This window comes from Hakea prostrata, chromosome 3 (assembly GCF_041222555.1).
Source record: "Hakea prostrata isolate BN-2017 chromosome 3, UWA_Hpros_2, whole genome shotgun sequence".
Classification (NCBI taxonomy): domain Eukaryota; kingdom Viridiplantae; phylum Streptophyta; class Magnoliopsida; order Proteales; family Proteaceae; genus Hakea; species Hakea prostrata.
In genome coordinates this window covers 53,515,906-53,587,994 of record NC_142602.1, presented here as the reverse complement: position 1 = coordinate 53,587,994, position 72,089 = coordinate 53,515,906, and the positions used below count along the sequence as shown (strand labels likewise).

The following is a 72,089-nucleotide window of genomic DNA, read 5'->3' as shown; positions in this document are numbered from 1 at the left end:
TAAAAGGAAAATATATTTATTATGATACAATGTATGTACCCTAACAATATAACAACAACACACATTTTTATAAAACACAACAAAATAAATCTTATAGTAAACCTCAAAAACAATACAAACAACTACCAAAATGAAAAATTATACACTAAGAAGATCATAAGCCAAAAAGCCATTCTTAGACCAAAAAAAAAAAAAAAAACATTTTCAAATATTCAATCTAAAAACAACGTACAAAACACAATTAAAATGTTAAACATGCCCGACTTAGACATTGTAGCAATAATTGCCCAAAATTACAAAATACATACACTAGAAACTTATACTTAGTACAAACTACAAATCAAGCATTAATAGAAATAGATCAAGACGTCTCTGATACTGAAAGTATTTATAGTATAATAGAATAAGGAAATAATACCAAGAATTTTGAAGATACATTAGAAAATCAAACACTACTACCAATATATCAATTTTATAACACTGAGCACAATTCTTTCATTTATTAATAGAAAATTGTTAACATAACTAAATACATAAATAAAGACTGTGTTTATTATAGATTTTATCATTCTCTTGACCTAATATACAAATGTTCACAATGATATAAAGATGCTTGTAAACATTGTTTACAAAACAATAACATATTCCTACATCAATTATAACCTCATCATCAACAACTTTAGACCTTCGACTCACCACATTAAAATCTGAAGTCCTCCAAAATCAAAATAATATTACCATAATAAATACATAATTTTAGAATAACAAATATATATTAAGTATACTCAAGAAAATCAATGTTTTGAAAATTAGAAGAAAGAGTACAAAATACAGAAAATATTCTTTAACAACTTTTAGTCAAACAATATCAAATCTATAATATTCTCCAACGACTTCTTGACAAACAAAATAGGGAAACTTAACCCCGAGGGGTGGCTCAGTTGGCAAAGCCCAACGCTTCCACGTAGGAGGTCAGAGTTCGAATCCCCTCGGGGCCAGGGGTGAAGCCCCGCCTATATTAATTATATAAAAAGCGCCTTGAGGATGTAGTCGTGGTGCTCGAAAGTTGGCCCGGATGAATCTCATTTCAAAAAAAAATAAAAATAGGGAAACTCCAACTACTTTATATTCACCATTAATACAAGAACAAACTTTACTCGAGACAAAATATAAAATCCAAACCTATGAAGACTTTCAATGCTCTTTCAAACTTACTACCTAGAATCTCTTAATAAAAATTTAAATCATTCTCTAACATTCTAATAAACACATCTTTCTTACAACCCATGTTGATACAGGATGTACTAAGAACCTACTATCCCCTCGATTTATTACTAACGATGACCAAGAATCCATACGAAATCTTGAAACTACACGTAGTTATGGGATTGACCAAATTCATCACTATTATACTCATAAATTAAAACCAATTACTTTAGCTTTTTGTAACCATTGTAAACAATATAATTTTCATTTTTGCCTTGATATTGTCTATATTAAACATGACATACCACCCACTTTTAAAATATTATTAGGTCTTAATCTTCTCCTATATCATACTTCAAGACTTTTTCTTACTAAAGATTTTCTCCAATTCTCTTCTTCCAACATTGTACTATGACTTCTACAATTTTTTATTATGCCCATCTCTCCAAAATTGCCGCTGCACAATGTGGTAGAAATATGACAAAAATAAATTCAAAATATTTAAGACAACAACCACAACAAACTTATTGTTATACAAGAAATCAATGCAGATTATTCCAACACACTCTTAGAAACTTTTTTAGAATACCAGCTAGAAACATATCCGGATGATTCTTGCCAAAGAAATTTACATGATTTTGAAAATATAATAACAGGATAATCCTTATATTATAGTATAGATAATACTAGAGATATCCAACAAGTTATAAAAAATTTAGAAAAAATAGACATTATAAGTGATGCGTCCAAAATCTGCTCAGCCCTTAGATCTCCTGAGAGTGACCTGCAAAATAAAGCGTCAGATGTGGCCCAACCGCTGGGATCTGGAGTCCACCTCCGAAGGCTAAGTCAGTTGATGAACTTAATCACAAACGGCTCTACTAAAACACAAAGCTAAGGAATGAATAACAAGAATACGATTCAGATAGTAAGCATCTGAGTGTTTTCGTCCGTCCCTATCTTGTGGGTAGGTGATGTCTTATATAGAGTGTACCTTCGAATCTCCTTCGTTGGATGTATTTGAGCCTTCTTCGGATAGTTGTTGGATCTTAACAGATAGATCCGTTGAGTGATAGACTTCTACTAGTTTGGACTAGTAGATGACTCCTAGGATAACCCGATCGTTATCTAATGGTTATCCGTATGATAGCGATGAGTGACAGCCGCCGAATTCTGCTAGCCGTCATTAGGTTGATTAACCTATTCCGAACGTATCGGATTAGGGCGTGCTTGTGGCTGAGTTAGTTTTCTTCCTCAGCAAGCTATCTCCTGGACCCGGCTTGCTCGGAAGCAAGTCGATTCCTTTCGTCCCGACCGGAGTCAAGGGTCGAACCAAGAATGAACCAAGTTCGATCATATTTTCTCCATATCACGAGCCCCCCAGACCAAGTGTTCGGTCGATCCCGAGGGCTTGGTTTTTAACTGGGTTCTTCGTCGAACAATAGTCCTGCATGATCCTCAACCCATTAAATGTCATATCACATTTAATGCGGTTGTGTCGCTTTTTCCTTGAGCATTGTGAGGGTGACGCCACGCGTCTCTTGCAGCCGAAACTATCATTGCTCACGAAATCAAAACGATGGTTTCTGAACACCTGTTTTGGATTCGTGAGTTCAAACTTTCGAACCGTCTTCAAATCTCGATCGTTGATGCCGAATTCACCTCGATCGTACACATCCTCGAACACTCGTGCGGGTGCTAAAAAGTGGTTCATTGTCTTCGTAGGTTTCATTCTCTTTGTCTGGAATTTTGAAACCTCGTCATTTTCTTCACGCCTTCATGATCCTCTCGTTCTCGAGCTTTCTGCCTCAGTGATTCAGTAAGTTTACTGACTCCTTTGCAAAGTTTACTTTCATCTCCAGGTTTCTTTTTCCTCTAGAAACCACAATCAGACTTTTCAATAATGGAGGACAGTAGGGTTTCTTCTGAAATTTCCCCTGTGCCTAGCGCCGGTAAAGGCGATAGTGGTGATGAGGCCTTTGTTTCTGTCTCCTCTGAGAGCGTCGGATGGTGATAAGAAAACCCTAACTGCTCTTTAGCGTGACTTCGCAAAAGTTAAGCAACAGAGAAAAGTATAAGAAAAAGCTGAGACTTCTTCTGCCCTTCTTGAGTCTGGACCATCCATGACTCCTAAGGTGACTGCCGAGTCCTCTGGGCAGTCAAAACAACCTACTAAGTCCGCCGGTGGACCTGATTATGTTGCTTCCTCCTATAAGGAGGAAAATCTTCCTTTAGCCGTCTAGGGTTTTGACTTTCCTTCTTCGCACCATCTTAGGGCTCCCAATTCTGATGAGAGAGTTGATTCGACCCTTCCGGGTGAATTTTCCCTATATAAAGATACACTGGAAAGCGGGGTTCGCTTTCCCTTCTTCAACCCTTTGTTTGCAGCCATTCTGAATCATTGGGACATTTGTCTCGGAATGTTTCTTCCCAATAGCTGGCGTCTCATCGTCGGCTTCTTGGGTTTATGCTTTGAACTTGGCATCACACCTTCTCTTCCTCTTTTTGTACATTTTCATGTTCTTTCTATTTCCCATCCTCCCGGTTGGGTTGTGCTTTCTAAGCGCAACAAAGTTGAGGTTGACTGGATGGGCAACATTCTTGCCAAAGGAACTTGCCCTTCCAATCATAAAGGATGGCGCAAGCGGTATTTTTTCTGCCGAGCGCCTCAATCAGATCTTAACTTCCCGACCGTTTGGAAGCAGTACACTTCATACTTTGAGGGTAACTGGGTCCTTCCATTATCCAAAGAAGATAGAACGGCCATCGGGAAGATCAAGTCAATTCCATGGTATCAAGAGATACATGGATATGAGATGGAATACAACTCCATCCTTCAATACTGGGGGTTGGCCCAACATGAGCTTTCTAACTACCAAGTTTCACTTTCTTGAAAATATTGTGAATTTTTTCAACTCGACTTTCGTCTTTCTTTGCCAGTGCCTCCAAGAATGAATCCTGAAAGTCTTCGGGTGAAGGCTACCAAGGCTGTTGTGACTGCTGAACAACGGTCTCCTCGAACCTTGACTACCGAACAGGTAGCTTCTGCACCACCTCCAGACCCTTCTTATAAGGGTATTAGGAACCTAAAGCCAGTGGTTGAGGCTTCGGGGAGAGGGAAAAAACCAATGGTGGAAGAGGTAGACATCCCCTCTCCCATTCAAACTAAAAGGAAGCACGACTCAGCTGATGCTTCCACCCCGAAGAAATCCAAAAAGAATAAAGACTCTGAGGAGATCTTCATGCCTCAATGGACGCGGATGCGGACAGATCGGGCAACATAGGATCCTAAGAAGGCTGCTGAATGGAGCTCTCTCGACCTTATGCTAGTCGATCGTCAGGCCTTTGAGGCCCTGGAGGATGACGTTCTCGTTCGTCATTCCACAAGGTATTATTTTTCTTGATCTTTTGCTAATTGCTTTGTAATCTCCCCTGAGATCTTCTGATAATCTCCCTATCTTTCCAGGAATGTTGTGTTGAGCTTTTATCAACACATGGAGGCATTGAGCCGAGTTGGTCGCAATGGCTCCTTGCTGCAGACCTGCGAAGAGAATTTGGCAAAGGCCAATTCTGAAGTAGACCGGCTGAAGAAAGCAACTGAAGAGTTGAAGGAGAAGCACGATGAGGAGATGAATTCCTTGAGGAAGGAACTTGACTCGTCAATTATTTGTGCTATTGCTGCCGAACGTGAGGCTAAGAAGCATAAAAATAAGGCTACTGCTTTTGGTGAGAGCCTCGAGTTTAAGTCCTTGGAGAACGAAGGCCTGTTGAAGATGGCAATTCCTAGCAAGCCCAAACATATTAGACTAGATCTTCGGAGGGACTGCATTCGAAAATATCTAAATAGCGTTCCCTTTAATAACTTGTTGGGCTCCTTCAACCTTCAAGCTTACCGAGCGGGGCAAAATGATGTCTGGGAAAAGATTCTTGAATCTAATCCTTCCTTTGACACAACTCCCTTTCTAAAGATGTGCCACAAGGAAATCTTTGAGAAGCTTAAGCTGTCTTTCCCTGACTGGGTTTTGGAAGAGGAGGATCCCATTCCGGCAGACCCAAACATCAAGGAGTATCTTGCTTATTCACCACCCCTTCCCGAAGAACCTCAAAAGCCTGCTTCGGAGAAAGATCTTGATAAAGACTCTTCGGCCGACAGTGAGGAAGAATCATAGGAAACCATCTCTCCTTCTTTTTTTGTAAGGGTTGGCCCTCTACAGTCTTAATGAGATAGAAATCAGTCTTCTTTTTCTCGAGGAATGATTGCCTTAATACTTCCTCATCATATCTAAGGAATTGTCTTAAAAATAATATGTGAATGATATAAGTTATCACGTAGATTAACTTGTACCTTAACTGGAGATAACGTTCGAGATATCAGGGAGATGCGTTTGGGGGAGACATGTTCGGTCAACAGTTCTCTTAACCTTTGTGCCATCTGAACTTTTATCTCCCAACTGCTCCTTTTATGATGAAGCCCAAACATTTCCTTGTGCTCGTGTACCAATTATTCTTCCCAAGGAATTGGAAATACTCCATTATTTAATACTGGTGCGAAGGTTGGTATTTGGCAGTATCCTCGTATCAGGTGCACACTGTTCCACGTGGAAACCTAGTTCAGCCTTCGAATTTTGAATTTGAAGTGCCATTATCCCCTAACCGTTGATCCGGCTTTTTTAGGAATTTGAAGCGTCTCTTCCATCCTATCCCTTGATTATCTGGGCTTTCAACCATCGCATCTTTCCTTGAGGCTATTTAAACTCCTCAAGGGTACTTCATTTTTATCTCGCTATCTGCAAGTTATTTCTGTCTGATAGATTTGCAAAGTAACATCCTGTCTTCCTTTGCTGTATCCGTACTTTTGTCCTCCGACAACATCTTCGATCAAAATCTGAACAAGTAAGTCTTTTGCTCTGTCTATGTCACGAACTTCTTCTTCTCCCTGAGTAATCTCCACAGTATTCATACTTAGGGTTTACTCATCTTGGAAGTTCAATGGTGTTCATTTCCGTATCTGTTCAACAGAAATTTAGGGTTTTCCCTTTTCTGCTTATAAGTTGTTGGATTCTCGTACTGATACTGTTTGCTTTTTGCACTTGTAGTGTGAAACCCGGCCCTAACCTTAACCCGGATACTCTTTGATTGTAGGTCAGAAGACCCGAAGTAGAAGTGAAAGTCAACTATGGGCCATATTGGTAGATGATATAGTGTTCGACTCCGAACCTATGGAGATTGAAGATGATGCCCCATACTTGAAGTCAGTGTTGGATATAGAGAAGAGACTGCACCTTGATGAAGAGAAGATTAGTTGATGACCTTAGAGCTTGGTGGGATATGATTTAAAGCCATTTTTCCATGCTAGGTATGTTATATAATATGTGTTTAAAGTTTCGTTTGATTCCGAGTAGTGGAAGACCCTCAAGTCCCTATTTTTGGCTTTGCTGTCAGCCTGGGTCGAGTGCTTGGGTTGACTGCCCAATGCTACTCAGCCAATCGACCCAGAGATGCTGAACTCGAATAGAATCTTCTGTTTTGAGTATCTTGCTATATATACCCCATGACTTCATGATTTTAGTATCCCTAGCCTCCATAACACTTAGAGAACGAAGGGAAACCATCTCCAAGCCTCCAAGAGTGAAGAAGAAGATCTAATCTTGCAATCTTGCAAACTCTGTCTCTTGTTCTTCAATTAAAGGTTAGTAATCTATCTTTTATGTTAATGATTTATTCTTTCCATGATCATTCTCATCTCTGAACTGAGATTATGATGAAGATGCTGCAACCTTGTAGTCATATCTTTACAATCTCTTTTCATTCTCTTGTACTATGACCATCTCATTCATTCTTAACATGATTCTTATGATTTCTTCTTAAACTAGGGTAATATTTCCTATTTTGATTCATTCTAGCATTATAGATGCTTCTCTATGATTATACATACCTCTGATCTATTGGGTTCTTGTACTAGAATGAGATCTAATCATCTCTAGTTCATCTCTTTCATTCATAGCATGTTTCCAATGAAAACTATGATTTTTACCAAAATAGAAACTATGGTTCTAAATTAGGAAGTAATGTTTTAATGGTGGTTTGATGTCTAAATTATGCTTTTTAGTCTTAGACTACTGTGTTAGACAATCCCTCCAAGTTTCGTCACATTCCGGTTTGTGTAGCATAGGTTTCGAATCAAGATTCTATTTTTACTTTCGGATTTGCTCTTGGGCAGACTGCCTGGGTCGACTGGCCAATGCTACCCAGCCAATCAACCCGCAACAGCAGAATCTGTTTTCTTCGTCCAATTTGATTCGAATCATGCTTATTCTTTTAGGACTACTTCCTAATGATTGTGTGATGCTATTCTAGGGTTTATTTGCTAACTTTGGATTCATCCTCTTGTTCGTCCGGAATATTCTCGGATCTATTTAAGGTAAGGAAAGTTGTTACCATATTAACATAGATTTGCATAGATTTAGTATCTAATTTGGGAACTACTTAGATTTGCTACTGTTATGTTAGTTTCTATTATGATATGAATGCTACAAGTACATTAGGATCTTATTTCCTTATTTACTTTATGTACTTGATTATGTATGAATACTTACTCATGTATGTTTCCTTATTTATTTTATCTTGTCTTATTATACTCTTTCATATGATGTGATATTTGTCGTGGATGATATGACTGAATTATGATCGTGATTGCTTAGGTATGATTTCGGATTGGGGAATGTCCTTTTGACATTTCTGTCCTTGGACCTCATTGAGAGTAGTATGGGATATTTCCAATGTTGCCCTTTGACGCTTTCCCGAATTATTGGTTGTCATACCTAGGACTTGTCTAGCAGTGCTTGGCTAGGTTATACCCCTGTTATATCAGACCCGAATTGGAAGGGTATTGAGACCAAACGACCCGTGGTAGCAATGGGGATTTATGGGCGCTCAAGATCGGTAACCAACCCGTGAGGGGACATAAATCACATTGTGGGGGCCATTTATGGGTAGAGTTGCATATGGATAGACTTGGGCTCATGGGCGTTCAAGACCGGTAACCAACCCGTGAGAAGACATGAGAGCTTCCCGTTTACTATATGTGGATGACCTATAGGGTTGATGAGTCCGTAGTCTGGGACTATGCTGACTCTAGTGTGAAGGATACCAGAAAGGATCGCTGGGGGTGAGGAATGGACGTATCTAGATCTGAGTTGATATGACCAAGTAGAAGACTTGCATTGGGCTAGGCTTTACCCTGACATGCACCACTACTTAGACCAAACGGTGATGTGAGAGAGAGGTGACTTAACCCCTAACCAAGGAATGTCCAGGAAGGATGCAAGACCCAACTACCACCGGCAGACCCAAGATGCCAAGATGGCTGAGGGGGAGTGATTGACCTACCCAAAGAAGTATGGTGCTATGACTTAAAGCATGTCTGCCTATAGAGACCAGCATACATAGAGTTAGACTCATACATACATTGTTGCCTCATATCATATCATCTTATGCTTTGTTTGTGATACTATGTTATTTATGCTATTATGGAATAACTTGCCTTGCTGAGTTTCTTTGAAACTCACTCCTTTTTGTACAATATCTTTTGTTAGACTATTCTATAGGTTTTGATGGCTATGAAGCGCAAGATGAAGAAGCGTACCATACGCAAAGTGCTGGCGATTACGAAGATTACTTTGAGGATCCCTTGAGTGGTCTCTCTTGTTACTAGGATTAGCCCTATTGTGGAGTGGGAGCGTCTGAGCATCATCGATGAAGTCTATGTCTATGAGGACATCCTTTATAAAGTAGAAAAGACTCTAGTTTAGTTAGATTATATCTTTCTTTCTTGTCTTTAGAAATGGTTGTAATCCCATTTGATTATCGAACTACATTCCGCTGTACTCGTGGAGTGAGATTCCGCCTCACTCTACTTTTGATTTATATATCTATTGGTATCTTTTCCGCACTCTGATGAATATCTCGTTACTTTACCTTGTTTCATTTGAATAATATTGTTAACATTGATTTAGTCTTGTTCTTGATTATATTGTTGTGAATGTGGGAGGTTGATTTCTCTAACTACTGGATCTTGTGGACTGTGGATCACACACTCGGGTATGCCAGATAGGGTACCGGCTGGGTGGATGTGACAGAGTGCCTCCAAGAATTAACTTGGACTTTATTAGGGCGAATTCTTGCAAGAAGACTGCCCCAGTACCGACGAAGGTTGCTCCCTCTGAGGTGATTGCTGTTGGCGAATCTTCTAAACGTGGGGAGACTATTGTTTGTGAATCTTCAGAGCAGATTCTCACAGTTTCTGCTGATGCTTCTCCCACGCTCCCTCTGCCTGAAGAGACCATTCAGTCTTCCAAGGAGGACGTGGCTCCCTCCGCCGTTGCTTGTACTGTTTACGTCCCTGCCGAAGAAACCGTTCGATCTTCCATGATGAAGAAGATGTGGTCCCTGCAAGCGCCGCTCCTATTTCCAATTCTAGTGCTTGTTTGGCATCCTCCTCCACTCCTTCCTTGGAGTTGGAGGATTTTGCCACTAGGAAGTGCCCTAGGTTGGCTGATGATGTGTTCGATCCTTCTTGGTCGTTGAAGAGGTCTGACTTGGTGACAGGGGATTTTGACAAGGCACTGGAATGGTGCACTACTGTTCAAATGCCTACAAAGAGTAGAGCCCTCTCCACAATCCCAGATAGTGATTTTATGAAATCACTGGTGATGTAAGTTTTTTCTTCATTACCTTATGTTTTGAAGATTTTTCTTTTGCTCTTGACTAACTCTGAAGTTGTTGTAGGAGTCTTACTGATAACTTCCACAATCAAGTGGAAGCAGCCTCCAGACTCAGTAGACTGAGTGATGAAGTTTCCAGGCTTCGAGAAGACTCCAAAGCCAAAGATGCTGAGATTGCTCGTCTTGGAAACCGAGCTTGGGAGATTGCTTGAGAGAAGAATTTCGAGATCGAACGTCTTCGTTCGGATTTGGATGATGCCAGGGAGAAGAATTCCGAGATAGAACATCTTCATTCGGATTTGGATGAGGCCAAGGAGAAGATCTGTCAGGCTGGAGCGGGAAGCAGGAAAGCTAGGGGCAAAAGGGTCTGATGTGGTACCCCAAATGCAAGTTGTTATCCCTTTGCCCGAGTCCCTCCCAACTGATGTTCGCAGGGCTTGCATCTTCAAGTATTTGCATAGTAAGCCTTTTGTTGACATGCTGAACGCTTATAACTTGCAGGCATACCGAGACGGTGAGAACGACGTATGGGAATCGATACTAAGGAGAAATCCTTATTTCAACACGACTCCCCACCACGAAAATTGTCATCCTAAAGTGTTTGCAAAGCTGGGATTTCCTCTTCCTACCTGAGTCTATGTTGCTTCTGACAAAGCTGCTTCGATCTTGTTTAACTTCTTAATGATCACCGATGATGACTTTCTTTTTTGACCGAACGAAGATTGTACCCCAACACTTGTTGTCTCATATGTATGTTTGATGTAAAGGTTTGCCCCCTCTAGTCGTTTAAAGAAATAAAGAATTAACTTCATCTTTGAACTTTGTCAGTCACTTGAGTCATTGTTCTAGTAGGTCTTAGTTGTTCAAAACAATGCCTCTACTTAGAGTTTTCCGAAGAAATTCAATAAGTCTAAGAAGGAACTCACTCGAGTTTTAAACCGATGCCTTTACTTAAGAATTTTCGGAGAAATTCAATAAGTTTGAGAAGGAACTCACTCGGGTTTTAAACCGATGCCTTTACTTAAGAATTTCTGGAAAAATTCAATAAATTTGAGAAGGAACTCACTCGGGTTTTAAATTGATGCCTTGTAGAAGGAACTTACTCGGGTTTTAAACTGATGCCTTTACTTAAGAATTTCCAGAAAAATTCAATAAGTCTGAGAAGGAACTCACTCGGGTTTTAAACCAATGCCTTGTAGAAGGAACTCACTCAGGTTTTAAACCGATGCCTTTACTTAAGAATTTCCAAAAAATTCAATAAGTAACCATATATGGTCCTTCCCATGAAGGGTCCAATTTCCTTTGATGGTGTGGATCTGAAGCTAGGGTATTTCTCAATACCAAGTCTCCTGCTATATACTGACAATTCTTCACTCGGGTATTATAATGTCATGCTATCCTTCGTTGATAATGTTGAGTTCGTGCTATTGCTTTTGCACGAACTTCATCCAACAAATCAAGGCTATCTAGCAGTCCTTGTTCGTTCGCTTTTTCTTCGAACTCTCGTTCCCGTAGTGTTCCAGCCATTATTTCGACAAGTGCCAACGCTTCAGATCCGTAAGCCAATTTAAAAGGAGTTTCTCCTATGGGTGTTTGAATCGTAGTTCGGTAGGCCCACAGTACATTATGCAATTCTTCAACCCACAAGGCTTTATCAGCTTCGAGTCTTCTCTTTATTCCCTTAAGTAACGTTCAGTTTGTAACCTCCACTTGGCCATTGCTTTGGGGGTATGCCACTGATGACATATGATGCTCAATCAAATAAGTTCCGCAAAATTGTTCAAATTGTGGACAGTCGAATTGAGTGCCATGATTTGTCACGATTATTTTTGGCATCCCAAACCGATATATGATTGACTCGAGCACGAACTTCTCCACCTTTCTTTCTATGATGGTTGCCAAGGCGCTAGCCTCGACCCACTTGGTGAAGTAGTCGATTGCTACTATAAGATACTCTCTTCCGCCTGACGCCTTGGTGAATTTCCCCATGATATCGATTCCCCACATCGCAAAAGGGATGGGATCTTGAATCGAAGTCATGGTTTCAGCTGGGCGTGTAGATACTGTAGCATGGACTTGGCAATTGCTACACCGACGAACATATTCCATAGCAGCCTGCTAGAGCTTAGGCCAATATAACCCAAACCTCAAAATTTTGTGTGCCAGGGCCCGACCGCCCATATGAGCGCCACAAATTCCTTCATGCACCTCAGCCAGAGCTAATTCCACTCCTTCGGGACCCAAGCATCTCAAAAGGGGTCCAGAATAAGATCTTTTGTACAGTCTTCCGTTCTGCATGATGAATCGTGCGGATCGCACCTTGATTAATCTTGCCTCTTTCGGATCCTCTGGTAGTTTATCATCTCTTAGATATTCTACTATCGGATCCATCCAGCAACGCTCTGCTTCAACAAAGGAAATTTCCTTCTCTTGATAACTTGGGAATGTTATCTCTTCTATGTAGACCGAAGGGTCTAAATTTTTTTCTTTGGCATTGGCTAATTTGGATAGCTCATCTGCCACTATATTTTTTTTTCTTGGGATCTGACATACTTTCAAATTCCTGAATTCTTTCTGCAATATTTGCACAATTTCTTGATATTTCTGTAACCGGGGTTCCTTAACACCATACTCCCCCTGTACTTGATTGACAATAAGCTGTGAGTCACTATAAATAGTCACGTCTGCTATCGCCAATGCTTTTGACAATCTAAGTCCAGCTATTAGGGCCTCATACTCCGCCTCATTGTTACTTGCTTCGAATTCAAATCTCAATGCATATCGAATAATAAATCCTGTCGAGCTCTTTAGGAGAATTCCAGCCCCTGCTCCTTGCTTGTTACTCGAACCATCCACATATACCTCCCATACTGTCGGAATAGTGGGTTCGACAATTTATTCCATGGGTGCAGTAGTCTCTACTACAAAGTCGGCTAGTGCTTGAGCTTTGATTGTCGTTCGAGGCTTAAAGCTTACTTGGAACTCACTGAGTTCAACCGACCAAGCCACCATTCTTCCAGACAAATCAGGTTTATGAAGAACTTTACTAAGGGGAAAAGTAGTAAATATCTCGATTGAATGAGCCTGAAAGAATGGTCGTAGTTTCCTAGCTGCTATCATAAGAGCTAGAGCCTGCTTCTCGATCTGAGAATACCGTGTCTCCGCGTCAAGTAGTACGTGTCTGATATGATAAATTGGCCACTGCTTCTTGTCTTTTTCCCGAACGAGTACTGCGCTGACTGCCGAAGGGGATGTTGCTAAATATAGCTGTAGGATTTCTCCCTTCTCAGGTCGAGACAATAGCGGTGGTTTTCCTAGTGTTTCCTTCAGTTCTTCGAAAGCTTTTTGACATTCCTCAGTCCACTTTGCCTCCTTACTACCCCTCAAATCTTTGAGTGCTTTGAAAAAAGGTAGGCACTTTTCTCCTGACTGTGAGATGAAATGGTTCAATGCGGCTACTCTCCTCGTTAAGCATTGCACATCCCGAACAGTCCTGGGGGCTTCCATATCAATCAAAGCTTGTATTTTGGTTGGATTAGCCTCAATACCTCGTTGTGATACCATGAAGCCCAAGAATTTGCCTGACAAAACTCCGAAGGCACATTTCTCCGGATTCTTCGTTTGGTATTTTTGCAGCACCGAAAATACCTCTGTTAAATCTTCAATATGTTTCGCCCTTGCAATGCTCTTTACCAGCATATCATAAACATAAGCTTCGACATTCTTCTCAATCAAGTCTTTGAAAATTTTGTTGACGGCCCTCTGATAAGTAGCCCCTGCATTCTTCTGGCCAAATGGCATGACTTTATAATAAAAGCTTTCATGATCAGTCATGAAAGCCGTAAACTTTTTGTCCTTGTTCATGAGGATCTGATTATATCCTGAGTAGGCATCCATGAAACTCAATGTTTCATATCCTGCAGTTGCATCTATCAATAGATCAATCCTGGGCAACGGGTAACAATCTTTAGGGCAAGCCTTGTTGAGATTTGTGTAATCTGTACACATCCTCCACTTCCCATTTGCCTTTTTAACCATTACCACGTTGGCCAGCCAGATTGGGCATTCAATGGGCTCAATGAAACCAGAGCTCCTCAATTTTTCAACTTCGCCTCGAACGGCTTCATATTTTTCCATGGAGAAATTTCTCCTCTTTTGAATAATCGGTTTTACCTTTGGATCTATCCAAAGTTTGTGCTCTACAACATGCCGATCAATTCCTGGCATGTCATTTGTAGACCACGCAAACACATCACTATTTTGTTGAAGAAAAGACTTCAACTCCTCTTTGAATTCTTCTAGCTGCTTAGACCCGATATAAGTAATTTTTCATCTTCGGGATACAACTGTATTTGCTCCAGTTTCTCTACTGGCTCGGGTCTTTGCATTTCTGCCTCGTCCCGATCATCTTGTATTTCAATTGGTAACGCCGTTACCTATCTCAGGCCCTCCTTATCTTTTAAATATGCAACATAACATTGCCGAGAAATTCTCTGTCGGGAATTTTATTTTTAGATGTTTCGTGGAAACGATAGCGCCTAACTTTGATAAGGATGGTCTCCCGAGGATGATATTGTAAGCTGGAAGCTCTCGAATCACTAAGAAATTTACCCGAAAGGTAGCTTCCTTGGGGAAGCTTCCAATCGACAGGTTCAACTGGACCGATCCTTCCGCTATTCCAGACGATCCTGCAAAGCCATATAAATGTGTGGATGACGGCTCCATCAAGTCTTCATCTACCTTAAGTTTTTGATAAGCTGCATAAGATAAAAGGTCTGCAGCAGACCTGGTGTCAACTAACACCCTGTGTACTTCACGACGCGCAATCTCTACCTTGATGACTATGGCATCATCATGAGGTAAACAAACGCCTCTTTCATCTTCTTCGCCAAAGGTGATCGAACCCTCACCATTTGGCCTTTTATGCTTCTGCGTTTCTCCGGTCCCAACGAATTTGGATTTTGCTTTCAGCTTCCGGAGTGATTCAGGCTCGGGACCTCCAAAAATTGTAAGGATCGGTGACCAAGTAGCATCGATCACCTCCTTACCCTTCTTAGACTTAGGAGCCTCCTTCGGTCGGTCTGGGCTAACTGAACGGTCCCTTTTTGCACCTGCGTCACGTGGTTCCTCTCGTCTTCTGCTGACGAAATTGGACAAGTGTCCCTGGGATATCAATCTTTCAATATCCGCCTTTAAATGTCTGCAATCATTGGTATAATGGCCGTAATCCTTGTGGAAAAGGCAATACCTTTCTCGATCCTACTCCCTAGGTTTTGTAGGAAGCTTCGGAGGCCACTTCAAGATATTCCGTTTCTTGATAATATTTAGAATATCAGCCCACGAAGTATTTAATGGAGTATACTCACTTTTGTCGGGAGATCTCTGCCGCCACGCCTGATGAGGCTTTCCAACTCGATCACGAATATTCTGCCTTGGCTTCTGCTTGTTCTCAAGAGTCTTCTGTTCTTTTGCAGAGGCTTTATTGTTCCCCTAGCGTGCGTCTAAGATTTCCGTGACTTCTGCCTGCTTTTGGCATCTCTGTACCGATTCAGCATAAGTTGTAGGCATCTCTTGAAGTAATAACTCCAAGAGTCGTCGATTAGTGAGTCCAGTGAACAAAGCAGTTTTAGCTACTTGCTCATATAGATTCTCTATCTCCATTGTAATTCTGTTGAATCTTTTCAGGTATTCCCGAATCGATTCACTCTCCCCTTGTCTAATAATAAACAAGGTTTCCTCGGTCTTCTTGATCTGGATTCCACTCTGGAATCGTCCTATGAATTTGCGTGCCAATTTGTCGAAATCCATGATCCTTCCTGATGGGAGGTTCGAGAACCATTTCTGTGCCACTCCCGTCAAAGACGAACCAAAGACCCTGCAAAGGATTTCATCAAAATTATCTGCAACTGCCATAGTTTGTTGATAATAACTGATGTGGGCCATGGGATCTCCAGAGCCATCGAACGTGGAAAAAGTTGGCAAACGGAAATTGTGAGGAAACTGATATCCGGCAATGGGCTCGGCAAATGGAGTCTTTCGAATAACTGAATAGATATCATCAGTTATCCCCCTCTCGCCAATTGTCCGAGATTTTGATTACTATTGGCCAATTCTTGACCAATATGTGCTGACCGATCCCCAACTACACGATCACTCCCTCGAGCAACACGATCATTATCTCGAACGACATGTCTGTTGGTTGGTGAGTGAGTTCGCACTCCTGCACCCAACCTTGTATTTGAATCGGTAGTACTCCCTTGTGGTCCGTCGAACCAATTGCTGCGCCTAGGGAGATCCTCAGTTCTCCTAGGTACTCGGTCGCCTTCTCGGAAGTTTTGACCAACATTCTGTTCATCGATCAGTCTTTGATCCCACTGTGATGCGCGCCTTCCTGCATCACGATGATCGGGTCCTTGCGGTATCACCACTTGTCTGGTCAGCGCACGAAGCGCTTGACTTACCTCCAACATCTGGATTTTCAGTTGATCCAGTTGATACTGGAGTGAATCTGGAGGATTATTACCTCCTTGACCACCATCTACTTCAAGGGGTCGACTTCCCTCCAGAATATCCGGATTGTTTACTCCGGGAATTTGGACGCCAGCATCTCGCTTTGCAGTAGCTACTGCTGCTGCCGCTAATCTAGTCACCATAGCTTTCTAAAAAGCTTCCCACAGACAGCGCTAAGTGATGCGTCCAAAATCTGCTCAGCCCTTAGATCTCCTGAGAGTAACCTGCAAAATAAAGCGTCAGATGTGGCCCGACAGCTGGGATCGGGAGTCCACCTCTGAAGGCTAAGTCAGTTGATGAACTTAATCACAAACGGCTCTGCTAGAACACAGAGCTAAGGAATGAATAACAAGAATACGATTCAGATAGTATGCATCTGAGTGTTTTCGTCCGTCCCTACCTTGTGGGTAGGTGATGTCTTATATAGAGTGTACCTTCGAATCTCTTTCGTTGAATGTATTTGAGCCTTCTTCGGATAGTCGTTGGATCTTAACAGATAGATCCGTTGAGTGATAGACTTCTACTAGTTTGGACTAGTAGATGGCTCCTAGGATAACTCGATCGTTATCTGATGGTTATCCGTATGATAGCGATGAGTGACAGCCACCGAATTCTACTAGCCGTCATTAGGTTGATTAACCTATTCTGAATGTATCGGATTAGGGCGTGCTTTGGCTGAGTTAGTTTTCTTCCTCAGCAAGCTATCTCCTGGACCCGGCTCACTCGGAAGCGAGTCGATTCCTTTCGCCCCAACCGGAGTCGAGGGTCGAACCAAGAATGAACCAAGTTCGATCATATTTTCTCCATATCAATAAGTAATGAAAATCCATTAAAAACATTGAAAAATGGGTAAAAATATATGTAAATTATAAATTATAAACCCATATCATAGAATAGATAAAGAATAAACAAAATATACCTCTAAAGATAGTGATGAATTTAAACTACATATGATGGAACTTATAAAATATAAGTTGATAAGAAAATCAAATTCTAGACATTTTAGTATAGCATTTATAGTTAACAAACACGCCGAACAAATCAGAGAAAAAACTAGAATGGTTAGAAATTATAAAAGATTAAATAACAATACATATGAAGATGCTTATAAAATTCCAAATAGAGATTATCTTCTTAGTACAAGACTGTAAAATATTTAATAAATTTAATTACAAATCTGGATTTCACCAAATTAAAATACACTTAGAATCTATTGAATGAATAACATTCACCACAACCAAAGGACATTACGAATGGTTAGTGATGCCATTTGGCCTTAAAAATATTCCATCTGTCTTCCAAAAACGCATTGATGAAATATTTTTGAAAAACATAGAAATTTTGTCATAGTTTATATTGATGACGTATCAATTTATAGCAAAACACCACAAGAACAGATTAGTCATCTACAAATTATATTGTCAGAATTTATGAATCATGGGTAGTTCTTTCTAAAAAAAAATAGAAATAGAAAAAACATATATTTAATTCTTAGGAATGGAACTAGAAGAAGAAACAACAAAATTACGAGTTCATATTACCACAAAAAAATTTAGAATGTTTAGATAAATTACATAATATTACCTAGATAATATCATTTTTAGGACTAGCAAATCAAGCTAGACCATTCATTACTAATTTAGGGAAAATATTAGGACCATTATACTAAAAACTTCTTCAATAAGAGAACATAAATAGAACAATCAAGATATAAAACTTATCCAAAAAATAAAATAATTATTTAAAAATATACCACCATTAAGATTACTCACAGATAAAGATTATAGAGTTTTAGAAACTGATGGATGTGAAGAAAGATGGAGAGCAGTCCTTAAAATAAAATTATCTGAATATCACCCTCAAATTACAGAACAAATATATAGGTATAATTCAGGCAAATTCTCTGTCAAAGTCCTAACATTAGTCAAATATGAAGTAGAAGCTCTTACAAAGGACTAAAATCAATTGAAAATATTTAATACAAATAGACTATTTATAGTAAGAACTGACTGTGAGGCTAAAATAAAAACATATAAATTATAATGAAAGAAAGATCCAACATAGAAGATGGGTCATACTTAGAACATTTTTTTATACTAAGGGATATCAAATCAAAATTGATCACGTTAAAAACAATGATAATTTAAAAAAAAAACTAATTTATTATCTAGGATAAATCAAATATTAAAAGATCTAGGATGAGTGCACAAGACAGACTAAAAGAGTTACGATTCATTCACAAATTAGAAAAGAAAATAAGAGATAAATAATCATAATCAAATTTTATGATATGAAGAATTGCTGGAAAATCACTATATTGAGCCTATGGAAAATTCTAGAAAATCAATTTTACAGGATAAATGACTAAGCTCTCATATATAATCTAAAATATGAAATATACCAACTTAAATGGACAGTATATTATAAACAAAATGAATTAGCTAACTATGCTACTTAATCATGCTGGATACGAATTTCTTAGAACTTTTCTTTAGAGATGACATTCTCTCTCTAAAGGACAATTGGAAGAGTCTCCACATGTATGATCTACCCTCATAACAAATAATTACAACTTAGGTATAACAATAACTAACACATCTGTCTCAACGAGGATATTACCCTCTTCCCTCAGGCAATTCCAATGTTGTTTCATCATATTCTCCCATCATAGGGAATCATAATACAAATCCTAGTTCATCTGTAGGAACATTCAGAACATAGTCTCTTCCAGAAACCATCAAAATTGGACCTCACAATTTATTCAAAAGCACTAATATGAAGTTTGCCAATTATAATGAATACAAAATATTTAATGAAGAGAAGATTACCCTCAACAATCTATGGCAATCTATCAACATATGCATTGGCAATAAAAAAGCCTTTTTTTTTCTTTCTTTTTTTTTGTTTTTGTTAATGCCTTCAATGCAGTAGCACTCCTCTTTGACCAAGTTAGAACAAAAAAGAAGAAAATCCAAATTTTATATAGTTTTTGTCGGCAACACAACAAGTGTCTTCTTAGATTGGGAAGATGTCATACAAGCTATACAAGATTATCTCATGCCACACGACAAATGAGCTACTTTGGAAGATGCAACAATGAATGCTAGAACTATATTGGGTCCAAATTAGTACATTGATCCAAAACTCTATTCAATGCCTCCAACACAACCATCTTTCACTACAATGACCTGGAAGAAGCTCTTATGTGACCATTGTGAAAATATGAAAAAGAATAATACTGAGCTTTTAGAAGAACTCGTAGTAAAAGCGAAAAGAATTACTTAACTCAATGGAAAAAAAGAAAAGAAGAAGAAGCACTGCAACAAGCTCGAGATCATATGATAAAAGCACATAAAGAAAAGAACAAGCTCAAGGACCAACTCAAAACAAATGAAAAGCATTTACTAAAATTGAACAAAAATTCAGAAATAGGCTAGAAGCTGTAGAGAATCATAGTTCAAAGAGCCCAAGGCCTTTTTAAAAAACTTCAGAGAAGGGAGCATAGGAGAAATCCACACCCATGCTACAATCATATGGAAGCCATAGTGGCCTAAAACCCATATGTCTCACTACCACCACACATCATACCACCTTTAGAAGATGCTGAATTTAAAATCATAAGAAAAAAGAAAGGGAAAGACAAGGAGAAAAATCTTCTTGACATATAAATTCCAAATATAGGGTGATTCACTTATCATCCGTCTTACACCTAAATGACGTTAACACTTAGAGATGGTTTTTGTAGACCTTAGCAAAACCACAAGGATTTTGACCCAATCCATAAATGACCACATGGTTCATAAGACAATCATATAAAGCTACATATTTGTCCTTAACCCTTGATCCGGGCTACAACAGGATCCATGCTAGTACCAAGCATGCAAAATATTGGGTAAACTAGGTAAGGTTATTATAAAACTCGGCTAACTTATAACATGAGTTATAAAATATAGTGTTGCATTAACTTGAACATGCTAAAGGTAATAAGCATGTCAGTCATGCTTGTAAAATATAGGTTAATATTCTTAGCCGAATCAATGTGGAAAACAATTGTATAATACTATGTGGAATGCCACAGGGAGGTTATAGAAGAAATTTCAAATATATGGTCCTCAGCAGATCACAAGCTCTCCACAGCTGCATGCCTAAAAGATGGCACAAGAAAGATTATTTGCAATTAATTGATGTGACATCTCAAGGACACAACTTTATAAATATTCTCAAAAGACTAAGGGCAATATTGTTCCCTAAAAATATGAAAATCTCATCTCTAGTCCTTTCTTTTACCAACATAAGTACGAGTCTTGTCATATTGTTACAAGTGTAAGAGAATAAAAACTATAAAAATCCTAGAATTTTGAAAATTTAAGCTAGATTTTATGAACTTTAGGGTCCATTGTCTATAAAGAGGGGTCAAGTATCCGAAAGGGGCACTCTAGTTTTTGGGAGAAATCTTTGTAGATTCCTAAGGAACTATGAATGATGCCCTCTCTTTGTAATGTATGTGCTCTCTTGTAACCTCTCTCTTCTACAATAAATCAAAGTTTTTTCAGTATAAGAACTCCCTCTCCAACTTCTTAGATTTCTTTAATCTTTTCGGGAACCCGAAAGAGAATTCAAGATAAGAATGTAGATCTATGGCCTTCTTTTGTATTTCCCCCCCCCTTAATTCTAAGAAGAAGGATTTGAGCACGCCTCTAACATCTCCTAGACCCCTCTTTAATTTTTTTGCATTCTATGCATTGATATATTTTTTTTATAAATTCTTTGTCCTTCTTGTAAGTATTCAAGTATGACACTAGTCATGCTAAAAACTAGCAATGTGAGTATGATTTCACCTTCACGTGATTTCATACTCACCCTCCCATCCCTCTTCAACTCCTTAATTTCTTTAGTCTTTTTCAGGAACTTGAAAGGAAACCCAATTAAGTGAAGTAAGAATATAGATCTATGGTTTGTTTTTTGTATTTTTTCCCCCTTAATTTAATAGAAAAAAAGATTTGAGATGACATGCCTACAATTGTATCTCTACCATCTCCTAGGCCCCTATATAATTTTTTTGCATTGCATACATTGGTAGTTTTTTTATATAAATTCTTTGTTATTTTTATAAGTATTCAAGCATACCACCAGTCGCGTTAAAAACTAGCAATGTGAGTATGTTTTCAACTTTACATGATTTCACACTTACTCTCCCAAATGGTGTGTGTGTGTGTGTGTGTGTGTGTGTGTGTGTGTGTGTATGACAATGTTAGACATTGTCAGTTTTAGGGCTTTGATACTAGGGGGGAGACAGGATCTTTCATGGTGTTACACGTTGTTACAAAGCATGGAAGAAGATGATACAAAGACAGGGGGAACGGATGAAACATATTCCTTGAGAAGCACTCCTCTGAGCTCTGTAATCTCTCCAAAACCAACTCCCTTACTCCTTTGAGAGCACTCTCATTTATAAAGGACGGAAAGACTTTATTGATGAAGGATGACTATTTGATTTCCTTATAATCTTGATGGACGGTCCAGATTGTTTCCTTGAGATTTCCTTGTAATCTTCATATATAAGATGAGATAAGGTTAGGATAAGATTACTATTTATGAATAGTATCTTGTCTGGTACCTTTAATCTTGTCCATCTGATTGGAAGCTCGAATATTGATCCTTGATATTGTTTTGAGGGGGTATTTGCTTTGCAGCGTAGGATGCATATATTTGCTTTGCATCGTTGGATGTAGAAAAGATTGATAATGAACCATTCCAAGGCATTTGTGTCAAAGACATTGTTTTCCCTTTTGGTCTAGTTCAAAGTGATTAACCCAATTAGGCTAAGCCGTGTTTTGGCTGGATTGGTTTATTCTATTTGACCAGGTCGGATATTGGCTGGATCATTCTTAAACAAGAATGATGAACCCATTGTCCTTTTATTGATAGGACTCATCAAACAATTCAGGGCCAGAATAGTAACGGTAACCCATATTTTACCCTGGGTAAAAGGATGCTGATATTTCCATCATGACTTACGGGCCATTCTTTGATGCCGTTATGGCTAACAATTTCCCAACTTCTCATCCTAGGAACTAAACATAATTGTTGAAGGTGATTATTTGGCATTCTTTGACCCTGTATGTATATTCGCATGCACGATTCAAGGTTGATTGAAAGAGTAACCAAACATTTTGTATCGCCTTCCTCCATATCCTTTTTATTGATGAAATTGTTAATAGCCACATTATATACTAGATCCTTCATGTATTGCAAGCCTCCATCTGTCGTCTGTGAATCATGAAGTACTTCATGATCATAGAAATGAAAGATGAAGAGTTAAGCAGTATACATCCTCAATAGGTACCGTGTTTGGCTAAGTAGTCGTCAAAATTGGATGAAGTCAGAAACTAGAACTTAGTAGTTATCAAAACTGGACCATTTAGTCTTTGCAAGGATTTGTTGGATATCCTAGAAGGTCTCGTCTATAAGGTTTTCATAGAAGCGAGCCGTCTTGCAAAGAATTCTGATGGCTAACATTCCTCAAGGGTGGGGGTATTTAGATATTGTAAGACACCCAAGGTATGGGAGGGGATTTATTGGTATGGTTGAGTAATATTGAAGGGTGGAGTATTGGTAGACTTGCAACCCTGTAAGAATTCGCTGGTTTGGAAGTCAATAATGGAATTGGATTCACCTTTGATATGCTCAATGTCAAAATCAAAACTAGACAATAATGCTTGCCAACGGGCAAAAATCTGTTTTGAAGCAATGTTTTGAACATCTTTTTTCAATACCTGTTTTGCAACGCTGCAATCAACACATACTAAAAACTTTTGATTAAGTAAATCCAATTCAAATTTTTTAATGCATAAAACAGTGGATAAAATTTCCTTTTTGACAGTATTGCAATTCTTCTAGGCCGCATTCCAGACTCCAGAGGTGTATGGACAAGTGTTTCTTTCCCTTGATCAACTTGTTTTAGGATGCCTCCATAATCGAGCTTAAAAGCATCAATTTCAACAATTTTGGGAAGGTCAAGATTGGCAAGGCTAAGACATGGTATTGTCTTGACCAGGTGTTTGATTGTTTGGACAACCTTGGTGCAGTACAGTGACCAAAGGTGTGGGATTTTTCTTGAGCCGGGAATAAAGCGGCTCACAATGGGATCCAATTTGTGGGATGAAATCCCTAACATAGTTTAGGGCTCCTAAGAACCTTTGCAATTGGGTTTTGTCAAGGATAAGATCAGGGAATTTGTCAGCAAAGGCTAGAGACCTATCAATGAGGACAATGGTTCCCTGGTAGATGTTGTGGCCTAAAATTTGGTTTTTGGCTTGGAATAGTTTCATTTTCCTTAGAGAAATGAATAATCCATTATTTTTCATGAATTGATGGAATTTGTGTAAATGTTTGATATGTTCTTCAATGGATTTGGAATACACAAGGACATCATCGATGTAGACCAAAGTGAAGTGTTGGTAAGGATTGAGGATGTTGTTCATAATATTTTGAAATTCACTTGGGGCATTTTTTAGGCCAAAGCACATACCTTCCATTCATAATGACCAAAGGGAATAGTAAAAGTGGTCTTCTATTGATGCTATTTGCGAACTTGGATTTGCTGAACTCCATACTTCATATCAAACTTGGAGAAGATGGTTGCTTGATATATTTTTTGAAGGAGATTATTTTTGTTTGGAATAGGGTACAAAATCCATTCGAGTACCTCATTCAAAGGTTGGTAATTGATAACAAGTCGAGGGGTTCCTCTTTCCTATTCGGCGGGACCATTGACATAAAATGCTACACAACTCCAGCGAGATTTACTAGGGCAGGTCAGCCTTTTACATAACAAATCATCAATTTCAATTATGCAGGCCTCCTACAGTTCATGAGTCATCTGGATAGCATGAGCCTTTGTTGGTATTTGAGTTTCAAAAAACCCTTTGATGTAAGGCAATCTGACAATGTGTTGCTTTCGATGTCAAAGGCGTCAAGAAATTCTGAACAAACTTCTCTTTCAAAGATATTTTTGAAATGCTGGATTTGTTTTTCAATGAATGGCTCAGATAAACATTCTTTAGTACGTTTTTAGGTGATTTCATTTTGTAAAAATTGGAGTTGGTGTTCTTTGGCTTGGATATGATTTATTTGGCTAATTTCACGAGTTTAAGATTCTCGTTAGAAAGCAAAGAAAATTTGTTTCCCTTGGATATGGGTTGAAATCCCTTCATTAGACACAGTGAAGGGTATGATCATTTCTTGGAATGGTTGTCCTAAGATGACATTGGTGATGATATCTTTGACAATGATAAAATTTTGTCGAAAACATATCTGATTGGTGCAAATGTGAACATTTGACAATTTGTAATTGACTCCTAGACTTTGGCCATTGGCACCAGAAAGTCTATGAGTGGTTCTTTCATAACATTGAGTAGGGACGAGTCCCTCTTTGATACAATTGGAGGTTGCACCAGTATCCACTAAGGCAATGGTTGAAAGTTTGAATGATTTATTGATGATGAGATTAACCTCAACATGCCACTGTTGGGAATGGATGCCATTGATAAGTTGGTTCGGATTATTGACAAAAGGAAGAGTGTATTGTTCATTATTGGTGGAATTGTTAGGAAGTTGCCTTTTAAGGAGGACAAGCTCCCTTTGAAGTTGTTTAACTTCTCTTTTGAGGTCATTAGTTGTTGTTTACAACGTTTGATCTTTTAAATCCTGGGTATGTATTGTATGATGAAAATATAAGTAGTAATGCCTACATTTTGGATCATATTGATGATATTGTTTAAAGGCTTGGTATGCTTATTGTTTAAAGCCTTGGTATTGCTATATTTATTGTAAGGTGTGAAGGGAATGTGTTGTTCCTTATACTTGTCTTTATACCTACAAAATTTATTTGTAATTTGATGGTAATGATGGGTTGATTGATGGGTAATGTTGTTATTGATTTCACAAACTAATTCAATGATGGACTCACCTGAATCAAATCCGAAATCAAACTCATCCTGAATCGTTTCGATTCGGTGAGTGGTATTGGAGGCAGATGCTTCTGCAGATTTTACAAGAGTATCAGGAATGATGAGGTTGCTTAAACGGGATTCAATCTCGTTAAGCATATCAGATTTGCTTAATTGTTTTGCATTGATTTTGGGGATTTGATAAGGTTTAAACACTGGAGTGTTTAAAGATTGTTTTGATTCAAAAACAGATTGGAAGTTTCTTTGAGTATTTGTTGAACAAGGTTTTCAGCTCTTGTTAATTTTTCACCTATTGTTTGGATATTAGAATTGGCAAAGTTTAATTGTTCAACAGTTTTAAAACTTCCACTTTTAAGACCTTCTTTGTTCTTAAAAGGGGTAGCTAAAACATCTTCACCTTCAATGTTTAATTTGATTTGGTCCATTGGAGGATGGATAGAGGTTATTGTTTCTTTGGTTCGATTGACAAGCCATCTTTTGAAAGGGTTAATTGTTTGATTAGGGGTGCAAGTTTGGCCCTGGCGGCCTAACCCGCCCTAAGCCCGCCTTGAGCCCGAATAGGGCTTGGGCTAAAGATTTTGGCCCTAAGGGTGGGCTAGGGCCAAGGGCGGGCTTGGGATTACTCTCTGGCCCGCCCAGCCCATCCTGGCCTGTCCGATTTTGGCCCTAATCTTGGCCCTGATTCTAGCCCTGATTTTGGCCCTGATCTTGGCCCTAATCTTGGACTTGATCTAGGCCCATGATTTTGGCCCTGATTTGAGTCTGGACCCTCGACCCATATGGAGAGGAATTAATTATAATTTACATGGGTGAATATTTGACACGTGTCAAATTTTAAAAACATGATCAAATTATATCTTCATTACCAATGTAGTAAGCATTCACCTGATTTTGGCCCAATCCACCCTAATTTTGGTTGTAGTCTTAATGTTAATTTGACCCTGATCATGTATTAGATTTTTATCCTAATCTTCACATTAATATTGATATAACTATAAGTCTTGATTTTGACCTTCAGTTATTTTGATCATAGTAGAATATGAGTTTACTTTTTATATTATTTTTAAGATAATTTTTATATTTCTAATTAAGTCATTTTAGTTCCAAAAAATTATTGATTTTTTTTTTGGACTATGGCGAGATAATATATTATAAATAATAAAAGCTAGTATATAGAGAATTAAAATCTAACAAATCTACACCCCAATTTCTCATCATGAATATTGACATCTTTCTTTTGCCTCCGATGTGATATATTATAGAAAAAAAAAATTATTAAGGACAGATAGCTATGTTTGTAACTAAAATATAATTTTCTTTAACTACGAAAAAAATATCAATACTAAATTATTGTTGATTTACTTGTTAACAAAGTTTTGAAAATGATTTTTTTTTTTTTTTTTTTTTTTTTTTTGTTAAATAAAGATATCAATGGGGGGGGGGTTTTCAATTTCCATCATCAAAGCAATGAGAGACTTTCAGAGATCAATATAGAATTATGGAGTATGAATTTATTTATGTTTAAAGCAACACTATCAACTTATTAACTATTTTATCATTTTGTATGAACCTAAATCATCTTATATTTCTATGAATTTTATTTTTAGTTTACTTATGATACTTATTTTTATTATTATTATTATTATTTATGAATTTACATTTGATATTTTAGGTCCAAGGATATGACCAATTAAGGCTAGAGCCAATATAGGGTCGATCAGGGCCAAGGACAAGGCTAATCAGGGTTAGGGCCAATTAGGGTCAGGGACAGGGCCAATCAGGGCTAAGGAGATGGCCAATCAGGGTCAAGGCCAATCAGGATCAGCACCAGGGCCAAGGCCAATTAGGGCCAATCAAGGCAACCCATCCCAACCCAACCCAATTAGGGCCAATTAGGGCGGGAATGGGCTTGGCTTGGCCCTGTAGGGCTTAGGGCCAGGGACAATAATCCTTGGCCCTGAACTAGGGTCAGGGCGGGAATGGGCTCAGATTAGAACATATAGGGCTGGGCTTGGGATTGCAAAAGCCCAGCCCAACCCGGCCCAGTTGCAGCCCTATGTTGATATATTGTTCCATTGTTCCATGGATAATCTATCTAATGTTTCTCAACATAAGAGCCGAGCCAAACAAAAAATCTCATGTTAATTTTGTATTATTCCATATCATGATACCAAGCATCATGAGTTTAAATTTTTTTAGGAAGATTAAATTTATTATTAAACCAATCTTTCCTAAGGGTATTGTCATGGTTGCTAAAGTCTTGCCGAAGCAACACTTTATCGATCGAAAAAGGTCTATCGGACATAATTATCATTAATGATGAATTCCTAGGGGGAACTTCCATAGCCGAAGGAGTCGGTGACTCAGGATCAGCGTGGCTTTCCTCAAATTGTTTAGATTGTTCTTCGCTGGTGTAAACACCATGGGCAATTTGATTATTGGTTACTAACGTGCTAAGCCTGATTGTTGATTCTGACAATAGAATACTAAAGTCAGAGGGAATGCTAGAGCAAGAAGCTCTGGATGGTTGGTATTTGATTGACTTTGAGGATTCACCTTGTAGTCTGCCAGAGAGGTTCATCCAGTCGAAGGTCATTATTACCAGTCCAGATTGGTCCTAGGTTATTGATGCAATGGTAGAGGCAGGGTCGACCTGAGGCTGCATAGCTTGAAAGGTCCGTTGTGCATGGAAACTAACATCTTCCCAATGAACGTACATGGGTTGTATTGTTCTTGATTGGCAATTAAAGCCTTCAAAGAACTCCGTTCATCCTCTGGTGGATTTTTTAAGGGCCTTAAGGGCTACAGATTTCATAACCTTGTATTGAATTCTGTAAACTAAGGATATTTGTATGGATTCGGGCTTCTTGTCATAACCACTGGTTTGGAGGTTAATGACCAAAGAATCCAGAATATTTTTGTTATCAAGGGATATTGTTAGTTTTGAGAAATGGTTAAAGAAGATTGGTCCACGACAAAGACTTGTCTTGACTGCTTATAAAAGGGAATCTTGGAATTGAGTAAACTTTGGTCTCTAAGGGCCAAAATAAGGGAAGTGTTTAATCCTTCATGATGGAGAGGTTTAATTGCAATTTGAACACACCCAAAATGGATGTAATTGTATTGTTGTTTAAGGTTGTGTATTGTTTGCTTCTGTAGAAGAGGAATTTCTTCCGATTCAGAGGATACACGAATTGTTTGTTCAACGGTCTTAATGGTTTCCCTAAAATCGAAGATGGATTGTTGGTAAATTTCTTTTTTGGGGACTTTGGGTATACTCCATTTTGCCAAAGATTGGTCAAAGTCATTGTTTAATTCTTTTTTGTTTAGGATATTGGTAGCCATATTGGTCTCCTGCTAGCTCACGGTTCTTGAAGACATGCTCTGGGAATGCACTCTCGTTGTGTTACAAACTCTCTCTCTCCCTCCTAAAAGAAAGGGGTCCACTTAGAGAAGTCTTCACCCGTCACTAAAACCTAGCACAAAAGAGGGCTTACACACCTTCTGCCTCACCTCTAGGAATCATACCATGATGGCCTTTTTTACTCCTCGGATACCCTAGCCAAACTATTAGGAAGAAGAAAAAAAAGTATGTGTTTCAAAAGCATATGAAAAAAAATAGTAAGCTAACAGAGACAAAGCCAGCCATTAATATACCTGATATGGAGAAATTATGATCAGACCGGGTTCATACCTGGTTTGACCCTTGACCCCGGTCGAGACAGAGGGAACCGACTCGCTCCCTAGCGAACCGGATCCAAAAGATGGCTTGCTGAGGAAGAAAACTTATTCAGCTACAAGCACGCCCTAATTCAACTGATGAATTAGGTTAATTACCCTAATGATGGCAGATTCAAATTGACGGCTGTGGCTAATCATTATCGAAGGGATAATCATCGCATAACCGAAAGGTTATCTCAGGAGTCCTCTACTAGTCCAAACTAGTAGAAGTCTATTGCTCAACGGATCTAACTGTCAAGATCCAACGACGACCCGAAGAAGGCTCAAGTGCATCCAACGAAGGAGATTCGAAGGTACACTCTATATAAACATCACTGCCATACGAGGTGAGGGACACAATCTGATACTCAGACTAAGATTCAGATACATACTAATAGACGTAAACTATCAGCGGCTTACGATCTAGATCACCTTTCCCAAATCTTTATTCCTTAGCTCTGTGCTTCTAGCAGTGTCGTTTGTGATTAAGTTCATCAACTGACTTAGCCTTCGGAGGTGGACTCCCGACCCCTGCGGTCGGGCCACATCTGACGCTTTTGTTTTGCAGGTCATCAAGAGGAGATCTAAGGGCTGAGCAGATTTTGGACGCATCATTTGGCGCCGTCTGTGGGAAAAGATTTGAAAAGCCATGGTGACTAGATCAGCAGCAGCCGCAACAGCCGTTGCACAGCGCGATTCCGGTATTCAAATCCCTGGAGCGAATAATCCAGATATTCCCCAAGGAAGCCAAAATCCTATCGAGGTAGATGGTCGTCAGGGAGGACGTAATCCTCCTGATACATTCCAAGATCAATTGAATCAGGTAAAGATTAAACTCTTGGAGGTGAGCCAAGCACTCCGCATGCTCACCAGACGAGTGGTTTTACCACAAGAACCTGATCAACGCGATTCAGGGAGACGTGTGTTGCCACGTGATCAAAGATTGGATGAAGACCGGAATATCGGTCAGAATTTTCATGAAGGAGACCGAGGACCTAGGAGGATTGACGATCAACCTAGGCGAGACGATCGGTTCGACAGACCGCAAGAGAGTACAACTGATTCAAATACAAGGTTGGATACAGAGGTAAGAACTCACTCACCAACTGTCAGAAGAACCGTTCGTGATGATCGAGCAATTCGCGATGAACGGAATGTTCGTGATGGACGGGTCGTTCGTGATGATCGGATAGCTCGGGAGGATCGTGTTAATCGAGGTCGTGATCATATTGCTGAAGATCACCCGACCCAGATTGGTCAGGAATTGGCCAACATCAATCGGAAATTAGGGCGATTGGCTAAGGGAATGATAAGCGAGGATATTTACTCAGTCATTCGGAAGACCCCCTTTGCCGAGCCAATTGCGGGATATCAGTTTCCCCATAACTTCCGTTTGCCTACCTTTTCTACATTTGATGGCTCTGGAGATCCAACAACTCACATTGGCTATTACCAACAGACCATGGCAGTTTCAGGTAATTCTGATGAAATTTTATGCAAGGTTTTTGGTTCATCTTTAACTGGAGTAGCACAAAAGTGGTTTTCGAACCTCCCCTCGGAAGGATCGTAAACTTTGATGAATTGGCGCGCAAATTCATACGGCGATTCCAGAGTGGAATACAGGTCAAAAAGACAGAGGAAACCTTGTTTACTGTCAGGCAAGGAAAAAACGAATCAATCAGAGAATTTCTGAAAAGATTCAACAAAGTAACGATGGAGATAGAAAATTTGGATGAGCAAGTAGCCAAAACTGCTCTATTCACGGGACTCACTAATCGGAAACTCCTGGAGTTATTACTACAGGATATGCCTGCAACTTATCTTTGAGTTGGTACGAGAGATGCCAAAAGCAGGCTGAAGTCATGGAGATTCTAGATGCGCGCCAAGGAGATAATAAAGTCTCCAATAAGGAACAAAAGGCTCCTGAGCAGAAGCAGAAGCCAAAGAAAAATGTCCGTGATCGGGTTGGAAAATCTCAGGCTTGGCGCCAGAGGTCTCCCGGTAAAAGTGAATATACTCCATTGAATGTTCCTCGGGCTGATATTCAAAATATCATCAAAAGAAAAAATATTTTGAAGCAGCCGCCTAAAATTCTTTTGAAGCCTGAAGAGCAACAGGATCGAGAAAAGTATTGCCGATTCCACAAGGACTATGGTCATTATACAAATGACTGTCGTCATACGAAGCGAGATATTGAGAGATTAATATCTCAGGGACACTTGTCCAATTTTGTTAGCAGAAGGAGGGAGGAGCCACGTGAGCCACGCGCGGTTGCTCCTAAAAGGGATCGTTTGGTTAGTTCAGAACGATCAAGGGAGGCTCGAAAGTCTAAGAAGGGCAAGGAGGTAACTGAAGCTACTTGGTCACCGATCCTTACCATCTTCGGAGGACCAGAGCCCGAATCACTCCGGAGTTTGAAAACAAAATCCAAATTTGTCGGAACCGGAGAGACGCAGAAGCGAAAGAAGCTGAATGGTGAAGATTCTATCACCTTTGGCGAGGAAGATGAAAGAGGCATTTGTTTACCTCATGATGACGCCATAGTCATCAAGGTAGAAATTGCACGTCGGGAAGTGCATAGAGTTTTGGTTGATACAAGGTCTGCAGCTGACCTAATTTCTTATGAAGTGTATCAAAAATTGAAGGTGGATCAAGACTTGATGGAGCCTTCATCCACGCATCTATATGGTTTTGCAGGGTCGTCTGCGGTGGCGGAAGGATCTGTCCAGTTGGACTTATCTATTGGAAGTTTTCCTAAGGAAACAACCGTCCGAATCAAATTTTTGGTGGTTCGGGAATTGCCAACTTACAATGTTATCCTCGGGCGACCATCTTTATCCAAGATAGGTGCTATTGTTTCGACAAAACACCTGAAGATAAAATTCCCAACTGATATGGGAATTGGTCAAGTCTCCTCTGACCAGAGGATCTCTCGGCAATGTTACATTGCCTATTTAAAAGACAAGGAGGGCCCGAGGAAGGTAACTGCCCTACCTATAGAAGTTCAAGACGATCAGGAAGAAGCAGAAATGCAAAGGCCCGAACCAGTGGAGAAGCTGGAGCAAATCCAACTGTGTACCGAGAATAAAAAGAAAATCACTTATGTCGGGTTTGAACAGCTGGAGGAATTCAAAGATGAGTTGAAGTTATTTCTTCAACAGAATAACGACATATTTGCATGGTCTGCTGAAGACATGCCAGGAATCGATCGGGCTGTCGCAGAGCATAAACTCTGGATAGATCCTAAGGTGAAACCAGTGATACAAAAAAGGAGAAATTTCTCCATTGAAAAGTATGAAGCCGTTCGGGGCGAGGTTGAAAAACTGAAGAATTCTGGTTTCATAGAACCAATTGAATGCCCAACCTGGTTAGCTAACGTGGTAATGGTAAAAAAGGCGAATGGGAAGTGGAGAATGTGTACAGATTACATAGATCTCAACAAGGCTTGCCCTAAAGATTGCTATCCGTTACCTCGGATTGACCTCTTGATAGATGCGATTGCAGGATATGAAACTCTAAGTTTCATGGACGCCTACTCAGGGTATAATCAGATCCTTATGAATAAGGAAGATGAGAAGTTTATGGCTTTCATGACTGATCGTGAAAGCTACTACTATAAAGTCATGCCATTTGGCCTGAAGAACACAGGAGCAACATATCAGAGGGCCGTCAACAAGATTTTTAAAGATCTGATAGGAAGGAATGTTGAAGCTTATGTTGACGACATGCTTGTAAAGAGCTTTACAAAAGCAAATCATATTGCAGATTTGACTAAGGTATTCTCAGTACTGCGAAAATATCAAATGAAGTTGAATCCAGAAAAATGCGCTTTTGGAGTTTCCTCAGGAAAATTTTTGGGCTTCATGGTGTCACAGAGAGGTATTGAGGCTAATCCTGCCAAAATACAAGCTCTAATTGATATGGAGGCTCCCAAAACTATTCGTGATGTGCAGTGTTTAACAGGGAGAGTTGCCGCTTTGAATCGATTCATCTCCAAGTCTGGAGAAAAGTGTTTGCCATTCTTCAAGGCACTCAAAGATTTGAGGGGTAACAAGGAGGCAAAATGGACCGAAGAATGCCAGAAAGCTTTCGAGGAGTTAAAAGAAGCACTCGGACAACCGCCGATCTTGTCCCGACCAGAGAAGGGGGAAATATTACAGCTATATCTAGCGACGTCCCTTTCAGAGGTCAGTGCAGTACTTGTTCGTGAGAAAGATAAAAAACAGTGGCCAATTTACTATGTGAGCCACGTATTGCTAGATGCAGAGACACGATATTCGCAGATTGAGAAGCAGGCTCTGGCTCTCATGATGGCCGCCAGGAAGCTAAGGCCATACTTTCAGGCTCATCCAATTGAGGTATTTACAACTTTTCCTCTCAGTAAAGTTTTTAATAAACCTGATTTATCTGGAAGGATGGTGTCCTGGTCGGTTGAACTCAGCGAGTTCCAAGTGAGCTTTAAGCCCAAAACCGCAATCAAGGCTCAGGCGCTAGCCGATTTTGTAGTAGAAACTACTGCACCGGTGGAATCCACCATCGAGGATCCCATTATACCAACCATTTGGGAGGTATATGTGGATGGTTCAAGTAATAAAGATGGAGCAGGAGCTGGAATTCTATTGAAAAGTCCAGCATGATTTATTATTCGATATGCTTTGAGATTTGCATTTGAAGCAAGTAATAACGAAGCAGAATATGAGGCTCTGATAGCTGGACTTCGGTTGTCAAAAGCATTATCTATCGCAGATGTTACTATTTATAGTGACTCTCAACTTATAGTCAACCAAGTCCAGGGGGAGTACGGTATTAAAGAACCACGCTTGCAGAAATATCAAAAGATACTGCAGGCATTTCAAAACCAATTTTGGAATTTGAAGATATCTCAGATTTCGAGGAATGAAAATTCAGTGGCAGATGAGCTATCCCGACTAGCCAATGCCAAAGAAAAGAATCTAGACCCTTCGGTCTACATTGAAGAGATAACTTTTCCAAGTTATCATGAGAAAGAGATTTCTTATATTGAAGCAGAGCGTTGCTGGATGGATCCTATAATCCAGTATCTGAGAGATGACAAATTACCTCAGGATCCGAAAGAGGCAAGGTTGATCAAGATACGATCAGCGAGATTTGTCATTCAGAATGGGAGACTATACAAAAGATCTTATTCTGGATCCCTTATGAGATGTATAGGCCCCGAAGGAGCAAAGTCGGCTTTGGCTGAGGTTCATGAAGGAATTTGTGGGGCTCACATGGGTGGACGAGCACTGGCCCACAAAATTCTAAGACTTGGGTTATATTGGCCTAAGATCCAAGAGGCTGCTATGGAGTATGTTAGTCGATGTGGCAACTGTCAAATTCATGCTACAGTATCGAGGTGCCCGGCAGAAACCATGACTTCAATTCTAGATCCCATTCCCTTTGCGATGTGGGGAATAGATATCATGGGCAAATTCACCAAGGCATCAGGCGGATAGGAATATCTGATAGTAGCAGTTGATTACTTCACGAAATGGGTTGAAGCCGGTGCAGCAGCAATTCATTGCGAGAAAAAGTGGAGAAATTCGTGCTTGAGTCAATCATATATCGCTTTGGGATTCCAAAGATTATACATCATGACCATGGTACTCGGTTCGACTGTCCGCAATTTGAGCAATTTTGCGGAACATATATGATCGAGCATCGTATGTCCTCAGTGGCATACCCCCAGAGCAATGGACAAGTAGAGGTTACTAACCGAACGCTACTGGAAGGAATAAAGAGAAGACTCGAAGCTGATAAGGCTTCTTGGGTCGAAGAACTTCATAACGTACTGTGGGCCTATAGAACTACGGTTCGAACACCCACAGGAGAAACTCCATTCAGGTTGGCATATGGATCCGAAGCATTGGCACCTGTGGAGATAATGGCGGGGACACTACGGGATCGAGAGTTCGAGGAAAAAGCAAATGAGCAGGACTGTTTGATAGTCTTGATCTGTTGGACGAAGTTCGGGCAAAGGCGATAGCACGAACTCAACATTATCAAAGAAGGATAGCGTCTCATTATAATACTCGAGTGAAGAATCGTCGGTACTTAGCCGGAGATTTGGTGTTGAGAAACACCTTAGCTTCCTACCCACGTCACCAAAGAAAATTGGACCCTTCCTGGGAAGGACCTTATATGGTTGTAAAACCAGTTGGTTCAGGAGCTTACAGGCTGAAGAACATCAACACCCAGAAAGAGTTGGATCGTTCGTGGAATGCCAGGCATCTCAAAAAGTTTTATCCTTGATGATGATTTCACTTTTGTTCGCGATGTAAACATTTTCAACTCAATCAATGCAATTTTTGGCTTTCAACAAATTATCTTTTGATTGGAGGGCATCATACACCACATTCAAGAACGAGATCCAACTATAAGGCATCGGATGAAAATCCGTGTGGGTCCTTCAACACTTATGGAATTTTTTCGGAAATCCTTAAGTAAAGGCATCGGTTTAAAACCCGAGTGAGTTCCTTCTCAAATTTCTCCGGAAATCCTTAAGTAAAGGCATCGGTTTAAAACCCGAGTGAGTTCCTTCTCAGACTTATTGTATTTATCCGGAAATCCTTAAGTAAAGGCATCGGTTTAAAACCCGAGTGAGTTCCTTCTCAGACTTATTGTATTTCTCCCGAAATCTTAAGTAAAGGCATTGTTCTAAACAACTAAGACCAAAAAACACTTGAGTTCCTTCAAGTGGCTAGCAAAGTCCAAGATGAAGTTAATTTCTTATTTCTTCAAAAGACCAGAAGAGGCTGGTCTCAACATCAAACATAAGATTACAAGAGCTGGATACAATCTTCGGTCCAAAAAGAAAGTCATCATCGATGATCATTAAGAAGTCATACAAGATCGGCACAACTTTGCTAGAACAAACACATGAGTCAACCATTGGTATGGATTCAAGGAAAAGAAGAGGAGAAATGAGGATTACAAAAAACATTTCAGTATGTATAAAATCCTCCGCAATTTCATACTCTTTGTCCAGCTTGTCCAGGAGAAGTATGGTCTTCGACCAAACTTGCATTCAAGGTGAGCTCGTCATAATTGAATCCTTCCAAGGGAGAGTAAACAGGAGAGTCTTCCAGATAATGCATAATATCTGGATCAGAAGGCGGAGGATCAATCTTATTTTTGGTCCAGTCAGGAGGAGGAAGGCCCAGTTTGGTAAATACTTCAGGATGGCAAACAGCACTGTAGGGAGTCGTATCAAAGGCAGGATCCTTCCTTAATATTGATTCCCATACTTCATTCTCACCATCCCGGTACGCCTGCAAGTTATAAGCATTCAGCATATCAACAAAGGACTTACTGTGTAAATACTTGAAGACACAGGCTCTGCGAACATCAGTTGGAAGGGATTCGGGCAAAGGAACGACAACTTGCCTTTGGGGTAACATTTCAGATCCTTTGGCTCCTGACTTTCCAACTGATCGCTCTAGTTGCCGGATCTTCTCCCTTGCATCATCCAAGTCCGACTGAAGATGATCGATCACCGAATTCTTTTCTCCTGCAACCTCCCAAGCTAGTTTCCTAAGGCGAGCAATCTCAGCATCTTTAGCTTCAGAGATTTCCCGAAGCCTGGAAACTTCATTGCTCAACCTATTGAGCCTAGAGGCTGCTTCCACTTGGTTGTGGAAGTTACCAGTAAGACTCCTGCAAACAACTTCCGAGTTAAAAAGGAGCAGAAGAGTAATATTCAAAATCAAAAGATAATGAAGAAAGACTTACATCACCAGTGACTTCATAAAGACTTCATCTGGAAGTTTGGAAAGAACTGCGCTCTCAGAAGTCATTCGAGCAGCAGTGCACCATTCCAACGCTCTGTCAAACTTGTTTGACACTAATTCGGGCGAAGGATGAGAAGGATGAGCTACACCAAGAGAAGGATGAGCTGCATCACTTGTCACCCGACGGCGCTTCCTGGTGGCAAAATCCTCCAACTCCAAAGGAGAGGAGGAGGATGCCAAACAAGCACTGGAATTGGAAATAGGAGCAGCACCTGCTGGGACCACACCTTCATCAGACGCCAACATAGTTGCCTCAGATGCCCGAAGAGTCTCCTTCGGGGGTGCACCAATGGTCTCTGCAGCAAGGGCGTCAGCAGCGCCATCAACAACGGAGTGATCAAGATCTTCCTAGGAAAGCCGAGCGATCACTTCGGGAAAAAGAGGCGCAGGGACGGCATCAATAGAAACTGTGGGAATCTGACTTGAAGATTCACCAACAGCAGTGGCCTTACGCTTGGAGGATTCACTAGTTGAAACCACCTCACTGGCCCCAACCACCGCCGACGGAACGATTTTCTTACAAGATTTTGCTCTGATAAAGTTCGGGTTGATCTTAGGAGCCACTATATAAACAGAAAAGCCGTATTAGTACAGATATCCAACGACGAAAGAAAGAGGGGAAAACCCTAGTTCTCTATCACTTATGAAAAACCCGATTAACTAAACCCCAAGTACTACTACTGTGCAGTTTACTCAAGGGGAAAGGGGGAAAGAGATGAGTAATCAAAAAACTCACTATGATAGAGTTTTTGTTGGAGTACGAGGAATACGGAAGCAAGCAAGAGGACGGAATGTCGCTTTAGCAAATCTAACTTGCAGATAGCAGGATAGATGGAGAGTACCCACGAAGGCTTTAAATAGCCTCAAGTATTAAGACGACGGTTGAGAGCTAAGGACAACCAATGGCCCAGATCGAAATGACGCTTCAAAATCCGTAGAAAGCAAGATCAACGGTCGGAGGGATGCCACATGGAAACATGTGGAGGCGAGCACCCGATGCAGGGATACCTCCAATCGTCGCACCGCCATTGTAATAATGGATGTATTTCCGATTCATTGGAAACAGTGAATGGTATACCAGAGCAAGGAAACGTTTGGACTTCGCAGATACGAGAAGGGAAACGTGTGGACTTTGCAGTAAATGAAGTAGTGGGGAAGATTAATGCATCTTTCCAAAACGCATCTTCATAATATCTCTACAAGATTATTATTCGTCGAAGAATGTGAAGTTAAATGATAAGTTTTATCATTTATATTTTGATATTCAAGACAAGATTTCAGCAGGAGACAGGGAAATGAAAAGAGGTCAATCTTTAAAAAAAAAAAAAAATGATAACTCCCTAAGCCTCTTCTTCATTGTTGCCCGAGGAGTCCTGGTCGGGAGGACTTTTCTCAGGATCCTGAGAAGAGCCTTCCTCAAGAATAACATTGTCAGAGTCCTCTTTAGCAGCAGCTTGTGACTTCTCCTCTAGAAGCGCCGGCTCGTCAGACAGATATGCCTCATATTGTGGGTCAGCTGGAAAAGAATCATTTTCTTCCCGAGACCCGAGCCCGGGAGATCCATGCCTAATTTCCCGAAGACCTCTTTATGGCACACCTCACGAAAGGGAGCAGTATCGAAGGCAGGGATTGATGCGAGAATTCGCTCCCAAACGTCATTCTACCCCAAGCGATAAGCTTGAATGTTGTAGGCACCTAGCAGCTCGGAGAAAGGTACGCTATTCAGGTACTTCCGAACACACTCCTTCCGAAGCTCTGGCTTGATGTGCTCGGGCTTGCTAGGGACCGCCCACTTAAGATATTCTTCGTTCTCCCTACATTGAAATTCAAGCCTATCACCGAACAACATGGCAGCTTCTTTTTGCTTTTTGGCCTCGCGCTCGGCAGCAGCGGCACGAGCCTTCAAAGCATCAAGGGCCTCCTTAAGGGAGATCACTTCTTCCTCATGCTTTCTTTGCAGCTCTTCGGCAGCTGCAGTCAGCCGGTCTATCTCAGAATTGGCTTTGGCCAAATTCTCTTCACAGGTCTGCAGCAAGGAGCTATTGCGGCCAACCCGGCTCAATGCTTCCATGTGTTGATAGAAGCTCAACACAGCATTCCTGGGAAGGCGGAAATTATCAAAAGAAGTTATAAGAAATTATGAAAAACTAAATAAGCAAGAAGACCGGTACCTGGTGGATTGACTAACAAGAGCAACGTCATCCAGGGTTTCAAATTCCTGGCGATCGAAGGGAATCAGACTGAGGGAGCTTCACTCTGCAACTTTCTCAAGATCTTGTGTCACCCTGTCGGTCAACTTCAGGGTCCAATGGGGGGTGAAGACCTCCTCACAATCCGTTGAAGTGTTGGATTTTTTATGGGAGGAAGCATCAATTGTATCATGCCTCCTTTTGGTTCGGGCGGAGGAGGAGACATTAGACCTCTCCACCATTGGCTTCTTCCCTTTACCCGAAGCATCAGCCACGGGCCTGATATTCCTGATACCCCTATAAGAGGGGTCGGGACAGGGAATAGAAGCCTCTTGATCTACGGTCAAGGCTCTGGGTGATCGTTGCTCGGCTGTCACAACGGCCCTAGCAGCCTTCACTCGCAGGTTCTCGGGGTTCATTCTTGGAGGCATTGCAAAGAAGAGCAAGAGTCAGAATTAAAGACATATCACTTCAGTAAAATTAAAAGATGATGTTTAGAAGCTCACAATGAGCCAAGCCCCAATACTGAAGAATGGAGTTATACTCCACCTCAAGTCCATGTATCTCTTGATACCATGGAATGGATTTGATCTTCCTGACGGCCGCCTCGTCTTCTTTGGATAAGGGAAGGCCTCGGTTATTCTCGGAAGAAGAAGTACACCGCCTCCAGGCGGTCGGGAAGTTAAGATCCGATGGAGGCGCTCGACAGAAAAAGTATCGTTCGCGCCATCTTTTGTGGTTAGAAGGGCAAGTTCCTTTGGCAAGGATGCTGCCCCTCCAATCAAGTTCAGCCTTATTGCGTTTGGACAGAAAAACCCATCCAAGAGGATGGGAGATAGAAAGAACATGAAAATGTACAAAGAGAGAAAGAGATGGTGTAATGCCGGGTTCAAAACAAAAACCAAAAAAGGCCGGGGGGGGGGGGCCCGGGGGGGGGGGGGGGGCGCCGGGAGAACCCCCCCCAGGGAGGGGGGGGGGAGGAAAGAAGGGAGGGGGGGGGGGCGGGGCGGGGGAAAGAAAAAAAGGGGGGGGGGCCCCCCCGGGGGGGGGGGGGGGGCGGGGGCGGGGCCGTGGGGTGGGGGGGGGAAATTGAATATTAATGAAGGCCGGAGGAGGAGGGGGATCGGATTAGTTGATGGACTTAGAGTGCTCTCTATCATGGTTTGAAGGCATTTCTACCTATTAGGTAAGTCACTTGTTATGTGTGCAAAACCCCTTTAGGATTGGATTTGATCTGGGTCTTCAATTCCCTGTTTTGGGATTGCTGTCAGCATTGGTCGACTGATTGGTCGACTGGACCAGTCAACCAATCCACTCGACCAATGAGTGCTGTCTTTGGCAATTAGGTTTTCTTGCTCTATTTAAGTCCAATCTCGAGTCTACTTCGTATTTGCTGCCTCCAAACTCTTTGGAGCAGACCAAAGACCTCTACAAGTCATCTCCCTTGCATCCTTGGTGATTTTCTTGACGGATCTTCGTCGAAACTCTTCCTTTGCATCAAAAGGTATGTCTACACTCTCTTCTTCTCCTCCATCTCTGTTTTTCTTTCCTTTTGAGTTGAGACAGTAGAGGAGATGCTGCATTCTCTGTTGCAAACATCTCTGGACTTGTCTCTCATGATCATCCTAAGGATTAATGGCTAGAACAATGATCTTAACCATGATCATTGCAAGCTTTTGAAGGAATCATGATCAAACCATGATCTAATCTTTGTTTAACTTCTGATTTGAATTCTGATCTCCTTGGATCTTCTATATTGATCATGTTAGTAGTCAATTGCTGTGTTTTCTTTTCATGATCCATGATCTATCAATCTCTAGTTGTACCTCTTCTACCATACCATGTTTTCTTCATGAATCATGATAGTTACATATATGGTAGGTTTTGTTTCCTTATTTAGATTTATGCTTTTAAGCCTATTTCCTTGAAGATCTAAGTATGCTTTTCATGATACCTTTACCTGAAGCAATGATCCATTCTCCTATTGTTCTTGTCTTTGATTTCTATCTTGAATTCTTCAAGATCCATGGTTGATCTAATTATGGTAACTTTTTGTTTCCTAATTTGGATCTTGATGGCTTGATTGGATTAGTGTTTTGAGGTCCCCTATATGTTAGGATACTACTGATGTAGTTTACCCCTTGATTAGTACCCTTTTGAACCACCAAATTGGATTTTATATCTTAAAACTCTGTTTTTTTTAGGCTATCGTCTGCATTGGTCGATCGATTGGTCGATGGACGATCGACCAATCCACTCGACCAATGAGTACAGCAACTCCGAATTGGTCGTGTTGGGTGTTTGGATCTTTTGTTAGGGACTCTAATATGTGTATACACGTAGGACCTCTCCAAGTTGCCAAGATTACGATGGATCGAGTCATAAAAGGTAAGGATGGATTTCCAATACATAGAAGAGAACTAGTTCATATGAATATCAGAGTGTCAAAAGATAAAGATATACAGGAAAGATAGAGCAGAACATAGAAGACAGAGATACACAATATATACAAAGGTGTAATTATGATTTCAATAGAGTTACCAAAAGAGAAGAAGAGCAGTGAGCAAGTAGGTTTGGAAAGGAGAGGGCCGAAGGGAAACACGGGAAAAGGGAGGGAGAGGGAACCAAATGGGATGACATACAGGATGCTAGTAGTGTTGGCAGGAGGAGGAATTGGAGGGGAGAGAGAGAGTGGTAGCAATGGGGATCATGGGAAGACGGAACAAGGAGAGGACAGAAACAGGGGGGCCATTATGGTAGGGTGCAAGGTAGACGGGCCAGGGGCAGAGAAAAGAGAGGAGGAGAGCTGTAAAGTGGATGACAAAGGGGATGAGTCGAGAAGAGGAAGTGGAAGGAAGGAAAGGATGGGGACGAGGAATGGAGAGAGACGATGTAAAAGTAGAAGACGAGGCAGGACCGACAGGGGAGACAATGGTGATGGAGAGAGTGGAAACCGCCAGAATGGAGAGGACCAACAAGATGATGAGTGATGAGACCTTCCTAAAGAAGACGAGAGAAAAGAGGAATAGAGACAGAAAGAGTAGATCACAAGCTGTAACAAGCAAGGAAAAAGAAGGAAAGGAGGAAACACCAGAAAGGAGACAGAGGAAAAGGGAGAAGAAGGAGGCGAAGAGGATACTGGAAGGTGATTGGGAAACAAAAGAAGATGAAGGGAGGAGAGAGCAAAGAGTGAAGGGGAGAGATAACAAGGGATGTTGTCTATAAAGTGGAGAAAATGAAGAGGGAAGAAAGGAGGAAGCACGGACCATGGTTTTAGTCTATCAATAATAAAAATACAAATAGATAACAAGAGCAAGAAAAGTGCAATAATTAATAAAAAGGACAGAGTCCAAATACTCCAAAAAAACAGAAGAACGAAAGAAGGAAGATCAAGAATCAAAAGAATATCGAGTAGGGAAGAAAAGAAAACTAAATAACTCATCTGGAGGCAGCGAAGAGAAGGCACAGAAGAGAAAGCTTCAAGAACAAACGAAGGAAATGAGTTATATAATACATACAATGAAAGGAAGAGTAAGAAGAAGGAACAAGCAACAAAAGTCAAACAAAGAAGAATAGAAAGATATGGATGATATGCGAAAAGAAGCTACAAGATAACTAGCAAGTCTATAAGGTGAAGAAGAAAAAGCCGGAAGCACAGAGGAAGGAGGACCGAGGGAGCAAAGGGAAGCCAAGGCAAAACGTGGTGGGGTAAGAAACTCAAGAAGGAAGAGAGGGAGTGGGTAAAAGCAAGGCAAATGGAACATACATATGAAGCAGAACTTCCCAGAAACCAAGGGACCGAACCAGGAGAAGAACCAGGAGACGGGACACCTAACCCATGGTCATCAAAATGGGGAGCTCAGACGGACATGGTCGTCCTGAGAGAGCCCAACCAAAAGAACCACCAAAGACCAGGGGAAGAGCGAGGAGGTACGTGGATGAAAATAGAGTCACCAGCAGGAGGCAAGGAAGGGAATAGCAGTGGGACAGCAGAATTCTAGACTCCTAAGTATGTCATCAAGTAATATGATAGTGGGAGACAGGGCAGGCCCAAGATATCCAAGAAGATATCAATGGAAACCCCCAAAAAAAAAAAAAAGAAGAAAAGAAAGAGAAGTACAAAGTAAAAAAAAAGTGACAAAAGAAATGCTAACAATAAAGTAAGAAAAGAAAGAAAAGAAAAAAAATGTATATGTAATTGATATAAAAAGAAGCAGTATGAATTTAGTAAAATCAACTGAATAAACTATTAAAGAAGAAGAGAAACATAAGAGGGTTACAAGAATATAAGTCACAAAAAAATGAAAAGAAGGAAGGGGGGGGGAGAAGGAAAAGGAGAAAAGGGATAACGGTTGAGTAACACGTATTAAACACCAAAGACAAAGGTAGAGAAAGAACCCTATCATCGGTGGATTATCCCTAACGATACAGAAGGGGTTGAGGTTATCATCCAGGATAAAAAAAGGGAAAGAAAAAGGGAACAAGACGAGGAAAAAGGTAAAACAAAAACGGAGATAAAGAGTAGAGAACGAAGGTTAGTTCAATACCCAGAAAGAGAGAAGAAGAGAAGATCCAAACAGCGGACCGGAGACTCTTTCGGATCTTCCCGAGCCGTCTTAACTCCCAAATAAGAAAAACGAATAAAGTAATCGTTAAAGAGACGGAGTTTGCCTTTTATAGAAGTCTCGGGGCAAAATAGGGAAAATCCGAAAGCAGACGGGGCGGTGGGGCGGCGCTAGGTTAAGCGACCGCCACTAGTAACCGCCCCAGAAATGCCATACAAGGGGCTTTGCTCATGGGGTGAAGACAAGTACAACCAAACCCAAATGAAGACATGGGGGAGATCATAGTCCGAAAAATCAACATAATAGGTTTGTAACAAAGAGGTTAGGGTTTAATCATAACATATGGCTCATGAAAAGGTTATGATCACGGAAAGAGAGGGAATGATTGTTATCAAGAAAATAACAAGAAATCATAGGAAATCTAGTTTATGTTAAGAAACATTACCCATGAGGTTTCCCTCACATTGAAGGTTACAAGAGGTTTCCAAAAAGATCATTCAAGGGTTAGGGTTTCAAGGAATTTATTTGGCTAGGTTAAGACATGATGATGATCATAGATCTCAAAGAATAGAATGAGATCATGGAATAGATGGTTGCAAGAATGCATCATCTTCTTCCCGATCTCAAACAAGAACAAGAACGAAGAAAGAATAATTAGAAATCCTAATTAGGTTAAACATGGATCATGAATAAAATATAGTGACAAGTTTAGGTTAACACAAATATCACCCAAGGAAAGAGAAACAACGAAGCACAATCTGAAAAAGGTGTTGGGAGTTTCCAACAGATAAAAGAACAATAGGGTTTCAATATGGTTACCTCTCAAAGAGTTGGTTACCTCTCATGAGAGTTACCCATAATTAATTCTCACAAAAACAACCAAGATAGATAAAGGAATATCTCATTAGTATTTCAAAATAAAGATGGAATTAGGAAGGGTCTACTAATGAGAGAAAATAAGGTTCTCAATTAAAGTGAAGGGAAACAAATTCAAATCATACAATTAGGGATTTACTAACAAGAATCCGTGTATCCCACGAAAAGACTAGGGAGAATAAAGATTCACCCTTAGGGCAAGGAATTACAATCAAGAAAGGTTTTGGGGAGAGTCCAATGAATTAATAGAAAATAAAAGGGTTGCCAATTGTTCCAAAGAAAAACAAGGATCAACTCCTCAATCAGAGGACACAAGGGAAGGTCATGGTAATAATATGAGACCTTCCCCACAATAATAAAGATAGGTAGGAAATTAGGGAAAGTATCATTAAGAGCTTTGGTGGAATCAAATTCAAGGGTCATCGCCATATGGCTTCAAGATCATAGAGTGAATTGGGGGATTCACTCTAGGGCTAAAAGAATTAAAGAAGAGGTCATTACAGTAGTGTAACACCCTTCTCATGATCAGAAAATCAGAAGTAGAGAAGAAAGAATGAATTAAAGAAGAAGCGAATTGAATACCAACATTTTAGAAGAGAAACCGATGAAGAAATCTGAAGAGATGCTTGAGGATCTTTCTTGGCTTCGAAGGAGATGATCTAGGGATCTTCCCACGTTCTCCAAAGACTTAGAAACAGATTGAGAGTGAAACACATGAAGTTCCCCCTTTTTAATAGCACAAAGAGTTCAAGAGTTACTAGGGTTTCACCAAACTGACCAAATTGACCCCGGTGGTTGATTGGTTGCCAAAGAGGAAGTTCAAAGGTCGATCCCACACTATCTAGAGGTTTAAAAACATGGTGGGAATAGTTTACCACGAAATTAAAAGAAATAAAGCTTTTGAAAACCTTAAAAACAGATATTTACCAAAATGCCACTGCTTGGACAGCTTGTTCAAAAATAGGGATTTAATGGGCCTAACTTCAATATTTTTGGATGGGCTTCTTTAAACACATCATACTACTTACCTAGTATGGAGGGAAGTCTTCAAACCAAGTCCAACTAAACTCTTCTTCACAAATAAATAGTTCAACACCAAATCAAATAAGGTTTCCATAAGGAAACACCATCATCAATATCCATGGGTTTTGGGTCAAACACCATATCCTCTACTGAGATGGCCCACAAAGACATCTTCCTAAGATTTTCAAAGATAGTAAAACTGAAATCACGGTCAAACTTCAAAGTCAACATTAAATAAAACCCGACTTCACGCAAAACAGATCGGGTTTCCGGGCTAGATTTGGGCTGGGTGTCACAAATTTAGTTACCCATTGTACTTGCTACTGGGATTAGATTTTGTCTAGTTTATTCTCTTTTAGAGCTACTTTTCCGCTGGTTGTAGAGTGGGATTTTGCCTCACTTTACTTATCTGTTTTGACACTCTGATTATATCTAGTACTCTGATTTATAAATGATTCATTCTTTCCTTATTTGGATCTATGGTTTATCTTCCGCACTTTTATTGTTATTGTTCATGATTATGTTATTGTTTATGTGGGAGGTTGATTTCTCGATACCTGATCTTCGAGCTGTGGATCACACTCTCGGGTATGCCAGATAGGGTACCGGCTGGGAGGACGTGACACTATCGCCTGACGAAGAACCCAGTTAAAAACCAAGCCCTCGGGATCGACCGAACGCTTGGTCTGGGGGGCTCGTGATATGGAGAAATTATGATCAGACCGGGTTCATACCTGGTTCGACCCTCGACCCCGGTCGAGACAGAGGGAACTGACTCGCTCCCGAGCGAACCGGATCCAAAAGATGGCTCGCTGAGGAAGAAAACTTATTCAGCTACAAGCACGCCCTAATTCAACTGATGAATTATGTTAATTACCCTAATGATGGCAGATTCAAATTGACGGCTGTGGCTAATCATTATCGAAGGGATAATCATAAAAAAACCGAAAGGTTATCTCAGGAGTCCTCTACTAGTCCAAACTAGTAGAAGTCTATTGCTCAATGGATCTAACTGTTAAGATCCAACGACGACCCGAAGAAGGCTCAAGTGCATCCAACGAAGGAGATTCGAAGGTACACTCTATATAAACCTCACTGCCATACGAGGTGAGGGACACAATCTGATACTCAGACTTAGATTCAGATACCTACTGATAGACGTAAACTATCAGCGGCTTACGATCTAGATCACCTTTCCCAGATCTTTATTCCTTAGCTCTGTGCTTCTAGTAGAGCCGTTTGTGATTAAGTTCATCAACTGACTTAGCCTTCGGAGGTGGACTCCCAACCCCTGCGGTCGGGCCACATCTGACGCTTTCGTTTTGCAGGTCATCAAGAGGAGATCTAAGGGCTGAGCAGATTTTGGACGCATCAATACCAAAACTAAAAAGAAAGAAACAAAACATGAGCAAAATTTTGGAGAAAGCATATATGCAAAAAGAAATTAAAGAACAAAAAAAAAAAAATTCAAAGAAGTAATGAAAAAGAAATGCGTAACAGAATTAAAAGAAAGAAACTTAGGCAGCAAGCCAACCATATGCAAATGATGCAACAAAAATAAAAGAAAGGCGGCAAGGCTGTCCATTTCATGCATTGATGATAATAATAAGGTTTTAAGGAGAAGGGTAACGGAAGCATTGGTGAGGATAACCGGACTTACACGGATAAAGCTTGGGTTACACCGGAATTGTTGAAATGATACACCACACCTTCATGGCTTTAATACCATCTTTTCGTGGTGTTACACGTTGTTACAAAGCATGGAAGAAGATAATACAGAGATAGGGGGAAGGGATGAAACCTATTCCTAGAGAAGCACTCCTCTAAGCTCTATAATCTTCCAAAACCAACTCCCTTACTCACTTGAGAGCACTCTTATTTATAAAGGAGGGAAAGATTTTGTTAATGAAGGAAGACCGCTTAATTCTCTTGTAATCTTAATGGTCGTTCCAGATTGTTTTCCCGAGATTTTCTTGTAATCTTCTTGGATAAGATAAGATAAGGTTCAAGATAAGGTTACTATTTATGAATAGTATCTTGTCTAATACCTTTAATCTCGTTCGTCTGATTGGAAGCTCAAATCTTGACTCTTGATATTGTTTTTGAGGGGGTATTTGCTTTGCACCGTAGGATGTAGATATTTGCTTTGCACCGTTAGATGTAGAAAAGATTGATAATGAACCATTCCAGGGAACTCCATGTGTCAAAGACACTATTTTCCCTTTTGGTCTAGTTCAAAGTGATTAACCCAATTAGGCTGAGCCGGGTTTTGACTGGATTGGTTTATCCTATTTGACCAAGTCGGATATTGGCTGGACCATTCTTAAACCAAAATGATGAACCGATTGTCCTTTTACTGATAGGACTCATCAGATTATTCAGGGCCACAATAGTAATGGCTACCCATATTTTACCCTGGGTAAAAGGGTGTCGATATTGCTGTCATGATTTACGGGCCATTCTTTGATGCTGTTATGGCTAATGGTTTCCCAACTCTCATCCTGGGAACTGGATGTAATTGGTCAGGCAATTAATTGGCAGCAAGGCTTTTGCCTTTGCAATGGTATTGGCTGTATTTTTAGATCACCCGTGACCTCACCCGCGTTTTCTAGTAACACCAACAAAGGGAGAGGAAGCCACTGACTAGGCAAGAGGATTATCTTCGTCATCTAGTGGATCCTGAGCATGTTGTCCAATATTGCAATGGTGCATCAGAGAGTCACTAATGGATTGTTCATTATCTTTATCTTCGTCCTTGTCGTCATCGTCGTTGCAATTTGTGCTTCAATCCGAGCTTGTTTAGCAAAGAGGTTGGCCTTTCTGCTATTGGTAGATGAAGCCTAAGAAATTGTTGGTATTGGTTCGAGGCTTGTCAAAGACTTGATGAGAGCCGGAGTGCTACATTTGGATATGTCGCAATTATCCCACCATTTGATATGATAAGATCGTGCAAGACATGGTAATTCTCAAGTGTAGTTTGGTGATTGCACTAGTTTATTCAGCAATCAAGTAGTCCCAATACATTATCCATGCGAGTTTGCAATGGACAAAGAATCTGAGCAGGTCAGGTGTTGTGGGACTAGATGTTGTATGGAAACAAAAGATGATGAAGGCTTATGCTATAGGACTTGGAAGAATTTCCTCAAGTGGTCCCATAGTAGCCCACCATTGGTTGAACCAGTATGGGAATGTTGCATTCATAGGGACTTGATGTGAAAAACAAAAGAACCAAGAATGGGCGATTTGCTTTATTTTGATAGAAGAATGCATGTATCCATGCATCAATATAATCAAAATAATGGTATTGGTTGGGTTGATATTCAGCGTTGGAGAAAGTCTTACACTGAAGCGGTGCCATTCCCCATTCTTCAGGTGTTACAACCTTAAAATGATAACAGTGGTGTGGGTCACCAGTGTAGGATCATTTCTGTCCATTGTTTGCTTCCAGATGACAGACTTAGTGTCAATTAGGATGTATTTATAATGTTTTTGGGATTTTTCCGGGTTGTTAGAATAAAACTCCCAACCTTGCCAAAAGAGCTTTTAGGCAATGGTTAAGGGATCATTGCTTTGGGCCCAAAAGGGTTCAATGGTGAAGAGAGTTGGAATGAAAAGTCGAGTAATATACTGACTTCTTCCAGGGGTGTTGGTGGTGTTGGTTTGAGACCGGGTGGTCATTTTTGTTTGCCTTTTTTCAAAGATAATAAAAGGAGGACCTGTGGGTTTGGAGCTGGCACTAGCAACAATGTGAGAGTAGGGTTTGTTTGAGGCAACAATAGCCTGGGTGTTGGTCTTGGCTGCAGATGAGGCTTGAGTAGACTTGTTGCCATAAGAGGCCTTGGTTTTGATGGTTGTACTAGAAGAGTTGGTTTTGGGAAGAGCCATGTTGGACGGATGCAGATTCTCGAAAAATGGAGGTATAAATAGGTCAGGAATGTAATGATGCAATGATGCATTGTTTGAAAATTTGTTGTAAACATATGATGCAAGTTTGGAAACTTGTAATGATGGAAAATGATTTTGAATTTGGTTAATTGTTGAAAAAGCAATGTTTTTTATTTGAATAATTTGAGAAATTTGGGATTTTTTCAAAAATTCAAAAAAGATATTTTTTCCTTGAATATTTGTTGGTTTTTCCTGTATCAGTTACCGTAAATGGTTTAATCATCTCAAGAAATAGTTGTCCTCAGATGATATTGGTAATGATATCTTTAACAAGGATAAAAACATGTCTAAGACGTATTTGATTGTTGTAAATACAAATATTTGACAACTTATAGTTGACAACTTGGCCATTGGCACCACAAAGCCTATGGGTAGTTTTTTCATAGTATTGGGTAGGGACTAATCCCTCTTTGATGCAATTAAACGTTGCACCAGTGTCAACCAGATAGACAGAGTAAATGAATCATTGATGACGAGATGAACTTTAAATCTTATGTTCGCCTATTACATTATTGATAGATTTGAGATTTTCAATGATAGATTTAAGTGAGAATTCTTATAATGTTGTTTCTTGGCAATTGATTATGAAATCTCTTCTATATTTCTTCCACATAGTGAAAAAGTTTTATCGTTTTTGCTCGTTAACATCGCACAATGCATTAATGTACGAATTACGTTAAATTTCTGTGTGTTTACTTTGTTTATTTTTCGATTCGCTATTTCATGATATTTGTTTAAACATCTTGTCAGGGTACAATGGCTTTCTGCACCTTCTTCCATTCAGAATCCATGTTTCAATGCCTCTAGAAATTCTTTTGAGAGCTTAATATAGTTCTTCTTTTAACTAAAAAATAAAATTCAAAACCACATTCGCGTTGTAACAAAGAGAGATGCGCGTTATTCTTCCAAATGGTTCACCATATTGGAGTCGTGTTTCAGTGCCGTGTATGCACAGCGCAATGTACTGCCAAGAGTGAAATCTTAACCATTCATTTTGTAAAAGTAAATTTTAGCACTTTTTGAAAATGACGATCGAGATCAAAATCTGACATTACACTACAAGTGCTCCGCAACCCCCTTGCAACGTCCGCCATATTGCGCGTTAAGAAAAGGACCCGAAAATGAAGGAAAATGGGCCCTACTGGGTTGGAAAGTCCTACATCTTGAATATGTGTGCCTGAATAAAATCCAGACATTATAATAACCACTGGTCCCGGCGGCCCAGGTTGTACTGCCGGTGCTCGGGTGACGGGCCTCACACAAACCAAAGATCTAGGCCTTCATTCATAGGTGGGTCCCAGTTAATATATTAAAAAAAAAGGGATTGGCGGACTGGGCTGGGCTGGGCTTGACCTGCTGACGTCTAACGAAACCCTTCTGCTGAAATGGAAATATGGAATACGCTGGCTCGCATGTAAATCAACCTGTCAAGTGGGCCCTACGTAGAAAGCGGGTCCCACTTATCTCAAATACTGACACGTGTCATGATCAGCAGTTTGGGCCGGTTTAGTGCGTCTCTTTGGTTTAATTGGTTTAATCTCCCCTTTCTCGTCTGAGTCCCCTCGTTATCGACTGGATTTTTTCCTCTGCAAACGAAACTCTTTCTCTTCTCGTTACACTGCCTATAGCCCTCTCGTCACTTCACCAATCTGTCACCGCCGGCAGCGGCGCCGCCACCTTCACCACCGCCGGCAGTAGCTGGTGTTTATTTTATTTTTTTACTTTTGCAGAAAACTGATGGGTATGAAGGTTGAGTGAGACTTGACGGGGGCACAACATGGGAGCGACACTCTCAAACTTGACGGAAGGGGCGAATGGTTCCGGTAATGGTCCGGGGCTAGGAGATATACCAGAGAGTTGCGTAGCCTGTGTGTTCATGTACTTGACGCCTCCAGAAATTTGCAATCTTGCACGCCTCAACCGTGCCTTTCGAGGCGCTGCATCTTCTGACGCTGTTTGGGAATCCAAATTACCCCCTAATTATCAGAACCTGCTCGATTTGTTACCCTTTGAACGATATCAGAATCTATCCAAGAAAAATATTTTTGCTCTCCTCTGTCGTCCCATAAGTTTTGATGACGGCAAGGTAAATCTCTTCAATTCTGTTACCTTTTGAATTCATCTTTAGGGTTTGCTGGCTGAATTCTACATATCGGTCCTGTGCAGGAGGTTTGGGTAGATAGATATACTGGGGGTGTTTGTATGTCGATCTCTGCTAAAGCCTTGTCGATAACTGGAATTGAAGATCGACGATACTGGAACTGGATTCCTACTGAAGAATCTAGGTTAGTTTATGACTAAAAACGCTGTGCTAATGAACTTTCTTTAAGTTTTAGAGGGCATTTTAGCATGTTCTGGAATTTCTAGTTTAGTGGGGTATTTATATTGCAGCTTTCTGTCTTTTGAGAGAAAAATTGTTAAATTAGGTCCTTTCTCCACTGTATTCAACAGTTTGTAGTATCAGAGTTGTGTTGCTGAAGTTGAGAACGGAAAAGATAAGAGGATGCAAATCAGGGTTTCTTTTGTTTGGCCATACTTGCAGTGCGTTCTTGATTTTCCCTCAAAAGTGTTATTGAAGAGCGCCAGTGCAGTCTTTGTCCTATTACCAATGTCTCTGTTAACGTTGCCTTTCTCCTCGCAGCACTTCAGACACATCCCAACTAAATGGAATTTGTCACAGGGATCCTTGCCCACTTAGCTTTGTTTGTGTTCAAACTAAAAGGGGTGGTGGCATTTCATGTTATGTACTATAATAGCCCTTTGTTACCTGATATTTGGCCATCTGCTGAAAATTGAGGAGATAGTTAACCAATTCATGTTGGTCTTAATGCCTTTATTTAGAATTTTTCACTTGATTGAGGGTAGTTAATGAAAAAGGTTGAATTGCTGCAAGGATTACATATTATTTTCTTCTTCAATGTGATCACATTTATGGGGAGTTGGTTTACGCTTTTTAACCTTTTTAAGCTGTATTCCCTCTGAATACATATTTAGCCACTATGATGTTGGCGTTCCTAATGATTCAGGGACTTGAATCTAGTGGAACTTACAAAGGTTCATCGGTTAGGTTTGCAAATTTTCTTCTGTTTTTTGTTCAAAACATTCCTCATGGATAGAAAAAGGTTATTTAAGCATATGAAAGGTCTATAATTCGTCTATTAGGGGGAATCCTTGTTCAAATCTATCAGTGTGGATGCTAAGGGAAATATCATTTGTTAATATGGAAGGATGCTGTTGGACAAAGAAAACAGGTTGTTCCTCTCCTTCCTGGTTTTGTGTGTTAAGATCGATGAAACTATTGAGTGAAAGTTGTAGATTTAGACAAGAAAATGACAAGGTTGTGCAATACTTTTTTATTGAGTTGTTATGAAGTACAAATTCTGAAGTTTATAGTCTGCAGGTGATGTTGAGCCAAGCACTGGTTGCTTGGCATAAAACTTTTTTTTTTCTCATGTGGAGTCTAGTCGGATTGTGTTTGCTAATTATACATGAACAATGATAAAAGACATGAGGTTGATCTAGGTGAATTGGCTAGTCAAGTTACAATTTAACTCACGCCAAAATAGTTTTTGGCTAGAACCTAGATGGTTGTCCAGTGCATGATGCAGCTTCATATTAATGAGAGCCAGTTCTTCTAAGATCTTTTAAGAGAACCAACTCAAATGGGACCAAGAAAGGGTTTCTTGAAATTTCAGTAATGGCGTACATGAATGATATGGGGTATGACCTCAATCGGGTTTGAATCCGCGACTTGTGAAACTATGGGAGTGACAGATACGTTGTAATAGGTTTGTATGGAGTGGTTTGGGTAGAGATCAATGGAATGGGTTGAGTTCAATGGAAAAGGATTCAGTTTCAAAGGGCATCAAGGATTACTTGGCGACTAGAGGATCCTAGGTATATTGGGTGGATATTTTGAAGATGGGCATTGAGTTTAGATCCTCTTAAGTTTAATGGGTTTTTGGATGTCTGAATTGGAAGATATTTTGGAGTTGGGGTACTGCGACTATCTTTTCAGGATCTCAACTGAAAAATGAAGGGCTTAGGGTTTTAAGATTTTGGAGTAGTTGACTGGGATATATAAGAAAATAGTTTATGGTGGTTGGATAATTTTGGAGAGATTTAGAGTAGTGGGTATTATGGATGGATGTGGTAGGTTCTTGAGATATGAGATGAAAATTACTAGAATGGGGTGAAACTTGGAGAGAACTTGGGGACCATGATCTTTTTCTAATATAACCAACTCATATGGGTCACAAGCAACAGTTTCTTGAATTTTTGGTTATGGAATATGGGGGTTCATTGTGATATGGGTTGTGATGGGATGTTTTTTTAGGGAAAATGGTTAAGTTAGGATTTTTTTGGTTATTGATCATACGCTCTTAAATAATATTTATGGTATAAAGGATACTTTAGCTCATTCCATGGGAGATTAATAAATTCCTTGATATGGGGTAGATTTGTGATGGGATGAAAACCTAGGGGAATGAGATAAAACTTGAAATGAATTTATATTTGATCCTTGGAATGATCTTTTCAAGTTGCAATGATTCTGGATTGGTGGTTTGGGAGATGTCAGGTTTCTTGATTGTGGAGGGAAAATAGGGTGGCAATAATTAGGATGGGCAGATCTACTGTTAGGTTGGTCTGATGAGGCTGAAATTGGGATGGAATGTCACTTGAGTTAGGGGATGAGGTTCCTAGTTTGGGACAGATCTATGGTTAGATTGGGCTAGATCTGATCTTGAATTTTGGGTCTCTGAAAAAGTCTGAAAATTGAAGAAAATGGGAAAAATGAGGGAATAGAAATTGATGAGGGCTACCAATGATACCTGGTTTGAACTTTGGATGGGGCCTGGATGAAGCTGGATTGCTGCTGTTAATGGTGGTTGAGGGTTGTCTCCTACATCCACTGTTAAGGATCTGAACTCGACTTCAGTTAGAGCCTTCCTAGAGTTAATTGTTTAAACTTGTTGGCAGAATCAGACCTCATGATTGGATGTTCAATCTAATTGACTGAACCAATTCCTCATGCTTGGATCTTCAAATTAATTGATAAACTATAATACTTAGTGCTTGGATCTTCAAGCTAATTGACAGAACCAGAACTAAGACACCCAAAGTGCACTTAGGAGGTGCCTTACCAAAGACACTATTCAAGAAAATGTTAGAACAACAAAGGAGACTTGACTGAGCTGCAGCTTAGCGTATAACTAAACTGCGCGTTATTCTTCCCTCTATGGGATATAAGGGGGGCCGGGGCAAGGGCCCCCCCACCCCCCCCCCCCCCCCCCCCCCCCCCCCCCCCCCCCCCCCCCCCCCCCCCCCCCCCCCCCCCCCCCCCCAAATAGGCTTTTAATCAGCCTTACAACTCATTAAGTCATTATAATGGAAGTGGGAGTTGAACTGCTAAAAGAAATAGAACTTAAAGACCTAGTAAACCTAAGACTCCTACTAGACTTATGACTAGGGAACTTAAATTGAAATAAAACATAAGATGGAGGCTAGTCTGCCCCTTAAGTTGGGTAGAGTTTGCATGATTAGACTATTAGAACGAATACCAGGAAATCACTAACAAGAACAAAAGCAAATCAAAGAACATAGTGATTTAATGTGGTTTACAGACCAATGCGGTGTGCTATGTCCATGTGCAAAGAAGAACTTTCACTATGTAGGAAGAAGATTACAATGGAGATCTCTCAACCAATTGCTAGAATGTTGTTACAACTCTCACTCAAAACTCTTGAGGAAAAATTCCCAAATCTCACAGTGACTCCATAAGAGAACTTAGGGTATATATTTATAGAATCAGGTAAACGGTTAGAGTTGGTCATACCGTTATTGTGGGGGCTACGCTCCTACTCCTCCATCCAAAACTGAGATCGGTGATGAGCTATTTTCCTAGGTCCTCTTCTTCCAGCCTTCCATCGTGGATCTCACAAATCATGTCATCCACCTTTTTCCCCCCTCCCCCCTTCCCCCCCCCCCCCAAAAATAAAAAAATAAAAAGGGTCAGTACATGTCCATCTTCGATGTCAGGTACAAGAATTTGGGTCAGACATAACATAGACCAATCAAATATTTTGGTACCTAACCTACACACTCAACTTCCAGGCCTATAAAACAAGCCCATGACCACATAAACCTATGGGACAAAAGCTCAACACCCGTATGTATTGGCCCTAGGTTGATTCCAAAGGAAAATAGTCCTATTCTGTGTTGGATATGCATCGCAGATTCAGAATCCTTCAGTAACTTGTTCATATCATCCCTAAACGTACATTTGATCCTCAAAGGGAGTGTCAGTTTACTTAGATCTACTTTCACTTTATGCGGTTTCCTTGATTTTCTTTGTTTTGCCTCTAGTGATTTTGTTCCTGTTTGCTCTATTGCACATGAATATTTAGGTGAGCAAATAGATTCATAGGAAGATTCCATACCAGTCAAAGTAAGAGAATGTGGTTGAGGGCTAGTGTTCAAGTAGAACTATTTCAAATGAAAGTTACCTTAGCCACAGGCACACATGAATTTCCCACTGCGGCTGCTCCACTGTGTGGGAGTGAATAGCAGAGGGACCCACGGTGTTTGGATTTTAAGGACTAGCTTCCCCTCCCCCGGGGAAGCGACAGGATTTGCGGGGGTGTTTTTGGAGGTTCAGCTGGGTGACTTCTTCATGCTGGCTCATTCAACTGTTTAAAGTGTTGGGTTTTTATTTTCACAGTTACTTCATAAGTGCACTCCAGCCGTTGACCTTTGATCGAAAGCTCGTCCACATTTTTTACCACCAGAAACCCTAAACTTCCAAATCAATCCCATAATTTGCTAATTCTGTGATCCCCAAGTTACTTTTTATCTATCCATCCAAAACTTAACATAGTTTAATCACATATTCCCCATACCCTCCTAACAATTCCATTTGGATTTGGTTGCGATCTGACCAACCGAAAACCATAGAATTTCTTTTTCCTTTTTCCTCCAATTTTTTTGAAACACCTAATTCATCATTAAAATGTTATCTGCAAAATCCCACACTTTCATTGATGGACTCCCCATTACTTATTAGCATAACTATCAAACCCTAATTTTGACCTAGCCCTAACACTGAAGTTGACACCACACTCAATGTTGACCTACTCAAACATGGTTGGTTCATAAAAGTTCCTGATTTATTGACCCCTACTTGATACCTTTCAATCTAGGGCTACATCTTCAATTACTCGACTTCATTTCTGTTTAGCATCAAATTGGTAAAGTAAAATGCTGCTGCCAAGGCTTTCCTGCAATTACAGTGACTGGAAGCCATCCACTTTAGCATTGGAGCAGCAGCTTTACATGCCAGGGCAAGAGCTGAGTCGTGTTCTGAATGATCAAGTTATTGCTTGCTGTTTGTGAATTTTAAAAGTAACCGCAAGCACACGGTATCGTGTAGCTAACGGGTCGATCTCAAGGAGATATACCACTTATAATTCAACTTCTTAATAGTAATGCGAGAGTGGAATGATTCAATTTTTGTTAACTAATTAACTAAACTAAACGATCCTAATCTATACGTCTAATGCAATCGAATTGAAACAAAAAATAAATTAAACACAATCAATGCATAAATGAAAGACAGGAAAAAAAATGCGAAGAATAAAAAAGAAAAGGAAAAAAAATGCGAAGAATAAAAAAGAAAAGGAAAAAAAATGCGAAGAATAAAAAAGAAAAGGAAAAAAAAAGTAAAACCAGTTAGTATGTTAAAGCAGTCAGTAAAATTTAGTTCATAGCTAAAATGCAGATGCAACACCACCCGTCACCAGAAGCAGAGGCACGACTGTAGGCTTGCTCCGGTTATGTGGTCCGAGATGATGAATGAATAAGCAGAAAGTAAATAACAAAGCAATAAACAAAGCAATAAAAGGAAAAGGAAGCCTTAACCAAAGAGAGGCACGACTGTAGGCATCTCTGATCAAGGATCCAGGGGAAGGGAGAACAATAAATAATGCTGAAAGTAAATCCTAAATTAAGAATATGGAGGGGTAGATAGAAGCGGGAATGGAGGGAGGAGAGAAGATTAATAAAGAAGGTTACTTACTTGCGAATTGAACAAACGATTCAAATCTCAACCAACCCTAACAACCAGATCTAGATCTAGAATGATCTAAATCTGCAATTGCTAGACCTAGAGAAAAACGAATCTAAAAAAATTGAAACTTGAACTTGAATTGCATTACATAAAAAGATTAAACCTAAACATTGAATCTAGAAATTTAAATCTCACTAATGCAAGCAAAGAAAACTAAAGAAAGCTAAATAAACTGAAAAGAGAAGAAAGAATGCTTCTACTAAGCTCTAGAACATGTTCTCCTTTGATGGAGTATGCTCTCCTTTTATAGAGTTTACATGAGATATGAAGCACGGCTGAATTTGAATAAAACTCAGGGTTTCTATCTGACTCAACCAATTAGGGTTTTGACGTAGTAATCGCGCCGACTTAGAGAGATCAGATGCATAATTCCACCGTTGGATTTGAGGTTTAAGTAGTCGTGAAACTCTCCTCCAAAAATCAGCACGATCGGACATCGGATGACCGTTCGATGAAGGGTTTGATCGAAACTGGACAGAGGCATTCAAAAACGGGATTTTTCCTCTTTTTCTTTCTGAATATAATTCTTTTTCCTCTTTTTCTTTCTTTAATTAAATCCAAGATAAGAGATAAGATATTGAGGTATGCAAGGACTCTTTTCCATTTGGACTCTCTCAATAATATCTCTGTAGATTTGATTTAAAATCTCAGCCGTAGATCAAATTTGCCTTCTTTATCTCTTCAATATTTCGGAGTTGGCCCATAATCACACATCTCTAGCCCATCATGCTCCAGATCAGGCCCATTTTTGCATTTGAGAATTTGAATGGACTTCTTGACGTGTAAAATAGCATGATTCAAGCCCAAAACTCCAAATATTTGCTTAAATCTTGAAAAGTTCTAAAATCTGCAAAAACAACATAAAACCCAAGGTAACTCCACTCTAAGTGTATAAAATGCATGCTTTATGCCCTAAGATTTCACACATAAATGTGCTCATCACTTGCCATGCCGTAGCCAGACTAAGTAAAGAAACTGGCTAGTTTTGTATACAACCTAACTATCCATATTTAGTCCAATAAAAGTGGCTTATTACATAGAAAACCCATGGTGTTTAAAGGCCCAACCATTGTTATCAAGGCGTTCGCCTATGTACTCCTCAGCAGCCGCCTAGGTGGTCTTCTGACCTCCTGGTCAATGAGCCGCTTCTTTGACACACAAGACTTCAGCTGGTCCACTTTAGGTGTTGCCACTTTGTCGCCACCTAGGCGCTAGAGTGATCAGGGGCAGACCTAGGATTCAACATCCCCGGGGGGGGGGGGGTGAACAATAACTACAAAATTTTTAGTACTAAAAAAAGATAAAGATTTACTTGAAATATATATATATATATATATATATATATATATATATATATATATATATATATATATATATATATATATATATATAATATATATATATATATATATATATATATATATACTATATATATATAAATTTGTCTAAATTCATTTGGAATTTTTTTGGGGGTTTTAGGAGTAAATTGTTTAGAAAATTTTAAAATTTACAACAAGTTTTAAAAGTAATTTCAATTTTAATAATGAACTTTTGTATTAGTTAATTGTTATCTTTTCTTTTCTATTTTTTTCTTTTTGTAAGAAGTAAATCAAAAGTGACAAGAAATAAGAACCTATGTAAGATTGTAACTTATGTTCAATCTTATTTTCTTACAGTTTGATCTGGAATCTGTAAGATTGTAACCTATTTTCACTAGATTACTAGGAGAGAAAAAAGAGAAAAAAAGAAAGAAAGAAAAAGAAAAGAAAAAAAAAAACCTATTTTCACCCAACTTTCTTACTATAAAATTAGATTGGTGTATAAATCTATTATTCCCTGTTTTGTTCCTAGTTTCTTTTCTTTTTGTTTTCAAGATCGAGAGAAAAATATAGATAGATTTCAAAAGATGAATTCAAAGTTCATAGGAAAACTTAGAGAGGATGAATTCTTCCCCAATTTGTTTGCTTGTGGAAGTGTTCTATTTATTATTTGATCTACAACAGACTTTTCAAATTCAAATATACAGAATCTAATCCAATGTTGCAGGTGTTAGAGTCTAGATATAATACAAAGTTGCAAACTCTCCTATTCTATTTGTTTTGAATTCTACGATAGATTTCTATTTTGTTGGGTTTGAATTTAAAATTTGAATTTAATTTGAGGTATTAAAAATATATGCTCTCTCACTTCAACGAATCAACCACAATTAAAATAAATAGATTATAAAAAAGGGCAAGAAACTTTCATACAATCATACTCTTATTCATACGTATTCAACATTTAAAAAAAAAAGGAGAAAGCATCGAAGAAAAAAATCAAGAGAGAAAGGAAGAAAATAAACCAAAAAAGAGAGATAAATAAAAATACCAAATTGTAGTCCTATGGAGAACATCTAGGAGAAAAGTTTAGCTTTTTGAAATTCAAGTATTCCCTTTAATCTTTTGTGAGGAAGAAAAATTTTCCGTAGTCATCCGTGAGGGAAGATGAGAGAATATAAATAGGAAGAAAGAGAATAAATAGGGAGAAATTTAGGGATGATGATTTAGTTTCCAATTGGGAGTTAATTGCTTCCTCCTTAAAAATTGGATTTTAATTATAACCTTTAGATAGAAAATAAGAGTTACATGTAAATCCTTCATCTTTACCTTTAAATTTGTTTCCAATATTTTTTTTTTGGGGGGGGGGGGAATATTGGTATTTCACACAGTCAAAGAGAAAAACAAGGGAAAATTAAGGGAACTAGTACAATTTTTTTTAAATGGGCCCCCCAGGGCTCAATTGTAGTTCCGCCCCCAAAGTGATTCACTTTTTTTGACATTTTGTACCTAAACAAAAATGATTGGATGTTTAAGTGAGCAACAAGCTAACAATTGTATATATTGTAGACCACATGATGTATATTTTTTCCCCATATAACAAAAATATTTTCCCCATTCTTTCATTTTCATATTTATAATTTTACATTATATATATATATAATTCATAATGATATGTTACAATGTCATTGTATTATGTTAGTAATTCCTCTTATATATATTTGTATTATGATGAGATGAACTTATTTTTAAATTTTTTTTTATGGTAACCTTTCATAATTATGATTCTTTAATATTTGTTTAATATTTCCCTAAGGTCCGAACTTATATACGTAGAATTTCGATATCCGAAGTAAAAGAAGCTTTAAGGAGGATGAAACTCGGCAAGACACAAGGTCCTGATGAAATCCCAATTGAAGTATGGAAGAGCTTAGGAACCCATGGACTAGTTTGGTTGACTAAGTTGTTTAATAAGATTATGAGCACAGGGAAAATGCCAGATGATTGGAGGAGAAGTGTTGTGGTTCCAATTTACAAAAATAAAGGAGATATTCAAAGTTGTAATAACTATAGGGGCATTAAATTGATGAGCCATACGATGAAATTATGGGAGAGAATAATTGAAACCCGTTTGAGACACTTAACTACAGTTACGGAGAACCAATTTGGGTTTATGCCGGGAAGATCTACAACGGAGGCTATTTACTTAATTAGGAGACTTATGGAAAGGTATAGAGAATGTAGGAGATCTTCATATGGTATTTATTGACCTAGAAAAAGCTTATGATAGAGTCCCTAGAGCGTTAATTTGGCAAGTACTAGAGAAAAGAAGTGTTGCAAGTAAATATATAGATATAGTTAAGGATATGTATGATGGTTCGGTGACTAGTGTTAGAACAATGGGGGGACAAAGTAATGAATTCCCGATAACAGTTGGGCTACATCAAGGGTCAACTTTAAGCCCATATCTATTTGCACTGGTAATGGATGAATTAACCAAAGACATTCAAGATGAGGTCCCCTGGTGTATGCTTTTTGCGGATGATATTTTGTTGATTGATGAGACCAAAGTGGGGATTAATACCAAATTAGAATCATGGAGTTTAGCTTTGGAATCAAAAGGCTTTAAACTTAGTAGATCGAAGACAGAATATTTAGTTTGTAACTTTAGTCATGATTGGTCAGATGATGAGGTGGTGATACTTGACGATAAAGAGATTCCTCAGAGTGATTGTTTTAGGTACCTAGGTTCAATCATAAGTAAAAGAGGTGATTTGGAAGATGAGGTTTCCCAAAGAATTAAAATAGGGTGGATGAAGTGGAGAGGTGCGTTCGGGGTCTTATGTGATCGGCGTATTCCATTAAAGCTTAAAGGAAAATTTTATAGGACCGTTGTTCGACCAGCTATGATGTACGGTGCAGAGTGTTGGGCTGTTAAAAAGAATCATATAGATAAACTCAGTGTAGCAGAAATGAGGATGCTAAGATGGATTAGTGGCAAAACTAGGATGGATAAGATAAGAAACGATTATATTAGAGTTGGGCTGGGAGTTGCTCCCATAAGTGATAAGCTTAGAGAAAGTCGTTTGAGGTGGCACGGCCACGTTCAACGGAGACCTATAAATGCTCCTGTACGGAGAAGTGATATAATCCATATTGAAGGAACTAGAAGAGTTAGGGATAGACCTAAGATAACCTTAGGAGAAGTGGTGAGAAAGGATATGTATAGCTTAGGCCTTGTATCTAGCATGGCCTCGAACAGAACTGATTGGAGGGCAAGAATCCATGTAGCCGACCCCATTTAGTTGGGACAAGGCTTATTGTTGTTGTTGTTGTTGTTGTTGTTATAGTAAAACTATATCAGTTTTCCTTTATTATTTATGCAACACAAAATAATTGTATTAAAAAAATGTGCCCCAACCGCTTTGGTCGCTGTATTGTTGCCTAGGCGCTTAATCGGTGTGCCAACCCCTTTGGTCGCCTTGTTGCCTTGACAAATTTGGGCCCAATACATGCACGACCCAACCCAAAGCTTATTTCCAGTAAAATAAACTTTAAGTGACCTTATCTACGTTAGGAAAAACCTATAGTCTCATGATTCTCACCCATTAAAGACATCCAGAATTTAGAGAGTATGTCTGTCATTTCGTATCTCTGGAACCAGTGTTGGTTTTCTGAAAGTCTTTCTAGAAGTTCTAAGGAGGGAAATAGACTTAGCGATGAAAGTCATCCAGTCAGATTTGGTGACCCTAACCTTTAAAAGTTTGATCAGAACTATGCGAGATGCAGAGGTGGCTTCAACCAGCAGTCCAGATTTAGCAATTTGCTTGCAGTGGATCACCTTATTTGCATATTATCTGTATCCGTGGTATTAATAGTTATGTGTTTTCATAAATTTACCTAAAGTTTCTCTTATCAGAAACGGGGTTGATGTAATGGAAAGTTACGATTAAGCATCATTAGCAAGAACTAGTGGGGCCTGATGACTTCGTATGGTAAGATGTGAAAGTAAGGAAAATATCATGGGAGGTTAGTCTGATGCTTCTGATGCCTATCAAGATTTTAGAAATAATAACAAAAATAACAATGGTAGTATAACAAAAGATAACTATGCACTTTAAAAAATTTGCACTTTGATAGTAGTAAACAATTTTTGAGGGAAATTAGGCTATTTTCGAGGTTATTCATTACTTCTAGTTGTAGCTGAGGGGGAATTGGGTTATGAAACTTTAATTTACTGGATAAGTGATTAAAGATAAAATTGATGGGTCCTGCTACTTGGGTTAGACCTACTGTTAAAGGATGATGTCTGAAACTGTTTGAATTACCTAAGGGTACTGTTTAGAAGCTGTATAGGTGCAACAGAAGGCTTCAATGCACTTGTGACTTGTACAACTCATTCTTTATGAAGTTGATGATGTTTATAACTGACGTGGTCTTCCGAAGTATATAATGGTCAAGATTTCAATTAACAATAGTATGTGATTTATATGAACTGTTGTCTCCTGGTTTATTGTGTGAAGCAGATGTCCTAATGCAAATATAATGAAAACTTTGTCAATAATAACTATTAGAAAAATACCTTAGGTCGTGTTTGGCTCCCCTCAGCATCCAACTTCTGGATTCAGTGGTTGAGGAGCTACCCAAGTATTCACTGCTTGGACTGGCTTGGACTGGCATTTGTAGGTGGCCATGTCTTTGTTGTATCCTTTGTTTTCTTGATTGCTTATGATGGATATTTTAGTGGACAAGAAAGAAGATAATATGAAGGGAAAAATGAAAGTCTTAGAAGAGTGGCAAGTGTAACACTGAAGAGAACACTATGACAACTTGAAGGATGAAATCTTCTTGCCAACAAGCTATCTTAGGTAGAACTGCTAGCGACCTGTCAAGTTGGAACGTACCCTATCAATTTATTGTGTCATCTCATTGTGAGGGATGTAGTATATCCTCTTGATTTTGTTTCTTATCAACTCTACTTTCTTCTAACCAAATTTTTTGTCATTGGGTTTGGTACATGAATGCGTTTTCTTTTTCTTGATTACTTGGTACTAACTACCTTGTTGGTGATTGCCTGGAGTGCTGTTAGAAGAACTACTTAGGCTTTGGTGTTTCTTGCTTCGGGGGCCATGAGCTAGATTTGGACTGGACATTAGAGGATGAGTTGTAATCCAACCCCATCCTATTTAGAGCAACCAAATGAACCACTTTGGTAGTGATTTTATTTATGATGCCTCTTCTAGGTCTTTGGATGTTTTTATCAACTTCTGTCTCATTTACTCCCATACAGTCCAAAGAATATCAGTGAATAAGCTTCCCAAAGAAACAGCATAGGGGGCTAAAATCTCCTTAAAAAACAATCTTCACACACTGCTAATAATTTACTGGAAACAATTAAGATGAGAGGTGAGTTTTCTTCTTTTTCTTTTTTGTTTGTTTGTTTGTATGTTCATTTGTTTTGTAGAGAGAGAGTGAGAGGGGAGGAGGCTACTTGAAGAGTAAAGATATGGAAATGAAAATTCAATATTCATGAGTGACAGACGTGGTTGGTGATTTTTCCAATCACCCATGCATATGAGGCATTAAATGTTTACCTTTTCTGTTGCATCTCCCCTTTCGGTAATTTTTTGGAATAAGCCTCCTGTTAGTGAATGCTTTTACAGTTTACTTAATGAGGCAATGCAAAATTCAAGATAATCTTGTTGGGAGAGAAGCATTCCTCTGGATAATATGCTCGTACAGTTTAACAAGAGATTTTGCTGGCTATAACACTTGCCATGTACATCTGGCAAATATGCATACAGAAGCTCCATATTTTTGAAGCTTTTATGTTGAGGCATCTCTTCATTGATTTTAGCAAGAGCAATTGGCTTGCAGATGTCCTGGAAGAGGTCTCTTCAAGGGGTACAAGACTGGATCTAATGTTTAGTAGGAAGAAATTTGAATTCAAATGTCAAACCTCTGCTTTCTGGTCACTTGGGAAGCATAGACTACACAACGTAGTCCCAGACTGGTAGGCTAGCTAGGATCCAGTGTGCTGGACCTGGGATGAACTGGTAAACTCAGGTAGGTCAAACTAGGGATTTTATGCTAAAATTAGAATTAAGGTTGGTATACCTAGGGTTTGATGTCGGGGAAGTCCACTAGTGAAGGTGTAAGGTTTTGTAAGTGTGGATTATTGCTGAATCTGTGGAAAATACAGTTTAGGATTTTCTTCCTGGGTTTACGGAAAAAGAGTCTAAGGAGAGACTAGAGTTTTAATGGTCTGATGAGGCTGCAATCAAAATCTAGTTTCTCAAGGGGTGCTAGGAAGTTTGATGCAGGACCAGCAGCCCACGGCACTGCCCAGCAGCGTTGAAGCACATTTTCGGCACCAGGGGTATTCTGGTAATCTTGAGGCAGTCTTACTCGAGCCACCAAGGCCTAATTTTTTAGGAGTCTAATCTACTTTTGTTTTATTATTTGTGTTAGTCTATTTATGTAGCAGTCCTATTTTAATAGAAGCTCTATTTAAAATAGAAGTCCTTTTTAGTTTTTGTTTTTGTGTCTTATTAGGAGTCTTTCAACAAAGGCTATTAGTACGTAGCCTGATGCTTGTAACAAAACAGATTTTGATGAATAAAACTAGTGAAGGAGAGTTACAGCAGAGATAGAGGATCGAGTTGGGTTCTAGGGTTCTCTCAAGTGCAAGAATTTCCTGTGGCAATCTGGTTATTGGTATTCTTGCATTCAATCTTCTTCCCCAAGCCTTCAACTACTAAGCCAACATTCCCCAGCCTTCCGTCTTTCTTTCCCTTCATCGCATCTGGCTTAATCACCCCCTCCAATACCATTAGGCTGCTTTTCGTCCTCCCCAAAACCCTAGATCCCATAATTCCCAATCCCCACCACAGAATCCCCTCCCCTTTGGGAATCACCACCCCTTCACTTCCACTAGCACTCGACCCCAAGTGACCGCCCTAATTACCCTTTAAAACCCTAATTTCCAAATCCTAAAGCCCTTGAGATTTGAATCTGAAAAAAAAAAAAAAAAAAAAAAAAAAATAAATTACAGAATTCAGATCTCTGTCTCAACAACCATAGTTCTATAAACCCTAACTAAACCTAGAGCACCTTTCCTACAAAGCCCTAAAAACCCAAACCAAACCTGGAACACCTTTCCTACAGACCCTAAAACCCCTAAACAGCCCATATTTTCCTAGCGGCAGGGTTTGTAACCCTAATTTACCTGCTATTTATCTCGGATCCTTGGGCTTTTGGCCCCCACCGCAGTGAGGCTACATCAAAGTTTCAATCCTAATATAAGGGTAACTGATTGTTGGTTTGGGCTTGGTGAAGTTTAGGGTTTTCCAGGAAGAATCTAAGATGGAGATTTTATTGTTATATGAAAGGATGGGGCTGCAAATGAGATCTTGTCCTCCTTAGGTTAGGGGGTGATGTGGTCAAAGTATAAGGAGATTTTGATAGTTGGAATGGGCTGTGGGTGACTTAGGTCTTGAACATATTATAGAATAAAAGAGAGTTTAGGCTATGGGGGGGTAGAGGATTAGAAGAAGATATATAGGGCTGGGAGCCCGGATGCTTTTATACTCACCATTGCAGAAGTAGCTCGAGACAGCTTGTTCAAGGGAGAATATCCTTGAACTTGCTTGCAATTGCAATGACTTAAAGGAGAACCTCATTGGATTGCATATGGAAGTTTTGGGGTGCCTGAAGAATTTGATGGATGGTAGGGGGCATTGAATACTCTCAAAAGGTTTAAGTAATTCTCAAAACTAGTAATTCTTATACATCAATTCATAGGTTGCTTTTTAAGAGCTGTTATATTCATTGCCATGTAGCTGAACAGAAAATAAGAGCTTGAATGTCTAATTAGGGTTCCAACAATACTTGGATTCAAATTAGAAGCTAGGACTCAAAAAATCAAACTAGGATCCACACTTAGACTTGAACCTTAAACTAGTTTCCTGTAATGATGTCTGGTTAAGTGTTTACAATTCAAAATTAATGAGTAAAAAAGTTTTGAAATGCCCTATATTATGTGCCATATACTCTATTGCTGGTCTGGGGAGAATCCTTCACATACCCTAGACCTACTGATGCTGTCTGTTTGGAGTAATCCCTGCACCTGAGGCTAATTTTAGGCAGCTGAACAGTCTCTAGAATTTGACAATATGGGAAAGATGAGTTTGCGATGTATCCCCAACCTCCTAGATCAGAGTCAATTGAATATCCTTTGAGAGGACTTAATCTAGTAGCTCCGTTGACTAGTAACCACTTTGATGATTTTACCTGGATTCATAATTTTCCTTGAAAGCCCTCACAGTGACGAAAATTTTCTTGAGTAACTATGAAAGAGCAGCAGAAACCTCTTCCACATAAATCTGCTTTCAATGGGTGTGGGTGAAAGGCCAAACAGAGCGAAGTAGAAACATCTTGATGCAAAAAGTTGTTGTGGATGGATAAGTGGTTGGCCTGCTGCCCACAGTGCACACTTCTAGTGAGTTGTTGAAAGAAGTCAGTTGCTTTTTGTTAACTGATTGTTACTTTTTGTGCTTAGTGCTCTTCATGTGAGTTCAATGAATTTAGTAATCAACAAACCAGTGTTTCCCCCTTTATATGTCATACAGGATACAGTGAGACTTAGTTACATGAATGGCTGACTGTAGTATTGCTGTTTTATTTGCAGGTTCCATGTAGTGGCCTTTTTGCAGCAAATATGGTGGTTTGAAGTAGATGGGTTTGTCAAGTTTCCTTTCCCTGCTGGTGTGTATACTTTGTCATTCAGGCTTCATCTTGGAAAATTTTTCAAACGACTAGGTCGACGTACCTGTAGTTTTGAACACACTCATGGTTGGGATATAAAGCCTGTACGATTTGAACTATCTACTTCAGATAATCAGCAACAATCATTTGAATGCTGTTTGGATGATGAATCTGAAAAGGATGATGCAAATGGCAACCAGAAACGTGGATGCTGGATCGATTACAAGGTAGGTGAGTTCACAGTCCGTGATTCGGAAGATGCAACAGAAGTGAGATTTTCTATGAAGCAGATTGATTGTACACATTCCAAAGGTGGGCTTTGTGTAGATTCAGTGTCTATTGTCCCTAGTAATTTAAGAGAGAAGAAAGAGGTTTTGAAGTAGCACCAGACTGCACCTAATGTACAACCGAGATCCTTAGCACTTGTGTCATATCTCGTACTTATGAAGGATTTGGTGTTTAAAGGTTGGTCTTCTCATTTTTGTGCTTGCCCTTTTTGTAATGTGCTGGCATTGTGGTTTTACAGACTTTAAATTTCTTCTTAATGTATTTGATTAATTTGTATTTATGTTGTTACGTTCTTCCAGACAAGTTAGTGAGAATGGCTTTTAGGTTACCCACCCAGCACAGTTCTCTGCAGGGTTGTTCTTTTAGGGTATAACTTCTGGCATTTCTCATTCTTACCCTATTTTTACTCTGTATTTTTATCCCGACTCTTCCTGAGAAGCAAACTTTCACCTCTTCTTCCTCTACTGCTTTTCCTTCCTACATCCCCTCTAGTGGTACCCTACCCGAATACTTCACACTGACCTTCCTTTAGACCCGAGTCCAATTGCTCTACCTTTGATACCCTATTTTGCTCCCCCACCATCACACGTTAGGGGGGTTAGGGGGGGGTTTATCTTGTCAGTATTCAGAAGTCGGTTTTTGGTTTTTCCTAAATGTATGGTGGATGGAGCATTGGAATAGGACTATAAGAATCCCAATTTGTCCCTCCAGCTCGCCCAATATCTCCTTTTCCATCCCACAGGACATGGGTTTTTGGGGAGCAGATTTGACAGTATTTTAAAAGGTAGGAGTGTAGCCGAGTATCGACTGGGTTTTTAGATATAAGCTACTGATCGATTTTAGAAAACTACAGAACTTGAAAGCCACAATTTAGTCAAGAGCTTCTGGAACTAGTCTGAATTCAGAAACTGATAATACTGGAAATGGAAACCAATACCTTTCGAATTGCTGTTTCTGTTATTTACAGGGAAGTCTATAATGGCCCACTCCTACCATGGGGTTTTCTTGAACCCTTCACTGTTGGATGCTGACTCTTAGAAATCATATTGTTAGTTGTAAGTATTTGTCTTCCTTATTTGAATTAGAGTAATAAAGGACCATAATTCAGAGTCAGGTTAAGAGTGTCACCATATATTTAGGTGTGGGGTTCATCTTGTCAGTGTTGAGAAGTCGGGAGTCCTACTCTTGAATGTATAGAAAAAAGAAGCTTTAGAGGCAGAGGTTCCCAATTCGAATCTTCAGGCCAAGGAAAATGTTAGTATTCAAACCGGACCAATTCCAACCATAAAAGAATGAAAAAAAATAAAAAATCCTTGTGTTTGTTTCCAACTCGACAGTCATCCTTGTGTTTTGTTGTATGAAACTATCCCAAAGGTTAGAACTCAGAAGGCCGTTGAAACTTTAACTAAAATATTATCTCTGAAATGCATAGAATGTGCTTAACTTTTTGAGCAAATTGCGTTGGCCGTCTCAAAATACAAATGGAAGCCTTTAACCTTAAAACACTAGCATTCCATTTTATCTTTACTAAGTAAAGATATTTCAAAATTAGATTTTCATTGAGCAGATTAGTCCAATCCATCATCGACTGCCGTTAAAACTGCTATCTATTTTCTTTTAATTCTAAAATTACCCATCTTAATGATATCAGATTACCTAAATACCCTTAACAAATTTTGAGGAAAAAAAAAACCACCAACACCTTCGTCTTCATGCCAATACGTTTCACCGGCGAGACGGAAATCTACCGAGATACACAAACTCATTTGGACCTTAAAACATATATGTTCTCTCCTAGGTTACCCTCATAGCTATTTCTGCCTCTCTTTTTTCTTCATCATCAACTCTCTGGTCTCCTTATGGGATGCTATTCGCAAACAATAAATTGGCTTCATTGTCCATGTAGAAATTGCGTCCATCGCGTCACCCTTGTTTCTCTATTATGCTGCGCAAGGTAGCTTTTTTAGGTCCTAGCGATTGACTGCCTGGATCCCAAAGTTCATCTGGAAATGGGGAAAAGAGAAGGTCAGGTGGAATTTGAAGAAAGTTCACAGGGAGGGGAGGGGAGTAGCGTTATCCTTGTTTCTCTCTCTCTCTCTCTCTCTCTCTCTCTCTCTCTCTCTCTCTCTCTCTCTCTCTCTCTCTCTCTTCCCTTTAGCGTTCTTCTACTCTAAAATGGTATCACATTATTTGTGATTAGTGTTATAAATAATATTGATTATGGATATCCATCACCCCCCCCCCAATAGACAATACTTCCAATTGAAGATGTCAACCACCTTAGCATACAATCTTGGTGATTCACATTCTCATCTTAATTGAAAATTACAGTGATCTCAACACACAATGTTGGCAGTCAATATTTCCATTCCATGCACCTTCTATCTTGGGCGGCAATCTATCTTTCCATATCAAGAATATCTTATTGTGTGCAAGAATCATATATTGTATTTCCATATCAGAGTAGATGCTCCTTCTACAATAAATATGTAATGCACTCAACTGAATGAATCACTTCTGATTGATCTTGTTCTAGTTTTCTTCTTTATCTTTGATATATTCTCTTTATTTTATAAAATGGAAGATCAATCGGTTCCAAGGATAAAATCCTAGAAAAAGAAAGGAGCAAATGATCAAGATGGTCATAAAATGGACACAATTGATTATGAAAATCCTGAAGACATAACTTTCTATGAAACCCCAGAAGAGGTTTAGGTACCTGAAAATAATGAAGAGATCTCAATTAGTTATGTCATTGCAGGAAAAAAGATGGAACCGAAAATATAAAGTTGTCGACAACAATTTTTGCATATAATGCTTTTGCTGAAATAATGCAACAAGACGAGGATCTTAAATATAAATCAAGAAATGATTGGCCAAAATGTTGAGACGCAATTCAAGCAGAATTGAAATTCGCTTGAAAAATAAAGTTTTTGGACCTATATTCCAATATCTGAAGGTATAAAGCCAGTGGGGTACAATTGAGTTTTCTGCGAAAAATGAAATGAGAAAATGAATGAAATCGTGATATATAAAACATGAATTATGGCACAAGAATTTTTGCAGATGCCTGGCATTGATTATATGGAAACATGTTCTCTTGTGGTGGATGCAATCACCTTCAGATATCTTATTAATCTGGCAGTATATGAAAATTTTGACATGCGTCTAATGGATATTATTACAGCCTATGGCTCACTTGAGTGTGAAATATATATATGAAAATCCCTGAAGGATTCAAAATGCCTGAAGCACATAAAAATTCCTAGGAAGTTTGTTCAATAAGACTTCAGAGATGATTATGACATATATGATATAATCTCCTCAGTGGATATTTACTAAATGAAAAGTATAAAAATGATCCAATTATGTGTTTTTATTAAGGATATGGATCTAATTTTAGTAAGTGTATATGATGATGATTTAAATATCATCGAAACTCCTGAAGAGTTTCCATAAGCAGTAGATTATTTGAAGAAAGTTGAAATGAAAATATTGAAAAGACAATGTTTTATTTTGACTTGTAAATTGAGCATTTGACGAATGAAATATTCGTTCATCAATCAACTTATATAGAGAATATTTTGAAGAAATTTTATCTAGATAAAATATATCCATTGAGTACCCCAATGGTTGTGAGATCGCTCAATATAAAGAAAGATTCATTTCAACCCCAAGAAAATAGTAGAAAATTTCTTGGTCATAAAGTATCATACTTAGTGCAATTGGGGCATTAATGTATTTTGCTAATAGTATAATACCATATATAGCATTTTCTATAAGTGTATTAACAAGATTTATCTCTTCTCCAATACGAAGACACTGAAATGTTATAAATCATATATTTCGGTATATTCGAGAAATTATTGACATTATATTATTTTATGAATGTGGACATCAACTTACTTGTTATGCAAATGCAAGATTTTTATCTGATCTATATACAACTAGATCTCAAACAGGCTATTTATTCACAAGTGAATGTTAGTTATTTTATATTTGGTTTAGACCAATGATACAACACATTCTGGAAGCATGAGTCTTCTACTAGAAAAAA

General features: G+C 39.4%; 1 protein-coding gene across 1 annotated transcript; it reads left to right on the top strand.

The window, feature by feature from the left end:
- Positions 1 to 51,092: 51,092 nt before the first annotated feature.
- Positions 51,093 to 69,695, top strand: LOC149022479 (F-box protein PP2-A15-like). Its single transcript, XM_089150558.1, has 3 exons — positions 51,093 to 51,623; positions 51,704 to 51,822; positions 67,668 to 69,695. The coding sequence occupies exons 1-3, from the start codon at positions 51,315 to 51,317 to the stop codon at positions 68,125 to 68,127; spliced, it is 888 nt and encodes a 295-aa protein (XP_089006684.1). The 5' UTR covers positions 51,093 to 51,314; the 3' UTR covers positions 68,128 to 69,695.
- Positions 69,696 to 72,089: the final 2,394 nt, after the last annotated feature.

Bases quoted from the DNA above. Each gene is read 5' to 3' on its own strand.
- LOC149022479 (XM_089150558.1), top strand. From the start codon at position 51,315: ATGGGAGCGACACTCTCAAACTTGACGGAAGGGGCGAATGGTTCCGGT. The intron at 51,624-51,703 runs GTAAATCTCTTC...GGTCCTGTGCAG, and splicing joins TAAGTTTTGATGACGGCAAG to GAGGTTTGGGTAGATAGATA. The intron at 51,823-67,667 runs GTTAGTTTATGA...TTTTATTTGCAG, and splicing joins ATTCCTACTGAAGAATCTAG to GTTCCATGTAGTGGCCTTTT.